The sequence below is a fragment of the Nerophis ophidion genome, linkage group LG21 (genome assembly GCF_033978795.1).
Source record: "Nerophis ophidion isolate RoL-2023_Sa linkage group LG21, RoL_Noph_v1.0, whole genome shotgun sequence".
NCBI lineage: Eukaryota > Metazoa > Chordata > Actinopteri > Syngnathiformes > Syngnathidae > Nerophis > Nerophis ophidion.
Window position 1 is genome coordinate 13,600,466 of NC_084631.1, and position 72,089 is coordinate 13,672,554.

Sequence of the window (72,089 nt, forward strand, 5' to 3'; positions counted from 1 at the left end):
TAGCGCAAAATACGACAGCGGAGACCCCGGACTGTTGAACGACTAAAGCTCTGCATAAAACAAGAATGGGAAATAATTCCACTTTCAAAGCTTCAACAATTAGTTTCCTCAGTTCCCAAATGTTTATTGAGTGTTGTTAAAAGAAAATGTGATTTAACACAGTAGTGAATATGTCCTTTCCCAACTACTTTGGCACGTGCTGCAGCCATGAAATTCTAAGTTAATTATTATTTGCAAAAAAAAATAAAGTTTATGAGTTTGAACATCAAATATCTTGTCTTTGTAGTGCATTCAACTGCATATGGGTTGAAATGGATTTGCAAATCATTGTATTCCGCTTATATTTACATCTAACACAATTTCCCAACTCATATGGAAACGGGGTTTGTAAAAGGCATCCTTTTACAGGAATGGGGTTGAAAACATCATGTAGACACATAATTGCCTTCATCCCAAAGCAAGTGATCCCAGTGGATTACAGGTAACACAAAAACAACACCACCATTTAAATGGGCCTCCCCCTTCCATCCTTCCTTTGGTAAATGGGTTATACTTGTATAGCGCTTTTCTACCTTCAAGGTACTCAAAGCACTTCGACAATATTTCCACATTCCCCCATTCACACACACTGATGGCGGGAGTGTCTTTCTCAAGGACACAATGGACGTGACGAGGTTGGTAGAAGGTGGGGATTGAACCAGGAACCCTCAGTTTGCTGGCACGGCCACTCTCCCAACCGCGCCACGCCGTCCTCTGTCTCCCGCTACCATGTCGCGGCGACCCTTTGAACCACGTTTGTTTCCCACCTACACTCATGGCCCGCTCTACAACACTCACTTAGCAGCACAATGCTGTGTTGTGTCTGTGTGTGTGTGTGTGTTGTGTCAGAGCTGGTCAACTGTTTGAGCTCAGGAAGGGACTCACGTAACACACACACAAACAGATACACACACGGGATGAGAACCTCTGGCATGGCCTTTCCCACCACTGGCCGCTCTGAATCAACACACTCGCACACAAACAAGCTCAATCGCGCCGCTGCACCATGAAACAAGCTTTTGTCTCCTCCAGACACCCACAAGCTCCCAAAAAAAAGGGCTGCATACCAGCCACAATATTAGATACACCTGTACGTTCCCACGCAACAGTCATGATAACGCATGATTTGCTGCTGTAGTAACAACAAACAAGATATGCGTCACACGCTACAAGCTAAATGGAGCTACAAAAAGAACAAACACAGAAGAAAAACAATAACATGCTTACCTTGCAGTGGTATGACGACGTAGGCCTGGGCGGATAGCACATTTTGCTCAACGATATTGTTATACCCATTTGATTGTAGACTCTCACTGACATCTTGTGGCGATATGAAAATACTACGCTTCATTTGTTCGGGCACTTCCGGGTTGACGATGTCAGTTCCGTTCATGGGACAATTGAGAAGTAGACAAGTTGTGTTAGCTTTACAGGCCTTGGAAAAGATAAGTCTGTAAATAAACTGTTTAAAGGCCTACTGAAATGAGATTTTCTTATTTAAACGGGGATAGCAGGTCCATTCTGTGTCATACTTGATCATTTCGTGATATTGCCATATTTTTGCTGAAAGGATTTAGTTGAGAACATCCACGATAAAGTTCGCAACTGGAGAAAAGCCCTGCCTCTACCGGAAGTCGCAGACGATGACGTCACATGTTGAGGGCTCCTCATATAGTCACATTGATTTTAATGGGAGCCTCCAACAAAAACAGCTATTCGGAGCAAAGAAAACAACAATTTCCCCATTAATTTGAGCAAGGATGAAGATTTGTGTTTGAGAATATTGATAGCGACGGACTAGAAAAAAAAAAAAGAGTTAAAAAAATAAACGTGATTGCATTGAGACGGATTCATATGTTTTTAGAGAGATCTACTAGGATTATTCTGGGAAATCCCTTATCTTTCTATTGTGTTGCTAGTGTTTTAGTGAGTTTAACAGTACCTGATAGTCGGGATTGTACGTCCACGGCCGGGTGTTGACGCACAGTGTCTCAGGGAAGTCGACGGCAGCTGTATGGGCGGCACAAGCTCAGTTGATATCCGGTAAGAAGCGACTTTTTAACCACAATTTTCTCACCGAAACCTGCTGGTTGATATTCGGTTGGGATCCATGTCCGCTCTGATCCATAGTAAAGTTTCACTTCCGTGAATTTTAAACAAGGAATCACCGTGTGTGTGTGTGGCTAAAGGCTAAAGCTTCCCAACTCCGTCTTTCTACTTTGACTTCTCCAATATTAATTGAACAAATTACAAAAGATTCAGCAACACAGATGTCCAAAATACTGTGTAATTATACCGTTAAAGCAGACGACTTTTAGCTGTGTGGGTGTGCAGCGCTCATATTCCTAACGGTCCGTGACGTCAAGCGTACACGTCATCATTACGCGACGTTTTCAAGAAAAAACTCCCGGGAAATTTAAAATTTAAATTTAGTAAACTAAAAAGGCCGTATTGGCATGTGTTGCAATGTTAATATTTCATCATTGATATCTAAACTATCGGACTGCGTGGTGGGTAGTAGTGGGTTTCAGTAGGCCTTTAACTTGTTTATATAACTCAATATTAAGGTGGAAAGTGCTTCAATTTGATAGTAAGATGTTTACTGAAAAACAATTTTTGTGCACTGTTTTAATGGATGTTTTTGTGAACTTTAAAATGGCGGCCAGTCGTATATTTCCACCATCGAATTGGTTTCAACACTCAGCAGTATTTGTTTGATGATAGTACTGTACAGTGTATTTGTGTAAAGCTAATATTTACATATAGTGTACTGCATTTCAGTATGTAATTTGAATGCCATAGCTTATACCTTTGTCATTGTGTGTATTTCAGTTTTACAAAAAATAAAACGTCAGTACAAGACAAAAGTAAAGATAGGAAAAGACAAAGCAAGGTAAACAACAATAAAGAGCCTACATGGTCTCATCTGCTTTGGAACTTTATTAGACGTATTGGATTGTTTCTTAGCTGTCTGCCTAGCTGTATAACCTCAACACATATAGTGAGGGCAGAACAGATATATTGACCAACGTTTATTGCCGATAAACGATATTATTGCCATTATTTTTCTTTTAGACCAAAATTAACGATTGATGTAATGACAATAAATACCGTATTTTCTGGACCATAAAGCACACTGCCAATGAGCAGGTCTAGTCAGGTTTATTTTTGTACAAAAGGCAGACTGGATTATAGGACGCATTAAAGGGGTTAAATTATTCTTATTTTTTGCTAAAGCTAAAGCACTTTTTTGTGGTCTACATAACATCTGGTCAAAATGTTGCATAGATTATGTTTTACAGGTCATCTTCAAGCCGCTGAGTGACTGTCGCTCCCGGAGCGCCGTTTCGTGGGTGGTGTTATTAACGTGGCTCGCATTCAGCCGCATTTTTTTGTTCGTCATCTTTGTTGTAGCGGTTTAGCGTGCAAGGATGGGAGTGGAAGAAGTGTCAAAAGATGGAGCTAACTGTTTTAAGCTCGGTTGGTAGAGTGGCCGTGCCAGCAACTTGAGGGTTGCAGGTTCGATTCCCGCTTGTGCCATCTTAGTTACTGCCGTTGTGTCCTTGGGCAATACACTTTACCCACCTGCTCCCAGTGCCACCCACACTGGTTTAAATGTAATTTAGATATTGGGTGTCACTATGTAAAGCGCTTTGAGTCACTTGAGAAAAGCGCTGTATAAATATAATTCACTTCACTTCACTTCACTATTGACATTCAGACAATACCTAAATCAATAACAGAGCAGAATCCCCTCATTTGTGGCTCACTAGTGTAACAACACTGGAAATGTGTCCGTGAAAAAACTTCCGACCTGAACTCTCTAATAACTAAAGTTCCTTGGGTGAATAATGTAAACTCACTACACCAGTATGTTTTGGCGCTTACAAGGCGATAGGGCTGCAACAACTAATCGATCAAATCGATTAAAATCAGAGGTGGGTAGTAACGCGCTACATTTACTCCATTACATTTACTTGAGTAACTTTTGGGATAAATTGTACTTCTACGAGTAATTTTTATGCAACATACTTTTACTTTTACTTGAGTATATTTATAGAGAAGAAACGCTACTTTTACTCCGCTCCATTTATCTACATTCGGCTGGCTACTCGCTACTTTTGTTTATCGATCTGTTAATGTTTGTTTTGGTTTATGACAGAGCTTCAACGTAGGATCTACGCATGCCTGCGTTTCACCAATCACATGCAGTCACTGGTGAGGTTGGACCAATCAAACAGAGCCAGGCGGTCACATGACCCGACTTAAACAAGTTGAAAATCTTATTGGGGTGTTACCATTTAGTGGTCAATTGTACGGAATATGTACTGTACTGTGCAATCTACTAATAAAAGTTTCAATCAATCAATCAAAAGTGTAAAGGAAAAAAGACACTTTATTTCAACCGTACTTCCCGTCAAAAGCCGAAAGACTGATCGCACAGTTCCTGTCTTCACAATAAAAGTGCCGCTCCATCGCGCCTGCGTTAACAAAATAAGAGTCTCTGAAAACCAGCGCAAACAAACTAGCAAGCTATGGAGTTTGCCGCCAATGTATTTATTGTAAAGTGTATAAAAACGAATATGGAAGCTGGACAAGTAAGATGCCAAAAACCAACGACTTTCATGTGGTATTAGACAGAAAGGAGGAACTTTTTTTCCCCTCCATTGGAAAAAGTGGACGTCTGATTCCAATCAATGCAAGCCATCAGAATCAGGTAATACACCAACTTATATTCTTGTCTTCATGAAAGATAGGAATCTATGTGTTAAACATGCATGTATATTCATTAAAACACCTTTAACATGTCAACAATAACGACAAAATAAATAAATATAAATTATATACTGTGTATATATATATATATATATATATATATATATATATATATATATATATATATATATATATATATATATATATATATATATATGATATGTGTGTGTATGTATATTTATGAGGTAGATGACCTCGACTTGGTCATTTATTAAGTAATTGATAAACGTTGAAAAACTTATTGGGGTGTTACCATTTAGTGGTCAATTGTACGGAATATGTACTGTACTGTGCAATCTACTAATACAAGTTTCAATCAATCAATCAATCAATCAATCAATCAATGCCTACTGAGCCTACGGTGCTGTTAAGTAATTGTGACTCAATGTGCCTTAATTTTTATTTTTTTTAATGTACCATTATTTAATATATATTATTGTTTTAGTTGCTTAAGAGATATTCCTGGCTCTGAATTTGCTCATTGATATTTTTAATGTGTTTGTGCATTATTTTTTGCCGTAATCAGATTACTCATCAGTGACTCAGTACTTGAGTAGTTTTTTCACAACATACTTTTTACTTTTACTCAAGTAAATATTTGAGTGACTACTCCTTACTTTTACTTGAGTAATAAATCTCTAAAGTAACAGTACTCTTACTTGAGTACAACTTCTGGCTACTCTACCCACCTCTGATTAAAATCGATTATAACAATAGTTGGCGATTAATTTAGTCATCGATTCGTTGGATGTATGCAATCCGCTGAGTTTTTTTATTTATGTATTTTTTTCCCTAAACCTTTATTTATAAACTGCAACATTTACAAACAGCTGAGAAACAATAATCAAAATAAGTACAAAAAGAGTACAAAACAGCGCCAGGGCGACGCCCAGGCTACGTCTCATGAGATGGCAGTAAGCCAGCCAATGATGTGTCATGTGCAGCTCACGTGACCACGCCGTACCCTTTGCCTGGAAACATTAGAAACATGGCGGAGGAAAACAGGAGCTATAGTTCAGCGGCGAAACATCTTGAGGTTGAATTGAATTGAAATATTTTATTTCAAACCTGCACAGTACAACTAAACACAGTTTTTGTTTTTTTACATGTTGGCAAAGATATTTATGAAAGGCTTGAAAAGGGGTTGGATGAAGCAGCCGCTTATAATAGCCCAACATTTAACATAAACAATATAATACAAGAACTATACTCTATAAACAAAACAATACCATGAGACAAGACAAGACGAGAAAAAACACACACACGCACACACACACACACACACGGGCCTAAACACTCACCGACCATACCCCTCTCTTCCATTGCTCTGTGCTGAGGGCATCACTCTCTTTCCTCCTCGTACTTCTTCAGTACTTCTTTTTTAAACAGTGTTTTGAATTGAATCATGCTAGAACACATTTTTAACTTGTCCCCTAAGTTGTTCCACAGACTGACTCCACGCACTGAAATGCACATTGATTTTAAAGTGGTTCTAAATTTAGGCAAATATAATTTGTTGTTTCCCCTTAAACTGTAATTATGGTGATCATCTCTGTCATGGAATAGGTTCTGTATATTGGATGGTAGAGAGTTTTGGGATGCCCTAAACATAATTTGAGCAGTTTTAAAAGTGATCACATGGTTCAGTTTAAGTTGCTTTAAGTTCATAAATAGTGGATTTGAATGATGTCTGTAGTGAACATTAGAAACAATCCTGAGGTTAATGCCTCAATGGAGAAAAGTGTACGACCTAAGTCGTCCAAAGTGTCGGAACACTTTACTTTAAAGACTTCAAAGAAGACATTTCCTGCAAAACGTGCAGCATGGGCATCGCGTGGCATGGAAGGACAACATTGCTTCGGGAGCACCTGAGGCGGAGCCATGGATTAAAGGCCTACTGAAACCCACTACTACCAACCACGCAGTCTGATAGTTTATATATCCATGATGAAATATTAACATTGCAACACATGCCAATACGGCCGGTTTAGTTTACTAAATTGCAATTTTAAATTTCCCGCGAAGTGTCCTGTTGAAAACGTCCCGGAATGATGACGCTTATGTTGACGCGTGCTTTTGACGTTATTAGTTGTAGCGGACATTTTATCCCAGCACCACTAACGGCTAAAAGTCGTCCGATTTAATCGCATAATTACACAGTATTCTGGACATCTGTGTTGCTGAATCTTTTGCAATTTGTTCAATTAATAATGGTGACTACAAAAAAGAATGCATTTGGTGGAAAGTAGTGTATTTCGGCCGGCTGTAGAAACACAAACACAGCCGGTGTTTCTTTGTTTGTTGTGAAGCTTTAATATGGAACCGAGCGATCAAGCGAACACTTTTCGCTACCACTTGTCAACCAGCAGGTTTCGGTGAGAAAATTGTGGTAATAAGTTGGCTCTTACCGTAAACATGAGCGGAACTTGTGTCATTCTTCCTACAGCAGCTGTCAAAGAGGAAGCTGCGACTTTCTTGGCTCCTCCATGGCTTCACTCAGAGACACTGGCGGTCACCACACCCCTCCGACTTTCAGGTATGACTTTATAATCACACTAAAACACTAGTAACACAATAATCGGATAAGGGACGTTCCAGAATTATCCTAGTAAATGTGTCTACTAACATCTGAATCGCTCCTGGCCTCGTCTTTTTTTTTTTTTTCCTTCTAGTCCTTCACTCTCACTTTCCTGATCCACAAATCTTTCATCCTCGCTCCAATTAATGGGGTAATTGTCGCTTTCTCGGTCAGAATCACTCGCGCTGCTGGTGTCTATGAGTGTAATCAATGTTCGGATGTGAGGAGCCCTCACACCGGTGACGTCACGTGCACATCGTCTGCTACTTCCGGTACAGGCAAGGCTTTTTTATTGGCGACAAAAAGTTGTGAGCTTTATCGTCGATGTTCTCTACTAAATTATTTCAGCAAAAATATGGCGATATCGCAAAATTATGAATTATGACACATAGAATGGACCTGCTATCCCCGTTTGAATAAGAACATCTCATTTCAGTATGCCTTTAAGTCCAGAGTCCGGATAAATTGATCCGTTGTGTACGAGATTTTTTTTTTAAGCCAGCGCTGCAGCAACTGTTGTGTATTAACTTTCAGTGTTAGGAACGTGTTGGAGAGTGGACGACTTCATTTTCTGTGTTGTTATGAGCGGCAACAGGCATGCATGAGTTAAGCACGGCAGCTTTTTTTTGTGAGTAACCTTAACGTGATCCCTTTTTTGCAACGTGGGGCTGATAACGTGTCTCTGGTACATTTGACTCCGTTTTGAGAGCGAAAACGCACGGGTAACAATTTGGAAATAAACATAACGGACAGAAATATCTCAGGTTTGTTTCATAATGGATCGATGTAGCCCACAACAGAAACATGTACAATATCTGATCCAGTTCTGATCTGATGAGTTACATTTCTGTGTTATTATTGGTGTATTCTGCAACTCCAAAGTCCATTTATTTAATTTAGCTGTTTTTTTTAATGTGGTGGCGTATTTGCCTTTTACGTCAGAAATGATTAATTAAATCAACTTGGTGTGTATTGAGTTACATGTAAATGTTGCTACTATGTACGTTCATAATATGGTTTCTCTCATTTCAGAAAGAAACAAGGCAGTACTAAAGACTTGGTACAAAGGAAAGTGTGCACACCACAGCAATGCCTTGACTTATGCTACATGAATATGATTCTAACTGACATGAGGCCACAATCAATGGTGGAGGATGAAGGTTTTAGACAAATGATTCACATCCTCAACCCTGGTTACACTCTTCCCTTGAGGAACCATTTTACCAAACTGATGGAGAGGAAGTACGAGCAGACATTCCTAGCAGTACAGACTGACATAAAAGCCACCCAGAGCAAATTTGCTCTCACTACTGAAATGTGGACAAGTGTAGCCACCTTGGCAATACATGCCATTACATTGGAGACAAATGGAACATGAAGTCAATCTGCCTTACGACCATGCCACTAAAGCAGGGGTAGGGAACCTATGGCTCTAGAGCAAGATGTGGCTCTTTTGATGACTGCACCTGGCTGTCAGATAAATCTTAGCTGACATTGCTTAACACGATAAGTAATGAATATTTCCGCTGGTAATCACAGTGTCAAAAATAACGTTCAAATTATAAAATATTCTCATGCATTTTCATCCATCTATCCGGTTTCTCCTGCACCTGTTCAAAAAGTTGCATTAATGGTAAGAAGTATTTTTTTTTTTTTTGGTTAGCCTCAGAATAACAATGTTATTAAAAAGAATAAGAGACTTATTATACTCTAAAAATGTTGGTGTTTCTTAAAAATGCACGCATATAGTTGTATTCAGTGTTATAAAAAAAAAAAATTATATCGCTCTCACGGAAATACTTTTAAAAATATTTGGCTTGTATGGCTCCCTCAGCCAAAAAGGTTCCTGACCCCTGCACTAGAGGAAAGACATTCAGCATCCAACATTGCAGAATGGTTGGAATAGATAATAGCCAGGTTTGAAATTCCCCTAAGCAAAATTACTGCTATTGTGCATGACAATGGAGCACTTTATATATATATATATATATATATATATATATATATATATATATATATATATATATATATAAAAACATTTTTGTAACACTTGCCTTGTTTTATTTGGCAAGTCGAAAGGACATGGTGCCAGAACAATTTCCCTTGTGGATCATTAAAGTTTGTCCAAGTCTAAGTATGCTGTTTTTTTAAAATAAAGTATTGCAAAGGATAGTTTGTCTCTTTTATCCGATTATTAATCGATTAATGGAAGTAATAATTGACAGATTAATCGATTATCAAATTAATTGTTAGTTGCGGCCCTACAGGGCGAGTTTAAGAATGTTACACTACTTTATATTACAAATGGCAACAGTGGAGGATGAATGTCCCATAACAAGAAGATAGTAAAAAATAAGTTTATCGACTACTACAAAGGCGGACGAGCGCAAATTTTCAGGACTTATGTAGATCCCATATACACATCAGCAGGTACTAAAATGTAAGAAAAGTTGTTTTTGCATAGTATTGCAAAACAAAACAGCGGATAATTTCTTACCTTTTACACCCACCATAATAATTCTCGCATGTTGAAGCACAGTACAATCCATCAAGAGGTGCGGCTTCATAGCTAACCAAAAACATACTAAAACATTTTGATAGATTTTTAAGAGCCGTGTGTAATGTTCTATATTTTCAATGGAACATATAACATTTTGGTGTTTACTTGAGTCATAGTGCAGTCTACATGTATCTCTTATGTGTTACTGCCATCTACTGGTCACACTTATCATTTCACCATGAACCAAATAAAATAGCTTTGAGGTCAAAAAGCACAACCAAAATTGTTTTGTACATTAGACGCACCGGGTTACAAGGCGCAATGTCGAGTTTTGAGTTAATGAAAGGATTTTAAGTGCGCCTTATAGTCCAAAAAATATGGTAATAATGCAATTAACTTGTTTATCGTATAGTTCAACATTGTAATTGAAATATACACTTTTAAATACCAATTTAAATAACAAATAATAAAATTAAAATATACACTGTCTGTAGACAAAAGGTTTGCACTTGAATAAAAATCCCAACCAAAAGCAATACAAAAAAATGTTTCGTCTTTGTTAGGCAAGGTGTGGAGGATCCTCAAATATACACAACCAAAACAATAAACAAAATGATCACAGTTATTATTATTGTGGTAATGTTTATTGTGCAAAAAAATGTCTACACACACTAAAGTATTTAAACCAAGTTGTATTTTGCTTAATAACTAAAACAAAGGGTGATCAGTTGTTTCACTTCCGGTTTGTGTGAAGTCACACAGGTTCACTTTCTGTCGATGGGATATTTGTCAATTTCACCTCGAAACTGTCAAGTTTATCAATCACTTTGTGCAAAAACAGCACGTCAGATGTTCAATGTGAATACGGTAGCTCAGTTGTTTTGATAGCAATGTGTTTCTACAAGTTTGGATTGGGGAAACAAGTTTTGTAATTGGAAAAGATGTTCATGTCTGTTGTTTGCATGTTAGCGTTTCAGCTAGCTAGCAAGCAAGTGCCAGTGTGTATTAACTGCAGCTATGAATGACAGTTTTTCGACTATTTTAATTTAATACGGTAGCCCGCTGCTCTCGAACCACATGCGGCTCTTTAGTGCCGCCCTAGTGGCTCCCCGGGGCATTTTTCAAAATAGGATTGAAAATGGAAAAAGATACGGGAAAAATAAAATGACACAAACCTTCTCAATTGTTAGAAAGTCAACTGTTTAATATGTTTGTGAGTTTGCTTCACTGGTGAGAGTATTTGGTGAACATCGTTTGTCCTCCTAATTTTGGCGGTTCTTGAACTCACCATGGTGTGGACTGTGATGCAACAGTTTGTTTACAAGTAAAATATTCCACTCTTTCTTGGTCTCATTTTGTCCACCAAAAGTTTTATGCTGTGCGTGAATGCACAAATGTGAGCTTAGTTGATGTTATTGACTCGGAGTGCTTATCAGGCATATTTGGTCAGTGCATGACTGCAAGCTAATCGATGCTAACATGCTATTTGGGCTAGCTGTATGTACATATTGGATCATTATGCCTCATTGGTAGGTATATTTGAGCTCATTTAATATCCTTTACTTGTCTCCTCTTTGTATATTAGGGACGGCGTGGCACAGTGGAAGACTGGCCGTGTGCAACCCGAGGGTCCTTGGTTCAATTCCCACCGAGCACTAACCTCGTCATGTCCGTTGTGTCCTGAGCAAGACACTTCACCCTTGCTCCTGATGGGTGCTGGTTAGCGCCTTGCATGGCAGCTCCCTCCACCAGTGTGTGAATGTGTGTGTGTGTGAATGGGTAAATATGGAAGTAGTGTCAAAGCGCTTTGAGTACCTTGAAGGTAGAAAAGCGCTTTACAAGTACAACCCATTTATTTATTTATTATTTATATAATTTAGTGTTGCATGTCTCATGACACATTATATGTATGTAATTTCGGCTGCATTTAGGATAGTTGTCTGTGTGCCATGTTGTTCCAGACCATAGCAAACATTACCTAGCTTGCCAAAGATTGTAATAAATCTATTAAAAGAAGACAGCCTGCCTTTTCCTTTAACTTGGACACACACACATCTATACCTTTGGCCATTAAAAGCTAGGTATTTTCAGGAGTTATCTCAAATTCTGAGTAGCCTCTGATTTACTAATAGTAAAAATATGGAGAATAAATATTACATTTCAACATTTCTGTCAACGAAGATTTGCTTCAGCCTGCAACACACAGTCATTTTGATAGTAGGCTAATATAGCTAATATAGACACTTACATCATGTGTTGTCTTCATTATAACACTTACAAACTCCGTTTCCATATGAGTTGGGAAATTTTGTTGCATGTACATATAAACGGAATTCATGGATTTGCAAATCATTTTCAACCCATATTCAGTTGAATATGCTACAAAGACAACATATTTGATGTTCAAACTGATAAAGATTGTTTTTTGCAAATAATCATTAACTTTAGAATTTGATGCAAGCAACACGTGACGAAGAAGTTGAGAAAGATGGCAATAAATACTGATAAAGTTGAGGAATGTTCATTAAACACTTATTTGGAACATCCCACAGGTGCAGGCTAATTGGGAACAGGTGGGTGCCATGATTGGGTATAAAATCAGCTTCCCAAAAAATGCTCGGTCTTTCACAAGAAAGGATGGGGCGAGGTACACCCCTTTGTCCAAGATGTTCCAAGATGGCGGCGCCCGGACGGGCTGCGTCCTCGCGGAGCTCCTGCTAAAGATGGAACATTTGGCAGAAATACCGGACAATTATACAAACTTTATGGCTGGCTCACATCGTGGTCACTCCGTGATCACGTACGACCGCCAGACACTTCTGGATGTGGACATATCGGGCCGTTTTGGACTGATAGACGCGTGCGTGCTAAACATGCTAACTAGCATGGGAATACGTCGGCGGCTACATCCAGCGGCCTGTGAAGCAGGGGAGTCTAGTAGCAGCGGGGGCCGTCTACGGAGCAGACGCCAGCGGTGTGATCGGAAACGCGGATGTCGAGCGGGGCTAAAAACAAAGCAGAAGGCTAATCCCCACAGAACACCACTTCCCTCCATCCTGAGGACGGATTTAAATGGAAAATGCGAGACTACTGGTCTGGGTAAGGAGTCAGTTAAATTAGAACACGTTTTTTCTGCTTTGAGTGTTTCAGAGTTGGACATGTGTTTTACCGAGGTGGCTAACTATGATGCGTGCAGTTTATCAAAGCAACAAACAAACAATCGGAAAATCCCCGTTACTGAGGTGGCTAACCATGATGCGTGCAGTTTATCAAAGCAACAAACAAACAATCGGAAAATCCCCGTTACTGAGGTGGCTAACCATGATGCGCGCAGTTTATCAAAGCAACAATCAAACAATCGGAAAATTCCTGTCGTATCAATTCCTAGATATGGTCGTAACTATACTAAATGCACTGGGCATAATAAACACAACATTATTAATATTGCTACTACGGATAATTTGATCAAAAACTCCCTAAAACAGCCCACTACCTATAATATAGGTTTTTTAAACATAAGATCATTGTCTCCCAAAACGTTATTAGTTAATGATATTATCAGAGACAACAATCTTAACGTCATCGGTCTCAGCGAAACCTGGCTTAAACCAAACGACTTTTTTGCGCTAAATCAGGCATGTCCTCCTAACTTTACACATGCGCATATTGCCCGTCCGCTTAAAAAGGGTGGGGGGGTCGCACTAATATACAACGAAAACTTTAACCTTAGTCCTAACATAAATAATAAATATAAATCGTTTGAGGTGCTTACTATGAAGTCTGTCACACCGCTGCCTCTGTACCTGGCTGTTATCTACCGCCCCCCAGGGCCCTATTCGGACTTTATCAATGAATTCTCAGAGTTCGTTGCTGATCTAGTGACACACGCCGATAATATAATCATAATGGGGGACTTTAATATCCATATGAATACCCCATCGGACCCACCGTGCGTAGCGCTCCAGACTGTAATTGACAGCTGTGGTCTCACACAAATAATAAATGAACCCACGCATCGAAACGGTAATACGATAGACCTAGTGCTTGTCAGGGGTATCACCGTCTCCAAAGTTACGATACTCCCGTATACTAAAGTATTGTCCGATCATTACCTTATAAAATTCGAGGTTCAGACGCATGTTCGTCAAACTAATAATAATAATAATAACTGCTATAGCAGCCGCAACATTAATACAGCCACAACGACAACTCTTGCTGACCTACTGCCCTCGGTAATGGCACCATTCCCAAAGTATGTGGGCTCTATTGATAACCTCACTAACAACTTTAACGACACCCTGCGCGAAACCATTGATAACATAGCACCGCTAAAGTTAAAAAAGGCTCCAAAAAAGCGCACCCCGTGGTTTACAGAAGAAACTAGAGCTCAGAAATGATTATGTAGAAAGCTGGAACAAAAATGGCGCACGACTAAACTTGAGGTGCGCCATCAAGCATGGAGTGATGGTTTAATAACTTATAAACGCATGCTTACCTTAGCTAAAGCTAAATATTACTCAAATCTCATCCACCGTAATAAAAACGATCCTAAATTTTTGTTTAGTACGGTAGCATCGCTAACCCAACAAGGGCCCCCCTCCAGTAGCTCAACCCACTCAGCTGATGACTTTATGCAATTCTTTAGTAAGAAAATTTAAGTCATTAGAAAGGAGATTAAAGACAATGCGTCCCAGCTACAACGGGGTTCTATTAACACTGACACGATGGTATATACGGCGGATACTGCCCTCCAAAATAGTTTCTCTCGTTTTGAGGAAATAACATTAGAGGAATTGTTACAACGTGTAAATGGAATAAAACAGACAACATGCTTACTTGACCCTCTTCCTGGGAAACTGATCAAGGAGCTCTTTGTATTATTAGGTCCATCAGTGCTAAATATTATAAACTTATCACTTTCCTCGGGCACTGTTCCCCTAGCATTCAAAAAAGCGGTTATTCATCCTCTTCTTAAAAGACCTAACCTCGATCCTGACGTCATGGTAAACTACCGACCGGTGTCTCACCTTCCCTTTATTTCAAAAATCCTTGAAAAAATTGTTGCGGAGCAGTTAAATGAACACTTAGCGTCTAACAATCTATGTGAAACCTTTCAATCCGGTTTCAGGGCAAATCACTCCACGGAGACAGCCCTCGCAAAAATGACTAATGATCTATTGCTAACGATGGATTCTGATGCGTCATCTATGTTGCTGCTCCTCGATCTTAGCGCTGCTTTCGATACCGTCGATCACAATATTTTATTAGAACGTATCAAAACACGAATTGGTATGTCAGACTTAGCCCTGTCTTGGTTTAACTCTTATCTTACTGATAGGATGCAGTGTGTCTCCCATAACAATGTGACCTCGGACTACGTTAAGGTAACTTGTGGAGTTCCCCAGGGTTCGGTCCTTGGCCCTGCACTCTTCAGCATCTACATGCTGCCGCTAGGTGACATCATACGCAAATACGGTGTTAGCTTTCACTGTTATGCTGATGACACCCAACTCTACATGCCCCTAAAGCTGACCAACACGCTGGATTGTAGTCAGCTGGAGGCGTGTCTTAATGAAATTAAACAATGGATGTCCGCTAACTTTTTGCAACTCAACGCCAAAAAAACGGAAATGCTGATTATCGGTCCTGCTAGACACCAAACTCTATTTAATAATACAACTCTAACAGTTGACAACCAAACAATTAAACAAGGCGACACGGTAAAGAATCTGGGTATTATCTTCGACCCAACTCTCTCCTTTGAGGCACACATTAAAAGCGTTACTAAAACGGCCTTCTTTCATCTCCGTAATATCGCTAAAATTCGCTCCATTCTGTCCACTAAAGACGCTGAGATCATTATCCATGCGTTTGTTACGTCTCGCCTCGACTACTGTAACGTATTATTTTCGGGTCTCCCCATGTCTAGCATTAAAAGATTACAGTTGGTACAAAATGCGGCTGCTAGACTTTTGACAAGAACAAGAAAGTTTGATCATATTACGCCTGTACTGGCTCACCTGCACTGGCTTCCTGTGCACTTAAGATGTGACTTTAAGGTTTTACTACTTACGTATAAAATACTACACGGTCTAGCTCCATCTTATCTTGCCGATTGTATTGTACCATATGTCCCGGCAAGAAATCTGCGTTCAAAGGACTCCGGCTTGTTAGTGATTCCCAAAGCCCATAAAAAGTCTGCGGGCTATAGAGCGTTTTTCGTTCGGGCTCCAGTGCTCTGGAATGCCCTCCCGGTAACAGTTCGAGATGCCACCTCAGTAGAAGCATTTAAGTCTCACCTTAAAACTCATTTGTATACTCTAGCCTTTAAATAGACTCCCTTTTTAGACCAGTTGATCTGCCGTTTCTTTTCTTTTTCTTCTATGTCCCACTCTCCCTTGTGGAGGGGGTCCGGTCCGATCCGGTGGCCATGTACTGCTTGCCTGTGTATCGGATGGGGACATCTCTGGGCTGCTGATCCGCCTCCGCTTGGGATGGTTTCCTGCTGGCTCCGCTGTGAACGGGACTCTCGCGACTGTGTTGGATCCATTGTGGATTGAACTTTCACAGTATCATGTTAGACCCGCTCGACATCCATTGCTTTCCTCCTCTCAAAGGTTCTCATAGTCATTATTGTCACCGATGTCCCACTGGGTGTGAGTTTTCCTTGCCCTTATGTGGGCCTACCAAGGATGTCGTGGTGGTTTGTGCAGCCCTTTGAGACACTAGTGATTTAGGGCTATATAAGTAAACATTGATTGATTGATTGATTTGTCCACAACTGCGTGAGCAAATAGTCAAACAGTTTAAGAACAACGTTTCTCAAAATGCAATTGCAAGAAATTTAGGAATTTCAACATCTCCGGTCCATTATATCATCAAAAGGTTCTGGAGAAATCACTCCACATAAGCGGCATGGCCAGAAACCAACATTGAATGACCGTGACCTTCGATCCCTCAGACGGCACTGCATCTAAAACCCACATCAATCTCTAAAGGATATCACCAAATGGGCTCAGGTACACTTCAGACAACCACTCTCACTAAATACAGTTTGTCGCTACATCTGTAAGTACAAGTTAAAGCTCTGCTATCCAAAGCAAAAGCCATTTATCAACAACATCCAGAAACGCCCCCAGCTTCTCTGGGCCCGAGATCATCTAAGATGGACTGATGCAAAGTGCAAAAGTGTTCTGTGGTCTGACGAGTCCACATTTTTAATTGTTTTTGGAAATATATGACATGGTGTAATTCGGACCAAAGGGGAAGCGAACCATCCAGACTGCTATCGACGCAAAGTTCAAAAGCCAGGATCTGTGATGGTATGGGGGTGCATTAGTGCGCAAGGCATGGGTAACTTACACATCTGTAAAAGCACAATTAATGCTGAAAGGTACATACAGGTTTTGGAACAACATATGCTGCCATCTACTTCAGTAAGACAATGCCAAGCCACATTCAGCTGTTGTTACAACAGCATGGCTTGGTAAAAAAAAGTGTGCGGGTACTTTCCTGGCCCGCCTGCAGTCCAGACCTGTCTCCCATCGAAAATGTGTGCCGCATTATGAAGCGTAAAATACGACAGCGGAGACCCTGGACTGTTGAACGACTGAAGCTCTACATAAAACAAGAATGGGAAAGAATTCCACTTTCAAAGCTTCAACAATTAGTTTCCTCAGTTCCCAAACATTTATTGAGTGTTGTTAAAAGAAAAGGTGATGTAACACAGTGGTGAACATGCCCTTTCCCAACTACTTTGGCACATGTTTCAGCCGTGAAATTCCAAGTTAATTATTATTTGCAAAAAAAAAAAGTTTATGATTTTGAACATCAAATATCTTGTCTTTGTAGTGCATTCAACTGCATATGGGTTGAAATGGATTTGCAAACCATTGTATTCCGTTTATATTTACATCTAACACAATTTCCCAACTCATATGGAAACAGGGTTTGTTTATAAGACTTTTATAATAATTTTGATAGTAGGCTATTATAGGTAATATAAACACTTACGTCATGTGTTGCCTTCATTATAAGACTTGTATATGGCTTTTAAGTTTTTGCGCCTCCAGACAGATTAGTTTTTTTTGTATTTTCAGTCCAATATGGCTCTTTCAACGTTTTGGGTTGCCGACCCCTGTACTAACCGTTGGGGAGTTTTACAGCGGTTACCATTACTACTGTTTGTAGTTCAAACGCCCACAGCCACAGAAACCGATGCAAAAGAGTGATCACTCTTGCAAACCGGCGAAAAAAGGTGACTGTTCTTGAAGTATGCACAAGGCGATTTTTAGACACTGTAAAACTTATCGACTTCATTTTCATTTAGCTTCAGTTAATTGACGTATCGGATATCGGGCCAGGTCTTAATGATGGTATAGTCACGAAAATGCATGATATGCAGCCTGGAGTTATACTGTACAATCAGGATAAAGTCTCGGGATCAGACAAGTAGAATCTGACTGAAGCTGGCGTCACATGCTCAAGTGAATGTGGTTAACAAAACTTTATACAATTGTTCTATACTTGCTAAAAGTCACGAAAGCGCATGATGAGCAATAATACAATCAGAGATACCGAGATTGGACAACCTGTAACACAATGCCCTTGCCTTGAAGATGCAGGCAGCTCCATAGATAACAAAAAATGACAAAAGTGTGTTTTTGATGAAATAGTACAGAAAATAATATGCTGCTTGAAATCAGGACAGTAATTTTGATTTACAACGCTGATTAATTTGTGGACAAAGCATAAGGACTATACTGGGGTAATATGTTCAGTGGAAAGCTCTACAGAACATAACAAAAATAAATTGAAAAAAATCAGAAAAGACCTGTATAGGTGAATGTTGTTAATACAACAGAATTGCAAGAAAATGTGTTTTTTACCTATAGTCTATTATATAATGCTTGAAATGATAACATAAAATACCCTTTGCACAACCACGTTAGGAGAGACTCATTCTTTTGTGCTGGTCAGGAACAGGCGACCTACAGCCTATCCCTGATGGTTTTATGTGAGAGGTGAAAGAGGGATTGGCGACACTGTAGTGGTTGCCAATCAATAATGCATGAGAGGCAGTTTATAAATTAATTGGGATTAATTTTGATCATGATTGGGCATTTTTGATCAGAAAAGAAACACATTCCCCTCAAAGCAAATGGTAGCTACAAAAAAAAGCAGAAGCAAAATTACGCAATAAGTCAAAATAGTATTCTGCTTTAGGAGAAGTAGTAACTTACCAAAACGGTCATCTATTGTGGTTGTGTTTTAGTTGCAGTGTCCAACTGTTGTACAATTTAGTTGTTAACAGTGATAGTTTGGGTGGATAAAAAAAAAGGCTTGTTTCTTTATCCTTTATTAACAAACCATAATTACATTCATTGGCAAAAATAGCATTTAGCTAATGTAAACAGTCTGCATAAGAAAACTGTAACAAGTATCAAAAATGATCCTTCACAAACATTGCTATAAATGCCACTGATGAGCATTGATAGTATAAAATTATTCTTCCCATAGAAAAGACAACAGGGAATATACACAAGTACAACAGATACCCGAATATTAAAAACAGCAGCCTCGGAAACCCTACGCAATCTTTGGAATGTGTACAATAATTTAGTCCAATTTAATGGATAAAATGCGATTGTAATTGTTGATTAGCCACAAAATGCCACTTTTAAAATGACAAGAGCAACCCAATAAAGGAACACTAGGGCCACAGTGGAAAAAAATAATACATAATAGGATGAGAATAAAGTATTATCTTGGCAGGAATAAAGTTCTCACAAATTTGACGTCGTAACATGAGAACTCATGTGAGAATGTAATTCCTTGCCATCATGATTGTGTAATTCAGTTGAGACGAGCACAGTAGAGGCGTTTGTCACGTTACACTTACACGATATTGATCAAAATCATAATTTCATTCACAATCCCTAAGTAAGACAAAAACACATATGTTTTTTTTTTAATGCATTCTAAGTCGCAAAATATGGCAAGTAAGAAGTGGCTAACAATGCAGCTAATGGGAGTACACCATTCCGCCCATAAAGCCCCCTAAATAAACACTTAAAAATTGCCAACAATACTACATTTACATGTCGTGATTTGAATATTTCAAAGTATTAGCAATATTATTATTATAAGCACTAACACTAAGGAACTATTTTTAGCTCGTCCATGATCACATATCCTACAAAGTCAGACCTACACTGTTTTAATGTCCATTTCTCAGATGATATATTTGTTGATGATTGAAGTGCTGATATCAATCAAACCTACCCCCCCCCCCCACATCCCACCCCCTGATTGTAAATAATGTAAATAATTCATTGTATATACTCTGATGATTAACTAGTGTGATGACTGTATTATGCTGATAGTATATATGTGTACCATAAATTGATTAAAGTGGACCCCCGACTTAAACAAGTTGAAAAACTTATTCGGGTGTTACAATTTATGGTCAATTGGACGGAATATGTACTGTACTGTGCAATCTACTAATAAAAGTCTCAATCAATCAATCACAGTGAGCTAACTAACTTATGCAGCTACAGTATTCAATTAAGTTGTGGCTGCTGCATCGCCTCTGAGTTGGTGAAAGTTAATTCTAGAAAAGGTTGTGGCCATTAACCGAGAAGTTGGTCAACTTTGACATTTAGCTTATACCCAGGTAATAGCAAGAAAGACACAAAAAGACACTCATTTGTGGCACTTTTTTTTTCTTTTTTACCTGCATGAGGGTTATGATGAATTCTTAATCTAAACGGGAAGATGTAAATATCCCATCAGTTGGCATACCGGTAAGAGAAGACATTGTTCAGTATGTGATCATTTTATTATGTCCATAGTTTTTATTTCTTGTTAAGCACTAAGCAATACTGCTACATGATGCTTAGTGTTTTACTAAAGCTGGATCTCTTATGCGCACACAGCTTCTAGAACCTGTAGGTCATCCTCCGCATACGCAGGTTCAAAAACATAAAATTCTCGGTCATAATTTTTACTAAAATAATTGTTATTGGCTCTCATGAAGTCTGCAATGATTAGTGTTGTTGAAAGAAAGCGAATGATTTGATACAAAATACGTCAATATTACATGTTATTATGAATGAGCAGGTTACTACATTACATATATACTTTTAGCATGTAAGTATATTTAGACTGCTTTGAAGGCAAAATTGAGCAACTCACTCTCGAAGGCTCCATTTTTAGCTGGCTTTGGCTAATGTTTATTTACGCGTTAGAATGCATAAACAAAGAAAATAAATGTTTTTCTTCATAAAGGTTGTAAAGCAGGGGCGCTCACACTTTTTCTTCAGGTGAGCTACTTTTCAAATGACCAAGTCGAGGAGATCTAGCTCATTCCTATTTGTAATTTATATTTATTTATCTATGAAAGAGACATTTTTGTTAACAAGTTAATGGTGTTTAATGATAATACAAACATGTTTAACACACATAGATTCCTTTCTTTCATGAAGACAAGAATATAAGTTGGTGTATTTAATTCTAAAGACTTGCATTGATTGGAATTAGACAGTGGTGCTGATAAAGTCCGCATTTTCAAATGGAGGAAAAAAAAAAAGTCCTCCTTTCTGTCCAATACCACATGAAAGTGGTTGGATTTGGCATCTCATTTGTCCAACTTGCATACTCGTTCTTAAACACTTTGTTATGAGAGTAGCATATGTGTGTGGCCCTTTAATGTCTGGCAGCAGGTGAGTGACGTCAGTGAGTGTGCGGGTGGGCAAGCAAGTGAGAAAGCGGTCGCTAAGGGCGGGGGAGAAATACATTGGCATCAAACTCCGTAGCTTGCTAGCTTGTGCACGCTAGCTTTCTGAGACTCTTATTTTGTTAGCACAGGCAGGATGAAACAGGTATTTTATGGTGAAGACAGGAACTGTGCAGTCGGTCTTTAGAGTTTTGACAGTAGGTATGGAGTCTCTAGAAATAAAATGTGTTTCTCTGCGTCCGACCTGTTAGTGATTTTTTTCTTAAATATGAGCTCGCAGCAGCCAGCGTCATCCCACAAGATCCTCGGGTGCCGAGAATGTCAAACAACTGACGAAAGTGAAGTCTTGGTACGATTGATGATTGCTCATTTTTATGTATATTTTTTAATGCCTGGCTTGACTGACACACCCTCCTAGATCGACCAGTCGATCGCGATCGACGTAATGCCCACCCTTGTTGTAAAGGATAGGGAACATTTTAAAAATGAGTTAAGTTCCCTTTTAGGTTTTTCTAACAAAACAAAAAAAACTTGTAAAACATTCACTTTTCACAACCATATGCTACTACTGTTTTATCGCAATTGATATGATTATGACTTTTTCAGGAAAAAAATTTACTTTGTCCTTATATAATCACCAAGTTGTACTGAAGAAAATACGTGTTCATTTTTATATCAGGACAACTTTGTTCGTGTAATTTCACAAAAACATGCATTTGTTCTTGTAATATTATGGTATTCTTGTGTAACACAACTTTATTCTACAATGATTATGACGTTTTTTTTCTATAGAAATCACAACTTTATTGTAATATTTTAGTTCTAATTTACTTAATGCCTCTTTATTTTTCAAATATTTGACTATTATTACGACTTTATTCAGATTCTAAAACTTTTACTTTAATTTTGTTCTAATTTGTTTTACCCAAGAAAATACACCTTTATTTGTGTAATAACTTTGTTCTTGTAATTTCACAAAAATATTACGGTATTTTCGTGTAACATAACTTTATTCTACTAAGAAAACAACTTTTTCTATAGAAATTACAACTTTAGTCTAATGATTTAGTTATAATTTACTGAGTGTATCTTATTTTTTTTCTAATTTTAGACTATTACAACTTTATTCAAATTCTAAAAACCTGCAAATAACATAGTTTTACTCAAGAAAATACGTCTTTATTTTCATAAAACAACTTTTTTCTTGTAATTTCACTGAAGCATGCATTCATTCTTGTAATATTACTGTATTCTTGTGTAACACAACTGTATTCTACTAAGATTATGTCTTTTTTCTATAGAAATTACAACTTTATTTGATCCAATTGAGTTATAATTTACTAAATGTATCTTTATTAGATTAAGAATACCACTTTATTAAAACTCTAAGTTTTTCACTGTGGCCTTAATACTCCCTTGTCCCCAACAGAAGGCACATTAGGTGAATAGGTTTCCCCACATCCCACAGGAACAACAAATCATTGAATATATTCCTGAATACATCCTGGTAAACTAAGTGCTTTTTCATGTAACATCATGGAACGAAGACACTATTGCCGCTTGTCACACAACGACAAGTAGTCTTTGTTTCGCTTCACTATGAGAACATCATCATATCTGCATGGACTTGTAGGAACTTGACTGATTTGCAAATTTCCAGAACAAATAAAACCTGATGGAGCTGGTGAGGATTCCCGGCAGGTTTGGCACCTGAAATGCACACACGCACATTATGATGATAATTTAATAAAAACGGTGCTTTCGGATATAAATACAGTGGAACCCATTCATGTTGATGCCAGTCAGCCAGTCCAAAGGGCGTTGACATAACCAAACTATAGCCATTGCTTGCATATTTGGCCAGAGACATGAATAAAATGATTGATAACAGAGGTGCAAAGATGCGTCGACAATACAATTTGTTGCATAAAAATTCATTTGCGGACAACACCTGTGTTTTTACAGACACAAGCGAGGGAGCATGGCCACTTGTAACAACATCGACGTAAGTAGGACAGACTTTAGCGGGTTCCACTGTGATACTGAGTTAAATGGTAAAAGTGGGTCATACCAAAATGTAGTAGTCATTCAGCTGTAGACCGTACAAGAACCAGGACGTGGAGGTAAAGAAGGTGGCCACTGTCAAAGAGAAAGACAGGCACTGGATGTTCCCACTACGGAGGATGGCCACCTGATCAGGACACAAACACAATTAATACGCACTTTAACGGCCTCAAACACAAACATGAATGTTTGCCAACACATCATTAAGTAGTAAGTAAATGCAGCAGTCTCCGAGGGGGTAGGACCCATACAGAGAGAGGGAATAACAGGAAGACACAGATGAGGAGAAGAATGGCAGGAAACCCACTGGCGTGTTCCTGAGCCATGAGATAGATTTAGTGAAAAAGACAAACAGGATCATAGACGAAGACAACAGGAAAGAAGATATGTCTTTAATGGGAGCCATGCTAACCTGACTGATCTCTGTTGAATATAAATACACACATTGGAGCACTTACTGTACTAACAATATTTTACAATTAGTACTTACTGTACTAACAATTATTACAGTGGAGTAGAATCACCTTGCATTAAGGCTGGGCGATATGGCTGAAAACTGTATCACAATAAAATGTCATGTATATCAGTCAATATCAGTTTTAATTATTGATATTTTTTATGACTTATCGAAAATAAGGAGCAGGAGAAAAATATATGAAATGGAAACATTTTTTTCCCCCAGATGTAACCTTCCTCTGAATATAATCTCCTCAGCAATCAAGGCAGAAAGGAAAGGAAATGTCAACCCAACAATGGAAAACACTCAATCAATAAATACAACAAATTATATTGAACACTTTACAATAACCTCTTAAAATGAAGGTGAAAAAATAAAGAATGCATGAGAAATACTTAATAAAGTAACAAAATGCAACTTCTCTCAAAATTTTGTGAGTTTGATTGAATTGTATCTGCATGATTGAACACAATCTGTATTAGTTAACAACTGCAGATCTGATTCTCTTAGGCTAACCTTCAGAGTCCCTCAGGGGTCAATATTAGGACCCGCTTTTATTTAGCCTCTATATTAATGATTTCTCCACTGTTTGTCCTGAAGCTGAATGCTTAATGTATGCAGATGACACAGTGTTCTTCCTTCATGGTCACACCAAAGACATTGTTGCTGCTAAACGCACTAAAACAGGGGTCTCAAACTCAATTTACCTGGGGGCCACTGGATGCATAAACTGGGTGAGGCTGGGCCGCAAGAAAAGATTTCTTAAAAAAATATAACATGCACTTTCTAATGAATTCACCTTCTATGAATGGCTTTCCCGCCCTAGCAACATACTTGCCAATCCTCACGATTTATCCGGGAGACTCCTGAATTTCAGTGCACCTCCCGACAAGCTACCGGTGCAACCATTCTTTCAAATGTTTCCCAATTTTCACCCATTATTAAGGGCTGCCGTGACTGCACTGCCTTTTTAACGTCCTCTACAACAGTGATTCTCAACTTTTTTTCAGTGATGTACCCCCTGTGAACATTTTTTCAATTCAAGTACCCCCTAATCAGAGCAAACCGTTTTGGTTGGAAAAAAAGAGATAAAGAAGTAAAATACAGCACTATGTCATCAGTTTCTGATTTATTAAATTGTATAACAGTGCAAAATATTGCTCATTTGTAGTGGTCTTTCTTGAACTATTTGGAAAAAAAAGATATACAAATAACTAAAAAATAAACAAGTTATTCAATTGTAAATAAAGATTTCTACACATAGAAGTAATCATCAACTTAAAGTGCCCTCTTTGGGGATTGTAATAGAGATCCATCTGGATTCATGAACTTAATTCTAAACATTTCTTCACAAAAAATAAATCTTTAACATCAATATTTACGGAACATGTCCACAAAAAGTCTGGCTGTCAACACTGAATGTTAAATCGTTGTATTATTTTTCCACAGTTTATGAACTTACATTCATACTTCATTGAAGTATTATTCAATAAACATATGTATAAAGGATTTATGAATTGCTGCTGTTTTTTTAATATGTTTTTAATCAATCTCACTTGTCCCTTGGCATACCTTCAAGTACCTCCAGGGGTCCGCGCACCCTCATAAGAAGACTACTGCTCCACTACATGTCATCGCGCACGCTTGTATATCACACAACCAATGTGCCGGCTCTGTAACGTGTTGTGTGAGACTTGTGCAGAACAACGTCAGTGGCTGCAAGACGTACTTCTTCAACAGCCATACACATCACACTAAGGGTGGCCGTAAAAAAACTTTTAACACTGTTACAAATATGAGCCACACTGTGAACCCACACCAAACAAGAATGACAAACCCTTTTTGGGAGAATTTCCGCACTCTAACACAACTTAAACATAAGAGAACAAATACCCAGAACACCTTGCAGGGCTACAATATACAACACCTCAACCGACGCAAGTAGAGAGGGTGGGGCTGTGGGGGGTCGGTGGTAGCAGGGGTGTGTATATTGTAGCCCGGAAGAGTTAGGTCTGCATGGGATTCTGGGTAATTGCTCTGGCGTGTTTATGTTGTGTTACGATGCGGATGTTCAACTAGGTTCAACTACTAGGTTCAAATCCCACCTAGTACCAACCTCGTCACGTCCGTTGTGTCCTGAGCAAGACACGTCACCCTTGCTCCTGATGGGTGCTGGTTGGCGCCTTGCATGGCAGCTCCCTCCATCAGTGTGTGAATGTGTGTGTGAATGGGTAAATGTGGAAGTAGTGTCAAAGCGCTTTGAGTACCTTGAAGGTAGAAAAGCGCTATACAAGTACAACCCATTTATCATTGATGTTCTCCTGAAATGTGTTTGTCATTCTTGTTTGGTGTGGGTTCACAGTCTGGCACATATTTGTAACACTGTTAAAAGTTTTACGCCCACCCTTAGTGTGACGTGTGTAGCTGTTGATCAAATACATCTTGCAAAAACACACGTGCATGATTGAATGTTGAATGTTGCATGGCCAGATGCAACATTCAACTGGGCTTGCACGCTGTCAATTCAGGATGTAGGGGGCGCTAAAGGCAGTGCTATCATGGCACTCCCTGATTATTGTTGATCTGGTAAAAATTGACAGGAGCTTCGAGAGAATTGGTGCCCTGAAATTCAGGGGTCTCCCGGGAAAATTGGGGACGTTGGCAAATATGACGCTGTCAAGCTCCGTTCATATTAAACTGGCGGGCCGCACCAACATTAAATTGTCATATCAAAGCGCGGGCCGCATAACAACGTCTCGCGGGCCGCAATTGGCCCGCGGGCCGCATGTTTGAGTTCCCTGTACTAAAACAATGTCCTTTGTTACAAATTGGTTGCAGGAGTGCTGTCTGTAGTTAAACCTTTCTAAAACTGAAGGCATGTATCTAAAACAAAAAAAAGTATAATCTGACCCCCACATACATAATAATGGAGAAAGAATACAAATTGTCAGCCAATATTAATATATTGGGTTAATAACAGATCCAGAGCATTCCTTTAAAGCCCGTATTGGCAAATTGTGTAAAATAATCAAGTTTAATCTCGCAAATATTCGTGCAATTCGAAATGAAATGTCAACTGAAGCTGCAAAATTGTATTTGCATTCGATTTTTTTCAGCCACTTCAACTATTGCCTTACCAGCAGGTCTCAGGCTGGTCAGACTTAAAAAAACAAAACATTGGACATCTTGTACAAACAAGCAATTCAAAACCTAGGCATTATCATCACTATGCCATTCTAAAAATATATTGTATTTCAACCTGGGACAGTCTTCACACATTTGCAGACTTAAAACTGACCTAGAACTGTAAGTATTTTAAACAAAATCAGTGCAGAGGAGGAACCAGGAGGCATGCATTGCCTTGCAGGACTGCTTTGAGACTACAGCCTGGGAAGTACTCGGTAAGCCCCACGGGACAGATATTGACAGCATCACAGACTGCATCACAGATTACATACATTTCTGTGAGGACTCCATCATCCGTACAAAAACTGTCCATTGTTACCCAAATAACAAGCCCTGGATCACCAGCCAGCTAAAGGTGCTGCTGAATAAAAAGAAGCTAGCCTTCAGATGCGGTGACCGGGACGAGTTGAGGAGGATACAGTGGCAGCTTAAAGTCCAGCTGCAAAAAGGGAAAGATGCCTACAGGAGGAATAAAGAGGCTAAACTCCAACAGAACAACACTCGTGATGTGTGGAAATGCATGAAAGCCTTCACAGGCTTCAACAACAAAGCCAAACTGCTGGATGGGGGTATAGACAGAGCCAACGAGCTGAATTTGTTCTTCAATAGACCCCGAAAGGGAATAAGCGGTAGAAAATGGATGGATGGATGGATAGATTTAGCAATGCACCCCTTACTGGCCCACCCCCCACTACTCCTGTACTCACACCTCCCATGAACATCTCTACACGAACTCCTTCTCTGATACTTTGCATCCTTTCCACTTTGTCCTGACTATGATTCATTTGAAAAAATCCTAAAAACTGCCAAACTGTCAAGGTGACTTTTCCTGTTTCATCTACAATTGCATCACTCTCTGCAGCACTCACTTTCACTTTCTCTTCTCACTCCATGCAAAGAATCAACTTCTAGACATGATGTTTTAACCAAACATGATAGTTGATACGGTTACCTGATTGGCTGTTAGCCAATGATCACTTCCTGTGTGGCTCAGTTACCAGAGAGTGAGTGCCTCTGTTAGTGCAAACCACGCAAAAAAAATGATTGAACGTTTTTTTCAAACTTATTTTTTATTGATATCAATTACATGTCTATCGCGATATTGATATTGTTTTGATATCCAGCTGTATAATCACTCCCTATACAGCAATATATAATATCCGTCTATTACCTGACTCCTTCTATGTCAGCTACTTCTCTTTGTTTTCAATGTCTATATGCTATCTTCTGCTGGATTTACTCTCAATTTTATGCTGGGGCTGCCACATATACTGAAATAGTGTACATGGTAATTGGTATATATTGTATATATGTTATAGACATAATATATCTGTCTATGTAATAAACTGTACACATATTAAGTATATATTGTATATATTCGCAGATATATTTTATATTGCTATATGTAGTCTATTTATACCTGCATTGTCCTTTCCATCCTTACAATCTCCATCATTGTAACTGAGCTACTGTGTTTAACAATTTCCATTGTGGATCATTAAAGTTTGTCTAAGTGTAAGTTTTATCAGCCCAGTCCTAATGTTGGCCAATTTATCAAATCCAAAATGCTGTAAGCTTAAAAAAAGGGAACCTATTCTCCTTATGTTAGTGGACAAAGTTACTAGTAAATGTGAAAGCATTGGCTAAAGTTAGGCCATCTTTACATTAAGTCGTTTAACCCTTTAAACCAGGGTTGCTCACACTTTTTCTGCAGGCGAGCTACTTTTCAATTGACCAAGTCAAGAAGATCTACCTCATTCATATTGATAATTCATATTTATTTATTTATGAAAGAGACATTTTTGTTAACAAGTTAATGGTGTTTAATGCTAATACAAGCATGTTTAACACATATGGATTCCTTTCTATCATGAAGACAATAATTTAACTTGGTGTATTACCTGATTCTGATGACTTGCATTGATTGGAATCAGACAGTGGTGCTGATAACATCCGCATTTTCAAATGGAGGAGAGAAAAAGTCCTCCTTTCTGTCCAATACCACATGAAAGTGGTATTGGAGAAATTGGCATTTGGCAATTTGGCATCTCATTTGTCCAACTTGCATACCGGTACTCGTTTTTAAACACTTTGTTATGAGAGTAGCATATGTGTGTGTGGCCCTTTAATGTGTAGCAGCAGGTGAGTGACGTCAGTGAGTGTGTGGGCAAGAGAGGCGAGGGAGCGGTCGCTGAGGGCGGGGGAGAAATACATTGGCATCAAACTCCGTAGTTTGCTAGCTTGTGCACGCTAGCTTTCTGAGACTCTTATTCGTTAGCACAGGCAGGATGAAGCAGGTCTTTTATGGTGAAGACAGGAACTGTGCAGTCGGTCTTCAGAGTTTTGACAGCAGGTACGGCCCAAGAGACTGTTGAAATAAAAAGTGTTGCTCTGTCCTGTCAGTGATTTTTTTCTTAGAGCTCGCAGCAGCCAGCGTCATCTCACAAGATCCTCGGGTGCCAAGAATATCAAACAACTGATAAAAGTGAAGTCTTGGTGAAGAATGATGATCGCTCATTTTTATGTCAATTTTTTTAATGCCTGGCTTGCGATCGAGTAACACACCCTCCGCGATCGACCGGTAGCTCGCAATCGACGTAATGCCCATCCCTGCCTTAAACGAATAATTATTTAGCCTAAGCCCCGTTTCAGCCACACAAAACCAGCGTTTTAGGTCCCCCTTCTCGGACAAATTTTTACATGGGTAAGTGAGCCGTGTAATTCTTAAATCTCCGGCTCTTAGCTTGGTATGGACTCATTGATCGTTTACAAAGAGAGGAAGTGACGCCAGAAAGACCAAGCCCACACAGGAAGTGACATCAGAAAAGAGCCAGCTTCATAATAAAACGGTTTCGTAACTCAGAGGTAACTACTGGAAACATGAAGGCGAGTCATCCAGACATGCCGTGTTTCTCCTTCCTCCACATGTACTGACGCTTGTAGAAATCACAAATGAATACCTTAATAGAAAGAGACTGCAGTTCTTTCGGATACAACACTTCTCAGACGGCAAGAGAACTTTCCATTGTACGACTTGGTCAGCTTTGTTTCTACTTTGCGATGTGATAAAAAAAGGTAACGTGTGCTTTGTATTACCTGGCCAACGAGGAAAACAGCGAATGCATTTGGACTGGCAAAGCAGACTATCAGTTATTTTCCGCCATTTATGTCGCAGACTCGACGTCTAGGTCCAGAGTATATAGTTATCAAAAACGAATGGGCAATGAAGGTGAAGGCTAAAGAGTAAAGAGTGTCCTAGTTTGATTGATTTGTTTACGTGTCTAATAAAGATTTGATTAATTTATGATGTCTTAGGTGTGATTCACTACAATAGGGCCCTTTAGCAAACTGGATTCCAGTGAATTGAAATACCACAACACTGGATATTGTTCAGATAAATTACATTTAAGAACTTGCACACAAAGCAACACTGGAGATGACAATGACGTGTGCATTTTCCGCGCATGCGTATTAGGTCGCATGGCGCCGGCGGACGGAGGGGGCAGGCGGTCTTAAACGGTGACATCGTTGATAAGGTTAGGTATGAATTACCCTGAAAAACATTATCCTGCTTAATGTAAACAAGGCCATAGTTTCAATTGTGTTGACAACCGCATATGGAAACACGAGTCAGCTAGTCCGAGAGCAGTCAGCATAAACGGGCTTCACAATATTTTGCATCTGTGGTGTTACTTTTACCAGGATATTCAAGGTGAGGCCTATTTTTTTTTGTGGGCATTTTGTGTTTTCTTTTTAACACAGACTCATTTATGAACACTTCCAACTTTGCCAGCCAAGCCACGCAACCTGGTTAATGTTGTCATGCCCACACACTTTCATCAAAGATGGTGGATGATCTGCAATCACACGCTCAAATCTCAGACAAAAGAAGCACTTCTTCCTTTCCCGATGCGTAAAATATTTTGCAACGATCCTAAGAGGGGTATAAACTACTTTACCCAAGGCTACATTCTTTAAAATTTGTGTTTCGGAAGGCATAAATTGTGATGTGCTTGTTGATGTAAGGTGCTAGCCGTCAATGCAGAAAAATCAGCCACCACTTAGAGAACACATTCAAATTGGGGCCTCGTTTATTAAGCCTGCGTATGCACAAAAACCTGGCGTACGCCCTTTTTCACGGCAAAGTTGGTAAGTATAGATCGATCGATAGATAGCGCTTTATTGTCATTGCACTTAAAAAGTACAACGAAGTTACAAACCCCATTTCCATATGAGTTGGGAAATTGTGTTAGATGTAAATATAAACGGAATATAATGATTTGCAATTCCTTTTCAACCCATATTTAATTGAATGCACTACAAAGACAAGATATTTGATGTTCAAACTCGTAAACTTTATTTTTTTTGCAAATAATAATTATCTTAGAATTTCATGGCTGCAACACGTGCCGAAGTAGTTGGGAAAGGGCATGTTCACCACTGTGTTACATCACCTTTTCTTTTAACAACACTCAAACGTTTGGGAACTGAGGAAACTAATTGCTGAAGCTTTGAAAGTGGAATTCTTTATCATCCTTGCTTGATGTACAGCTTAACTTTTTCAACAGTCCGGGGTCTTGTTGTCGTATTTTACGCTTCATAGTGCGCCACACATTTTCGATGGGAGAAATGTCTGGACTGCAGGCGGGCCAGGAAAGTACCCGTACTCTTTTACTACGAAGCCACGCTGTTGTAACACATTGCTTGGCATTGTTTTGCTGAAATAATCAGGGGCGTCCATGATAACGTTGTTTGGATGACAATATATGTTGCCCCAAAACCTGTATGGACCATTCAGCATTAATGGTGCCTTCACAGATGTGTAAGTTACCCATGCTTTGGGCACTAATACACCCCCATCCGATCACAGATGCTGGCTTTTGAACTAGCGCCTATAACAATCCGGATGGTTATTTTCCTCTTTGTTCCGGAGGTCACCACGTCCACAGTTTCCAAATATAATTTGAAATGTGGACTCGTCAGACCACAGAACACTTTTCCACTTTGCATCAGTCCATCTTAGATGAGCTCGGGCCCAGCGAAGCCAGCGGCGTTCCTTGTTGTTGTTGATAAATGGCTTTTGCTTTGCACTTACAGATGTAGCGACCAACTGTAGTTACTGACAGCGGTTTTATGAAGTGTTCCTGAGCCCATGTGGTGATATCCTTTACACACTGATGTTGGTTTTTGATGCAGTACCGCCTGAGGGATTAAAGGTCTGTAACATCATCGCTTACGTGCAGTGATTTCTCCAGATTCTCTGAACCTTTTCATGATTTTACGGACCGTAGATGGTAAAATCCCTAAATTCCCTGCAATAGCTTGTTGAGAAATGTTGTTTTAAAACTGTTCGATAATTTGCTTACAAATTGGTGATCCTCGCCCCATCCTTGTTTGTGAATTACTTAACATTTCATGGAAGCTGCTTTTATACCCAATCACGGCACCCACCTGTTCCCAATTAGCCTGGACACCTGTGGGATGTTCCAAATAAGTGTTTGATGAGCATTCCTCAACTTAATCAGTATTTATTGCCACCTTTCCCAACTTCTTTGTCACGTGTTGCTGGCATCAAATTCTAAAGTTAATGATTATTTGCAAAAAAAAAGTTAATCAGTTTTAACATCAAATATGTTGTCTTTGTAACATATTCAACTGAATATGGGTTGAAAATGATTTGCAAATCATTGTATTCCGTTTATATTTACATCTAACACAATTTCCCAACTCATATGGAAACGGGGTTTGTACATTATAAGCACATCCGGGGTCAAGAGCAGCAGACGTTGTACAGGAACATCATAAAAGGTGGGAAAAGGTGGACGAGGATCTGGGGGCCTCAGTTTGGGGCCACGAAAAGAAAACGCGATTGCCCCGATCAGCACATATACACGTTAAGACACAGAAACTACAAGACTTGCAATTGGAAAGGGTGGGGCGAGGGGGGGGGGGGGGGGGGGATTCAGTGTCAATGATGCTGCCCTTCTGGTGCTGCTCCAGCCAGCCGTCGCACCTCAAGAGGTTAAGAGATGGCAAAGGTGTGAGGTGGGGTCGGGGTATGTATGCATATCTGCGGGTGGCAGTTCATTGTCCATGCTGTGTTATGTCTAAAGGCATGGAGTCACTTTGAAGGTACGGCCAACACAGTTCAACTCCCCAGGTTTTGGAGAAGAAGAGGGGGGGATTCAGAGCAGCTATTCCAGTGCTTGTCTCTCTGGGATGTTTACGGCACGGCCTGGCCAAAGCCATTTGCAAGGGATTCGAATCGTAGATACGGATTGTTGTTTTCCAGGTGCACAGACACGTTCCAATGGTTTGTCTGATCTTAATCTTCTATTTTGGCTTTTATGTTAATCAATCTTTGCATTTCAGAAAGTCTTTCCATGACGTTATCTTATTTGCCATTTCAAGATCATCACAGTCTGTGTACCCACAGCTCTACGCATACTGTCCATTGCGACGGGCAGCCTTTGGGCTTCTGGAACAGCTGCCATCTTCCTTCGAATTTGTCAATACACCAAAGCAATGCTCAGTCTAATCAGTCGAAGCCCTGTGATCACGCTTCCAAATAGATACACATTTTCAATGTCCTCAACAGGAAGCACTGACAGGCACAGGACCCGCCATTTTTCCCACGAGTCCTTCATGTAGCCGGCAGCAAATGTTCTGTCAGGACAGGCAGGTTCCCCCAAACCTCTGCTGCACGTCGAGAAGATCTTTTTAAATAATTTCATAATCCAGTTTATCAATGCCATAATTAGATTTCGCAGATTTCGGTTTATCAACAGTGAACTGAACATGAAAATGTGCGGTGCTTCATGCTAAACTCATGGGTCATGTGCACACATTTCTACAGGCTGTGGGTACTTGGATAATTGAAATATGAGTTCCATATTTAAATAAGGGCGTGGTGAGGTGCTGTCAAATCAAAGACTATTGGGATGTAAAAAGAAATTACTTGGATTAATGTGTGCGCATGTTTAATACATATGAAACTGTTAGTGTGTACGACGTTTTCTGCATTTGAGTGTATACCATTTTTTCAACAGGAAATCCACACAACTCCTAATACATGAGGTCCCTGGCCTTTTCAACAAACGAACGCAGGTATAATCTTTAAGCGACATAATGCTGCAACTTTGGGAATTCCTGAACGTTAACTTATCTTTCAATTCTTGAACTAACCTTCAAACAAATACCCTCGTACTTGCTGGTGCTCTTTTTTTGTTTTGTTTTCGGCTTTAGAAATTGAGTAGACTCTTCTAATCTCTCCTGATATCGTATATCCACATTACACGGGCTCCATGCACACCTAAGATTTTTTTTTTTCCTGGAATAAAGAGCAATTCTAATTTTCACAATCTGTCTCAATGCTTATGCCTTAATGTTTGCGGAAAATCATGGTAGATTTGTTTTATTATGAGGGCACTGTGAATTTCCTGCAATCTGATTGGTCGAAATACGCAGAATGATAGACAGCCCAGAAGCATGTGTTGTCTCACCGGAGGAAATTAAAATCTTTTGACATCAATGAAGATACTGTACATTACTAGGTATGAAAAGGGTCTTTTCTCTATTCTCTTCAAGCTGCTTCGAGTAAATGTTCCTTACCAGGTCGGTGAGTGGTGACAGATACACGCTGATGGTGGCCACGCTGCAGATGAGGCCGAGCTGGTTGAGCTGCTTGTCGCCAGGTGGAAGAATCTTGGAGATGTACAACCAAGTGCTGGTAACCAACACTGCTCCTCCTACGATTCGGGACACCACCCGCCTCTAAGAAAACATGGAAGAGGAAACAGCCATGAGACACGAAAACGAACACATCAACTAAAGCATGATAACATCAGTACTGTTGACCTTTTGTTCCGTGTATGTCAAGTATGTCAAGATGTACAAAAGGTGCAGGAAAGCTCCAATCAGGTTGACCACAATAAGTGTACGGTCACTCTTCAGTGTTCCATAGTATAGCCAGCCCAGGTTGCTATGGAAACAAAAAGCAGACAAAATGATGACCAAACAAATACATCGGTTGATTAAAAGTGGATGGGTATGTAGACAAAGCGCTGTCACTTAACATGTCCTGTGTTTTTTGTCTTATGAGGACAACAATTTCAGAAAACTCTTATAACTCTAATATTTTGGCTTGAGATTTAAATGTTTGACCCTGCTTTGATTTTTATTTTATTTTCATGTCGTCGTCATATGGAAAAGTGGACAAAGTACTAAAAGAGTACATAGAAATCCCTCTTTAAGACAGGGGTCCCCAAACTTTTTGACAATTTGGACAGGGGCCGGGCTGTATGCATATATATGTATACAGCATTTCTAGCATGCATTAATTGACGCAATGACACGTTATTGATGGGAAAATGCATTTTCCCTCCAATGGGCTCACCACCCATAGCAGGGGCCATAGAGGTCGGGTGCAACGTGAGCTGGGCGGCAGCCGAAGGCAGGGCACTTTGCGGTCCGATCCTCGGCTACATAAGCTCGCTCTTCAGACGTGGAACGTCACCTCACTGGGGGGAAAGGAGCCTGAGTTAGTGCGCGAAGTAGAGAAATTCCGGCTGGATGTAGTCGGACTCACTTCGACGCACAGCAAGGGCTCTGGAACCACTTCTCTTGAAAAGGGCTAGACTCTCTTCCACTCTGGCGTTGCCGGCAGTGAGAGGCGACGGGCTGGGGTGGCAATTCTCGTTTCCCCCCGGCTCAAAGCCTGCACGTTGGAGTTCAACCCAGTGGACGAAAGGGTAGCCTCCCTCCACCTTCGGGTGGGGGGACGGGTCCTGACTGTTGTTTGCGCTTACGCACCAAACAACAGTTCAGAGTACCCACCCTTTTTGGGTACAATCGAGGGAGTACTGGAGAGTGCTCCCTCGGGTGATTCCCTTGTTCTGCTGGGGGACTTCAACGCTCATGTTGGTAACGACAGTGAAACCTGGAGAGGCGTGATTGGGAAGAATGGCCGCCCGGATCTGAACCCGAGTGGTGTTTTGTTATTGGACTTCTGTGCTCGTCACAGTTTGTCCATAACAAACACCATGTTCAAACATAAGGGTGTCCATATGTGCACTTGGCACCAGGACACCCTAGGTCGCAGTTCCATGATCGACTTTGTAGTTGTGTCATCAGATTTGCGGCGTCATGTTTTGGACACTCGGGTGAAGAGAGGGGCGGAGCTTTCTACCGATCACCACCTGGTGGTGAGTTGGCTGCGATGGTGGGGGAGGATGCCGGACAGACCTGGCAGGCCCAAACGCATTGTGAGGGTTTGCTGGGAACGTCTGGCAGAGAGTCTCCTGTCAGAGAAAGTTTCAATTCCCACCTCCGGAGGAACTTTGAACATGTCACGAGGGAGGTGCGGGACATTGAGTCCGAGTGGACCATGTTCCGCACCTCTATTGTCGAGGCGGCTGATCGGAGCTGTGGCCGCAAGGTAGTTGGTGCTTGTCGTGGCGGTAATCCTAGAACCCGGTGGTGGACACCAGCGGTCAGGGATGCCGTCAAGCTGAAGAAGGAGTCCTATCGGGTTCTTTTGGCTCATGGGACTCCAGAGGCAGTGGACAGGTACCGACAGGCCAAGCGGTGTGCAGCTTCAGCGGTCGCAGAGGCAAAAACTCGGACATGGGAAGAGTTTGGGGAAGTCATGGAAAATGACTTCCGGATGGCTTCGAAGCGATTCTGGACCACCATCCGCCGCCTCAGGAAGGGGAAGCAGTGCACTGTCAATACCGTGTATGGTGCGGATGGTGTTCTGCTGACCTCAACTGCGGATGTTGTGGATAGGTGGAGGGAATACTTCGAAGACCTCCTCAATCCCACCAACACGTCTTCCTATGAGGAAGCAGTGCCTGGGGAATCCGTGGTGGACTCTCCTATTTCTGGGGCTGAGGTTGCTGAGGTAGTTAAAAAGCTCCTCGGTGGCAAGGCCCCAGGGGTGGATGAGATCCGCTCGGAGTTCCTTAAGGCTCTGGATGCTGTGGGGCTGTCTTGGTTGACAAGACTCTGCAGCATCGCGTGGACATCGGGGGCGGTACCTCTGGATTGGCAGACCGGGATGGTAGTCCCTCTCTTTAAGAAGGGGGACCGGAGGGTGTGTTCCAACTATCGTGGGATCACACTCCTTAGCCTTCCCGGTAAGGTTTATTCAGGTGTACTGGAGAGGAGGCTACGCCGGATAGTCGAACCTCGGATTCAGGAGGAACAGTGTGGTTTTCGTCCTGGTCGTGGAACTGTGGACCAGCTCTATACTCTCGGCAGGGTTCTTGAGGGTGCATGGGAGTTTGCCCAACCAGTCTACATGTGCTTTGTGGACTTGGAGAAGGCATTCGACCGTGTCCCTCGGGAAGTCCTGTGGGGAGTGCTCAGAGAGTATGGGGTATCGGACTGTCTTATTGTGGCAGTCCGATCCCTGTACGATCAGTGTCAGAGCTTGGTCCGCATTGCTGGCAGTAAGTCGGACACGTTTCCAGTGAGGGTTGGACTCCGCCAAGGCTGCCCTTTGTCACCGATTTTGTTCATAACTTTTATGGACAGAATTTCTAGGCGCAGTCAAGGCATTGAGGGGTTCCGGTTTGGTGGCCGCGGGATTAGGTCTCTGCTTTTTGCAGACGATGTGGTCCTGTTGGCTTCATCTGGCCGGGATCTTCAGCTCTCACTGGATCGGTTCGCAGCAGAGTGTGAAGCGGCCGCAATGAGAATCAGCACCTCCAAATCCGAGTCCATGGTTCTCTCCCGGAAAAGGGTGGAGTGCCATCTCCGGGTTGGGGAGGAGACCCTGCCCCAAGTGGAGGGGTTCAAGTACCTAGGAGTCTTGTTCATGAGTGGGGGAAGCGTGGATCGTGAGATCGACAGGCGGATCGGTGCGGCGTCTTCAGTAATGCGGACGTTGTACCGATCCGTTGTGGTGAAGAAGGAGCTGAGCCGGAAGGCAAAGCTCTCAATTTACCGGTCGATCTACGTTCCCATCCTCACCTATGGTCATGAGTTTTGGGTCATGACCGAAAGGATAAGATCACGGGTACAAGCGGCCGAAATGAGTTTCCTCCGCCGTGTGGCGGGGCTCTCCCTTAGAGATAGGGTGAGAAGCTCTGCCATCCGGGAGGAACTCAAAGTAAAGCCGCTGCTCCTCCACATCGAGAGGAGCCAGATGAGGTGGTTCGGGCATCTGGTCAGGATGCCACCCGAACGCCTCCCGAGGGAGGTGTTTAGGGCACGTCCAACCGGTAGGAAGCCACGGGGAAGACTCAGGACACGTTGGGAAGACTATGTCTCCCGGCTGGCCTGGGAACGCCTCGGGATCCCCCGGGAAGAGCTAGACGAAGTGGCTGGGGAGAGGGAAGTCTGTGCTTCCCTGCTTAGGCTGCTGCCCCCGCGACCAGACCTCGGATAAGCGGAAGAAGATGGATGGATGGATGGATGGATGGACCTCCATGGTTCCCGTCTGTAAAAGGTAAAAGTGTGGAGTGCTAACTCCGGGTCGGGGAGGAGATCTCACCCCAAGTGGAGGAGTTCAAGTACCTCGGAGTCTTGTTCATGAGTGAGGGAAGAGTGGATCGTGAGATCGACAAGCGGATCGGTATGGCCTCTTCAATAATGCGGACACCGTATCGATCTGTTGTGGTGAAGAAGGAGCTGAGCCAGGAGGCAAAGCTCTCAATTTACCGGTCGATCTACGTTCCCATCCTCAGTTATGGTCATGAGCTTTGGGTTATGACGGAAAGGACAAGATCACGGGTACAAGCGGCCGAAATGAGTTTCCTCCGCCGGGTGGTGAGGCTCTCCCTTAGAGATAGGGTGAGAAGCTCTGTCATCCGGGGGGAGCTCAAAGTAAAGCCGCTGCTCCTCCACATCGAGAGGAGACAGATGAGGTGGTTTGGGGATCTGGTCAGGATGCCACCCGAACGCCTCTCTAGGGGGGTGTTTTGCGCACGTCTGACCCGTGGGAAGACCATGTCTCCCGGCTGGCCTGGGAACGCCTCGGGATCCCCCGGGAAGAGCTGAACGAAGTGGCCGGGAAGAGGGAAGTCTGGGCTTCCCTGCTTAGGCTCCTGCCCCCGTGACCTGACCTTGGATAAGCGGAGGAAGATGGATGGATGGATGGATGGATGGTGTCGATGCATGGAACGAGTTTGGAACACATACAATCACAGCTCTTTTAACAGTATGTGTGAGCAATAGTGATGAGCGGATCGATACTGGACAAACAATAACGACGATACCAGATCTTTATGCTCTAATATCGACTCTCAAATAAAATATTGCTCCCTTTGATACTTATTTCAGATTATGTATATCATTAACGAGAAAACGGTTTGAAGCAAGTCTATTCAACTGTCGCCCCGCAGGCCACATCAGGCCCACCAAAGCCTTTCATTTGGCCCTCTGAACATCACCCAAATAGGCTTGATGAAACCGTTCAAACTAAGTTTGCTCATGTATGCAGTACTCCCACCATCTCACAGGGGGTAACAGCAAGGAATATGTGTGACAATGAAGCAGCAGTTTGGTAAATAGACTGAAAGAAAAATCAAAAGAAATTGCAAAAATCTGACTTTTAAAGGTGACTAAACAACAAAGTATGAATGTTCTGCCCCGACAAGTGCTCGGGTCCTTGTTTCCTGTCAGACCTTTTGTAATATTTATTTTATATGTACATTTTTAGTCTGACAAACCTAAATGAAGGAAGAAGTATAAAGAACTCAAACTGAAGAAGGAAAACATTTCAAAATAAGGAACATCAATCCTCAACAAAACTTCTGGAGGTTCTATTTCTTCATGCTTTTAACGAGTTACACATGCTAAAAAAGAGTAGCGAGGGCAGAATAATGTATTTATTGACAGTGTGGTGTCAAAGCCGATATGTTTACTTTGCAATTAAGTAAATGCAGGCTCAAAGGAATATAACCTTCGGAGCGATGAAAAGAGACGACTTATAGCTGTGAAAGGTGCCAGAACAAAATGTCCTCTACAATGTGTGAAGTTACGCGCACGCGTCATCATACTGCGACGTTTTTGCATGATACTTCCGCCCGAAATGTATAATTGCAATTTAGTAAACTAAACCGGCCGTATTGGCATGTGTTGCAATGTTAAGATTTCATCATTGATATATAAACTATCAGACTGCGTGGTCGGTAGTAGCGGGTTTCAGTAGGCCTTTAATATCTGCTTACTTTCTCTTTTAACATGTTCTAACTACACTTTTGTTAAAATCTAATAACTACTTGGTCTTCTGTTGTTTGATACTTTACATTAGTTTTGGATGATACCACAAATTTGGGTATCAATCCAATACCAGGTAGTTACAGGATCATACATTGTTCATATTCAAAGTCCTAATGTGTCCAGGGACATATTTCCTGAGTTTATAAACATAATATACATTTTAAAAAAAAACAAGAAGATGTCAAAAAATGTTGATGTAATCACAGTAGTATCGACGCTCCTTTACTTAGTATCATTATGTTAGGTGTAGGGTTGGGCGATATACCAATATACTCGATATGTCACAGGTTTGTCTCTGTGCGATATAGAAAATGACTATATCGTGATATTCGAGTATACGTTCTCAAGCAGTTGCTTTTAGATGTTGGAATTACACTATAGGCTCTTCCCACTCTTTCTTGTGTCTCCTTCTCACAGACAGCAAGCACATCTTTTCACACACGTCACATACTGTCACGTCATACGTCACATACGTATATGCCCTCGCCCAGCAGAGAGGTAGCAGCATGGGTAATGTTAGCTGTGTTGCGAGTGGTAATATGAGAGAAAGAAGGTGCCAATCTGGTAACAAATGAAGGAAGAATTAATTCCCAAGAAAAACAACACGAGGTCCATAGTCTGGCGTTGGTTTGGCTTCATGTGGGAATATGTCGAACAGACAACCGTAATTTTTCAAGTGTGGGGCAAAAGTGTTGCTACAAAAAGTAGCATTACTGCTAATATGTAGCATTATCGACCCCAAAAGGGAATAAGCGGTAAAAAATGGATGGATGGATTTGAAAAGTCACCTGCCAGAGAATGAAGACTGCTTACTCCGCATGTCAACATCTCCATTCGGTGCCACACCAACAAAGTGCCGAGGCAACCATTTCCACATCAATACCGTCAACAACATCAAAAATAGTGAACAACATAAGGAGATAACGTCCGCAGTAACCCACCGCATACACTATTTGATTTCTTAGTATGCAGCTCATTTTTATTTAACAGTTATTGAAATATCTTGTGTGACATCATGCACAAAAGTGCACTTTATTTGTTTTAAAATATTGTAATGGCGTTCTGTACAAAAAGTACACTCTAATTTAGTGTTGTTTTGATATTTCATCTTAGTGACATCATGACCAAAAGTGCACTCATAGCTTGTTTTAAAATGTGTCTGACAATCTTGCACTTTCTGTTTTGAAATGACATGAATGTTTGTGCCACTGCTTAATAACTGTTTAATAAATACAGTTTTGGTCAATTGACTAATTTGTGATTTCCCTTTCTGCGTGAAAGTTTAAAATGAGCATATATTAATGCAGTATGAACAAAAAATTTTAACACATAGAATCATCATACTGTTGTGATTATATGCATCAAGTGTTCGTTCAAGGCTAAGGCAAAATATCGAGATAAATATATCGTGTCGTGATATGGCCTAAAAATATTGAGATATTAAAAAAGGCCATTTGGCCCAGCCCTAGTTAGGTGTACAACCACCAATGGCGTTTGTTTACATTTTAGTGGGGAACTTATACTTTTTAGAGGCGGTAAATTACTGACTATGATTCAGTAGTATCGCGGTACTATACTAATACTGGTATACCGCACAACCCTATAAAGGAGTATAAAGTATTCAGTCGAACTTTGAAGGGGCGAAGCGGGCTGCTAAGTAGGACTCCGACCTGATAGTCTGAAGAGCAATGTGACTGGCAGGACAAGTGGAACGAAGGTAGAGCACATCAAAAATGTACCATTTACTTTGCTACATTCTGTAAAAGTAGTCAGTGACACGCCATTTGTGAAGTAATTTGTCTCAACCCGAGTAAACTGAATGCTAAGCTAACACTAACTTTAATGCGTTTATGTTGACGCCGTGAGATAAACACTGACATTCATTATTTATATATTGTTATTTAAAGCTGAAATGCACCATAAGACAGACATGCCCGTGTTTCTCCTCTTAGTACATGTACAGGCGATTTTGGAAATCACACATGAATACCTTGAGAGAAGGAAACGGGCGATTGCAGCTATTTGGGATACAACACATCTGAGATGGCAACATAGCAATGTTGAGCGACGGTTTTGAATAAGCCCTGGAAAAACGGCCCCCTGGTGTGATATGTTTGTTACCGAGTGTCTTGGGCCAGAGGAACGGCAAGACAACTTTCGAATGTCCAGGTTAGTCCAGGGATTTTACTTAGTGAAAGACTTTGTCCATTTGTCGAAGGAGAGACGACAATGCGGGCTCCCGTGGACAAGGGAAGACTACGAAAAATAGCGAATGCATTTGGACAGGCAATGCAGACTGTCAAGTTATTGTCCGCGATGTATGACGAGCTCAACGTATATTTTTGTACTCCATAACTATTGTACAGCCATGAAGAGGTTGTGGCCGTCAAGTATAACCGCCAATTTCAGCCTACAAGCACAGTGTCCTGTCGTTGATCGTTGTTCAAAATGTTCTTTATCACATTGTTTACTTTCAAACGTCCAATATAGATATGATTCATGTATGATGGCTCAGGTGTGGTTCACTACAATAGTCTAAGAGTTGCTGATGGTGAGGCAAGCAAGGTTTACTGTTAAAGGCCTACTGAAATGAAATTTTCTTATTTAAACGGGGATAGCAAGTCCATTCTATGTGTCATACTTGATCATTTCGCGATATTGCCCTATTTTTGCTGAAAGGATTTAGTAGAGAACATCGACGATAAAGTTTGCAACTTTTGGTCGCTAAGATAAAAGCCCTGCCTTTACCGGAAGTCGCAGACGATGACGTCACCCGTTGAGGGCTCCTCACATCCTCACATTGTTTTTAATGGGACCCTCGAACAAAAAGAGCTATCGGACCGAGAAAACAACAATTTCCCTATTAATTTGAGCGAGGATGAAAGTTTTGTGTTTGAGGATATTGATAGCGACGGACTAGAAAAAAAAAAAAAGAAAAAAAATTAAGTTAAAAAAAACGCGATTGCACTGGGACGGCTTCAGATGTTTTTAGACACATTTACTAGGATATTTCTGGGATATCCCTTATCTTTATATTGTGTTGCTAGTGTTTTAGTGAGTTTAATAGTACCTGATAGTCGGGAGGGTGTGTCCACGGGTGTCTTCAGGCCAGTGTCTGATGGAAGTCGACGGCAGCTGTATGGACGGCACAAGCTCAGCTGATCCCCGGTATGTGGCGACTTTTTACCACAATTTTCTCACTGAAAACTTCTGGTTGACATTTGGTCGGGATCCATGTTTGCTTGACCGCTCTGTTCCATAGGAAAGCTTCACCTCCGGGAATTTTAAACAAGAAATCACCGTGTGTTTGTGTGGCTAAAGGCTAAAGCTTCCCGACTAATTCTTTCTACTTTGACTTTTCCATTATTATTGAACAAATTGCAAAAGATTCAGCAACACAGATGTCCAAAATACTGTGTAATTATGCGGTTAAAGTAGACAACCTTTTAGCTGTGTGTGTGCGCAGTACTAATATTTCCTAACAGTCCGCGACGTCACGTGTACACGTCATCATTCCGCGACGTTTTCAACAAGAAACTCCCGGTAAATTTAAAATTGCAATTTAGTAAACTAAAAAGGCAGTATTGGCATGTGTTGCAATGTTAATATTTCATCATTGATATTTAAACTATCAGACTGTGAGGTCGGTAGTAGTGGATTTCAGTAGGCCTTTAAAAGAAATGTGGTAATAGGCTACATTGAAACAAGGTAAAAATAAATTTCCAGGTAAGAGGTGACTATGACGCATATATTTTTTCACGCATGCGTACGAGGTCGCATCGCGCTGGCAGACGTAGGGGGTCTTAAACGGTGGCATTGTTGTGTGTGAACACGGATAAGGTTAGGTGGGATTTACACTGGATAACCTTATACGGCATAGTGTAGAAGGGGCCTAAGCATCATGTCGCAGTATTGTCCTTCTGGATATCAAAGTTGACCAATTTCTCGGTTTATTGCCACATTCTTCTACTATCCAGGTGAGAGGTATGATTTATGAACTAGAATTAACTTCTACCAACTCAGGGGTGATAAAGCGGTTTATAAGTCAATATAGCAGCATAAGATAGTTAGCTCTGTGAGCAATGCCTCGCTAAAACAGTTTGTCGGTGTTAGCGCTTATAATAACAATATCCCTAATACTTGGTTAGTATTCAGGTCACGAGATGTAAATGGAGTAATGTCGGCATCTTTTAGAGGGCTTTATTGGCGGAATAGTTTAGTCCCATTGGCTGGATTGTCTCTTGCTGTGTTTTACAAATTAAATGCATTAATAAAAACATGAGTTATTGTCGTACATGGTATTGTGAATTTTAAAAAATTCTGAAAAAATGTAGTTCCTCTTTAAAACTGTTGCAGATAAGCCAGCAAACTCACTTTACACACGTGATGAGATAAGGCAGGAACTGGACATGGTCAGTGCTCATGGAGTTTCGCATCACCTTTACATCGATCCTAGAAGATCAAATGAAACACACACGCACACGCAGACGCACACACACACACACACACGCACGCACACACACACACACACACACACACACACACACACACACACACACACACACACACACACACACACACACACACACACACACACACACACACACACACACACACACACACACACACACACACACACAGAATAAGACAAGGTCGGCACATATATAATAGTAAATAGGCCATTACTGTTAACACTGCAGCTGATAACTATTCAAACCAGACAGTCTAGCTGCTCGCTAGTGTTACCATATCTCAATCAATCAATCAATCAATGTTTATTTTTATAGCCCTAAATCACAAATGTCTCAAAGGACTGTACAAACTATTACGACTACGACATCCTCGGAAGAACCCACAAAAGGGCAAGGAAAACTCACACCCAGTGGGCAGGGAGAATTCACATCCACAATCTAAGTTATTGTGTAGTAATATGGGGAAATAACAAAAAATAGGCTTCATTCATTAAAGGTGTTACACAAAAGATCAGTTATAATATTACATCATTTTGGATATAGAGAACGGGCAACACGGTGGTAGAGGGATTAGTGCATCTGCCTCACAATACGAAGGTCCTGAGTAGTCCTGGGTTCAATCCCGGGCTTGGGATCTTTCTGTGTGGAGTTGACATGTTCTCCCCGTGACTGTGTGGGTTCCCACCTCCAAAGACATGCACCTGGGGATAGGTTGATTGGCAACACTAAATTGGCCCTAGTGTGTGAATGTGAGTGTGAATGTTGTCTGTCTATCTGTGTTGGCCCTGCGATGAGATGGCGACTTGTCCAGGGTGTACACCGCCTTCCGCCTGAATGCAGCTGAGATAGGCTTCAGTGACCCCCCGCGGTAGAAAATGGATGGATATAGAGAACATACAAACCCTTTATTCATTGAATCAAAAATACTGAAATTCCACAACACGGTGAATCTGCAAACAGCTAAAATTATACACAAAGCAAACTATAATCTGCTACCCAGTAATATAGAACAATTATTCTCAATAAAAGAGGAGGACTACAATCTTAGAAAAAAATGTAATTTAAAACATTTGTACGCACGTACAACACTTAAGACCTTCAGTATATCAGTACGCGGAATTAACCTATGGAATGGATTAAGCAAAAACTCTTCAAACTTAAAGTGTTTACAAAGTACAAAGAAGAAGAACCATGATAAACATTCTGAATTTATTTAATCCATTTTCAAAAGAATCTTACTCATCTCACCATATGAAATATAACTTACTTCACCCATTATTGTTTATGTATTTATTTATTTTTATTGTTATTACTTATGGAATACATACTGTGAATAAATTGAGAACAGGAAGTGAACAAAAGTTTCAGCAACTGCTATGTAAAAGAAAAGGGACAGGATTACATAAACTCTGCTTCTTACTACTCCTTTTCGAACATGTTGAATAGAGAAACTGGAAATTGTGATGTACCATGTGGTATGCTTGCTTGCAGGTTCCAAATAAACTCAAACTCAACTCAAGTTTACATGTTGATCCGTCAAATGATTGTAGAATCAATACATTGTCTAAAATGAAGACATATATATGTCACAACCTGTTTAACAATACATGTAACACTTACAGTCCAGTCGAGAACATTCCGACTGTAAACACGATGCAGGCCCATGATAGTATCTCCAGTAAATCCATAAACAGGATGAAAGAAAAAATAAATTGATAGTGTAGTGAACGTGTCAGTGTGTAATTATAAAGCCAGCCGAGAGACTCGGATTGCACTTGAATTTAAAATGTTGACGTAGGACTATGCCCGCGGCGGGCTTCTCCTGTCGCCCCACTTCCGTGTTTGTAGCCAGTCGTTGTGGGTCCTGAGTTCTGATTGGTGGCTTTATCAGATCACGTGGTGAGGATCAGGTCCAATGCAGTGCTCGAACGGATCTGTGTGACGTCACCGTGTTGACAAATCCGGGTCGGTCGGGCTTTGATTTAATGGAGAGAGGTTTTTTGGACATTAAAAATATTTTTTTGAGTTTGAATTTTGTGATGATTTTTTTTTTTACATCAATTTATGCTAAAAAATTGATTGAATAAAAATATGTGAGAAAAAAATGTGTGAGTTTAACATTCCTCTTGTGTTAGCTTTCTGTTACCATCTCTTATGTCAGGGGTAGGGAACCTATGGCTCTAGAGCCAGATGTGGCTCTTTTGATGACTGCATCTGGCTCTCGGATACATCTTAGCTGATGTTGCTCAACACAATAAGTAATGAATAGTTCCACTGGTAATCAGTGTTAAAAATAACGTTCAAAATGTAAAAAATTCTCATGCATTTTTATCCATCCATCCGTTTTATACCGCACCTGTTCAAGAAGTCAAGAATGGTAGGAAGTATTTTATTCATTATTAGTTAGTTTCAGGATACAAATGTTCTTAAAAAGAATAACAGACGTGTTATACCCTAATGTTGGTTTTACATAAAAATGCAGACATTTAGTTGTATTCAGTGTTAAAAAAATATTATATGGCTCTCACGAAAATACATTTTAAACTATTTGGCTTCCATGGCTCTCTCAGCCAAAAAGGTTCCCGACACCTGTCTTATGTTAACGGGTCGGTTTTGACCCATGTCTTAAATTAGCTGTAAAATACACTAAAAACAATTATCTTTCATCCAGTGTGTTTTTTATCTCTTGGTTACCTTGTTAGACTTCCTTATCCATGAAAATATTGGTTTTAATATTTTTGGTGTGGGCCATTGGGTAATTTTTTTTGTAAGTATACCCCTCGATTTCCATTTAAAAAAATGGTAAAATGAACCTCAAGAGAATTGCATAAATAAATAGAAAGGTTATTGTGTTACCTGACTATTACTGGGGTGTATTAGAACACATCTCTTGAATAAATGTGTTTTATTTAGTTTTTAATTTTAGTAATTTTAACTATAGTAACATCTATGGTGTTACAGGTAAATTTCGACCCTTATATATTTCTTTGAGAAAAAGGCTAGAAGTGTTTTTTTTTTCAGCAACAGAACATTAATACAAACACAAAATGAAAAGCCATAACACAAAATATAGATTTCCCAGGTCAAACAAACATTAACCAATCAAGCAAATCAAACCAATAGAAATAAATGACTAGTTCCAAAAACTAATAAAAAACATAATCAGAGTAAAAGTCTCCGTGTGCAAGAACTTGCATGTGTATGTGTGTGTGTTTAGATGCATGTGTGGCAAAAAGTGATACTTTTAGTGTGTTCTCTGCAGAGATATTTCTTGCAGTTGAAGCACAATATGTTTGTCTTTCTCTCCTTACTGCTTGGGCAGACCTGACACCTCTGTCTATTAGAACCAGATGTCCTGAGTGGGGTTGTGGCTGTGGCTGTTCTGGTTGGTGTTGAGGCAGAGCTGACTGAGGAGGATGCTGGCACGGATGCTCTTCGTGTTGCTGATAAGGTAGACGGAGTGCTAGGCGAGCTTTGCAGCTTCCTGACCAAGGCTGCAGCGTCTGGGTCTCGCTGGGTACCCTTTGCTCAAGGTGTGGCTTGACAAAGGAATTTCCCCTTCCTCAAGAAACATTCTCCCCTCGGTTTTTTAGGTTGACTTCCACGCTTGGTAGATGTGGGTCCAAAACACAAATGCATGACATGCAGACACATTGAGGATGTTGTAAAACACAACCATTGGCCATCCTCCAGGTCGTTCGCTGGCAAGTGTAAGTGGCAGTCAGCTTGTCCAGGTTGTCCACTCCTCCTGTGTTTTTGTTATTGTCGAGAATAATTATGGGCTTTTTGTCAGTTCCTGATGCATCTTTGTGAAGAGTAGACATAAGTATCACATTCCGTTTAGTTTTTTTTGGACAATATGAGACAACAGTGGTGGTGTCTCTAAAAGCAAACTTTGAGGAAAGCGGAGCCCTGTTTTTCACCTGCAAGATTTCAGCAGGCAGCTCAGGTTTATTTTTCTTTACTGTGCCCACCATGGTAAGTTTCCTCCTGAGAAGTTCTTGTCCAAGGTGATAGCTGGTAAAGAAATTGTCACAAGTGATATTGTGACCCTGCAGTCCAGTAGTCATATCAAGGACCAGACGTTTTCCTTGGTTTTTCTCAGGGATGCCACTCGCAGCTTTGCCTGTGTTTATCTGTATATTCCAGGCATAGCTGGTTTTTGCATCACAGGCTGCCCAGATTTTTATGCCATTCTTCCCTGGTTTACTGGGTATGTATTGTCGGAAGGGGCATTTTCCTCAGAAAGGGACAAGACGTTCATCCACTGTCACCTCTGGCCCTGGGTTGAACATTAGGGGAAGGAGCTGCACCCCTCTGTTCCAGACATCTCTGATGGGTGCTACAACAGATATTAGCATTTTTGGATTTGAATCTTTCAGCGGGATTAGCTTCACCATCAGACTCATCAGATGTGTCTGTGTCTTCTGGATGATACTCCACATTGTCTTCCTCCTCAGGAACCTTTCATCCGTATCACTATATGCTGCTCTGTGTCCTCTCACTCATTTTTACCAAAATAATTATCCAGAATTTCTCTTACTGTAATTTTTTTTTTTCATTTTTGCATGCTGCAAATTAGAGATGTGCACTCTGCAAGTCAACAACTCTATACTGAATTGACCTCAAATGTCTGGAAATGCTCATGATTTTGTACTGGATATCAAGGTAAAATGAGAATCCCCTAAAGCTCACATGATTGGGAAAGAAGCTGGCTGTCAGTGTGTTCAGTTTTGGCTGTAATTATTGCTTTCTAATCTTAATTTTAGAATTTGGTCAAAACCGATCCTAACAACACCAAGGTCATAATTTCAACCAAAGCATTTTATAATTTAGTGAAACAAAAAAAAAAAGAGATTTATTTTGTTGAAATAGAGGTTCCTGACGATGTCAAAAAGGCTTGATGCATAGAAATACATTTATGTGGTTCTTCTATGCATTTAAAAACTAAAACGGGTCGGTGCTAACACAAGACAAAAGTTAAAAAAAAAACACTTCATTGAAATACAGTGTTTGATAATTCAGTGTAGACGAATTTGGTAAAGAAAAAATCAGTGCAGAAATAGCTTCAAAACTAAAAATTTTTTACACTTAATTATATTTTTTACAATAAATTTTTACACACTACATTTTTTTACACAGAACACACAGCATTTTAAACACACAAATGTTCAATGGCATTGCCAACATAATTTGATACAAAAAAAAAATCAGTTACATTAATTCAGTGTGCCAAAAAAAACTTTTTGTAACAAACACACAAATTAACCTTCACAGAGAAGCCACAGGAAGCAAAAAATAACTGAATAAGAACTGTAATGAAAGGTATAATTAAAAGCAATATTCAAATAGTTAATTAACATTGTTTAAAAAAAAAAAATGTTGAATACCTTAAAGGCCTACTGAAACCCACTACTACCGACCACGCATTCTGATAGTTTTTATATCAATGATGAAATCTTAACATTGCAACACATGCCAATACGGCCGATTTAGCTTACTAAATTGCAATTTTAAATTCCCGCGAAATATCCTGTTGAAAACGTCGCGGAATGATGACGCGTATGATGACGCGTCCGCGTGATGTCACCGGTTGTAGCGGACATGTTCTTCCAGTACCGCTCATGGCTAAAAGTCGTCTGCTTTGATCGCATAATTACACAGTATTCTGGACATCTGTGTTGCTGAATCTTGTGCAATTTGTTCAATTAATAATGGAGACTACAAAGAAGAAGCGAACACGGTTGGATTGGACCACACACACAAAGTACAGTGTATTATGGTAGAGGCTTCCATAGCTTTATCATACAGGTAAGAATTAGGCTGATCGCCTGTCGGTGGCGTCGGTGGTTACCACCTGCCACTAGGACTTTGGGGGCCAGGGAACAAAATACTAGAGCAGCACTTCTCAACCTTTTTTCAGTGATGTACCCCCTGTGAACATTTTTTTAATTCAAGTACCCCCTAATCAGAGCAAAGCATTTTTGGTTGAAAAAAAGACATAAAGAAGTAAAATACAGCACTATGTCATCAGTTTCTGATTCATTAAATTGTATAACAGTGCAAAATATTGCTCATTTGTAGTGGTCTTTCTTGAACTATTTGGAAAAATAGATATAAAAATAACCAGTGATTTAATTCTAAATAAAGATTTCTACACATAGAAGTAATCATCAACTTAATATGCCCTCTCTGGGGATTGTGAGAAAGATCCATCTGGAGTCATGAACTTAATTCTAAACATTTCTTCACAAAAAAATAAATCTTTAACATCTCTTTTTATGGGAGATGTCCACAAAAAATCTAGCAGTCAACACTGAACCTTGCATTTTTGCATTTCTTTTCACAGTTTATGAACGTACATTCATATTTTGTTGAAGTATTATTCAATAAGTATATTTATAAAGGATTTTTGTATTGTTGCTACAAAACAGCTTCATTATTGCAGGAGATCAATCTTTAATAGATGACTATAAACAGTTTAATACACAAACATTTGTATTCAAATTTACAAACAATTTATAAATTTACACACACATTGTATGGACGCATGACTGAATAAAGTGTATTTCATCTTATACAGTTCGCACCAAAAATGCTGTGCAGGTATGTTTCCACACTAATCTAAGTGTCACCAGTGCGTGCCATACTTTAGTACTTTTGCATATAAAAGATTGATTGGCAACACTAAATTGGCCCTAGTGTGTGAATGTGAGTGTGAATATTGTCTGTCTATCCGTGTTGGCCCTGCGATGAGGTGGCGACTTGTCCAGGGTGTACGCCGCCTTCCGCCCGATTGTAGCTGAGATAGGCACCAGCGCCCCCCGCCACCCCAAAGGGAATAAGTGGTAGGAAATGGATGGATGGATGTATATATGACATTATTAAACACACACGTTCAAATGTATCTGTTCTCCCTGCTGAGTAAAGTACACAATGTCTAATTATTACATTATTCGGTTACCACACCTAGGAACCTGTTTGTTAAAATTAAAGTGTTAAAGTGCCAATGATTGTCACACACACACGAGGTGTGGCGAAAATATTCTCTGCATTTGACCCATCACCCTTGATCACCCCCTGGTAGGTGAGGGGAGCAGTGGGCAGCAGCGGTGGCCGCGCCCGGGAATCATTTTGGTGATTTAACCCCCAATTCCAACCCTTGATGCTGAGTGCCAAGCAGTCTTTGGTATGACTCAGCCAGGGTTTGAACTCACAACCTACCGTTCTCAGGGCGGACACTCTAACCACTAGGCCACTGAGTAGGTAGGTTTGCTAGGCTGCACTGGAATGAAAACTCGAGCCGCCCACACAAGCGGGTGCTGAGCGCTATGCAGTACGCTACCCGAAGTATAAAGCAGGGGGCCATGTGGTCAAAAAAAACGCGACAGAGCCAACGTACCGTAAGTGTAGAGGACACAAAACATGTAAACACTCGACACTTTGTATCATGATAATAATACTGTCAGGTTTCACTCTCCATGAGTTTATCAGGGAGGTTGTTGATGGCTGCAGACCCCTGACGAGAGAACACCAGTCAGCGTCACCGTGGATGTGCCTCCCTTCCTCTGCGATGAACTGGAGAAGCCAGACAAGGAGGAAGCCATTGCCAAGCACAGGAGTTGCTTTGCTAAGCGTTAACTACAGTGGCCATGTGGATTCTGTTGCAGTCACTGCACGTCTTGGAACCCCGTGTAGTCCATCGATGGAAATGCTGTTCTGATCTTATGTACTACACAAGCTGGTAGTGCCACCCTTATCTCCTTTCCCAGATATCCCCAGCAGAAGCGGAGAAACTGTCGATATGCTGTGTATCGTCTCCACCTGGAAGTACAAAATAGTTGATAGCAAATTACGGCACCTGTTATCATCCAGACATGGATACACAGTGACTCACTGTTCTCTGAGATGCAAAAGACATTGTCATGCATTCTATTCATTTGTCATTTACTGTTGCAGTAAATTGTAAATATTGTTGACATCTACAGTCCATGTATGTAATACTTCTATGATATATAATGTCATGTACATTGTAGCACAGCACATTTTACGGAATAACAATAAGATAAGAAAGTGTTCATTCTAACTTATCTTCCAAAGGTTGATAGAATAAAGAATTATTCAAACTTATTAGTGCCTCACACATTTTGCTGTTGCTTCAGCATGCCATATTGCTGTTTGTAGGCGTAATACGCTGTCTGCAGAACCCATTCATCCAGATACACAGATTGAAAGCCAGGGTGGTCTATGATGCACGTCTCCACCCCTTTCTGCTCCATTGTTGTGGCCACTGCCTGTATCCCATGACAGCTGGCACACTCAGCCACTGTCTCCATGTTCACACAGCTGCGACATGTACACCTGGAAATAGAAATAATATTTGTAAATCAATTCATATTATTGACACCTGCAATCTGCAAATATGTGCAATAATTAATATTATCATTGTCTTTTTGTGGCTCTTATTAATATACCTGTATACGCATATATATATATATATATATATATATGTATTTTTTTTTTACATGCATATTTTTAGTATTGCCAGTATATGGAGCTGTGGCCCATAGGAATAAGGTCTCCCGGCTGGCCTGGGAAAGCCTCAGGATCCCCCGGGAAGAGCTATACGAAGTGGCTGGGAGAGGGAAGTCTGGGGTTCCCTGCTTAGGCTGCTACCCCCGCGACCCGACCTCTGATAAGCGGAAGAAGATGGATGGATGGATGGATAATTAAGTTTGACATTGTGTCAATGATAGATACTTAGTCTATAGATAGGCCTGTGCCTGGGGTGTAAGTTGTAACACTAACAGTAACAGTGCAAGACTAGGCCACAAGCTAAAACTAGTCTAAAAATAAATAACATTTTCCCATTCTGTATTCCGAAGGCGTTCTATATCATGTGCTACTCAAACATCAATAACATCAACGTCCTACAGCATTGGGTTCAAAGCGGTATGGTTCTATCCCTTGTTGGGGTGGCCGAGTAGTCCTGCCACCCACGGCTGCTACGGCGCCTCTCACTGCATCTTCCCTATGTGAATCGCTCCCACTGGCCTCTAGTCCTTCACTGTCACTTTCCTCATCCACAAATCTTTCATCCTCGCTCCAATTATTGGGGAAATCGTCGCTTTCTCGGTCCGAATCGCTCTCGCTGCTGGTGTCCATGATTGTAAACAATGTGCGGATGTGAGGAGCTCTACAACCCGTGAAGTCACGCGCACATCGTCAGCTACTTCCGGTATAGGCAAGGCTTTTTTATTAGCAACCAAAAGTTGCGAACTTCATCGTGGATGTTCTCTACTATATCCTTTCAGCAAAAATATGGCAATATCGCGAAATGATCAAGTATGACACATAGAATGGACATGCTATCCCTGTTTAAATAAGAAAATCTCATTTCAGTAGGCCTTTAAATCAGTGACCTGCAGTTGAGTTGACAGCTGGAGAGAAGGTATTGAAATGTTTTTAAAATTCCATCCATCCGTCCATTTTCTACTGTTTGTCCCTTTTCTGGTCGCTATTGAGGTCTAATGTACGTTAATACAGGTAGCTGCCAATTAATAGGACAAAAAAATATATATATTTTAGGAAAAAATTCAAACCCATTTAAAACTGAATACTGTTTGTAGTCTTGCTTTCATTTGTACAAGCAAAAACTAATATTGGCAGATATTTTCAGGGACGTGCCAAATGATCGTCTCTCTAGCTGATACTTTATTTATTTTTGGTTCCCTGGCTGACAAAGGTTAATAATCCTCCATTGCCGGAAAGTAAACAGCATTTCTTACTCAATTGGCTCTAGTGTGTGAATGTCATCCAGGGGCGGTTCTAGGCATGCTTTTATGAGGGGGCAGTCAGAAATGTGAAGGGGGCATCATGTGTACACATCAAGCCCCAGCACTTTTTTTCCTGTGCTTATAGTAACGATGCTTTCTTCATTGAAATGGATCTTTAGCTATGTGTCCAACCCCAACCTGGAGTAGTGGATTGCACTTTGTCAGGCCTCTACCTTCAGACCTGTCCAACTTGGGTGTGCCACCTGAAAACTAAGCTCCTACTGGTATAGCTCTTACGGTCACTGAGGACCGCAAACCCCCTGACCACAATAAGGTGGCAATCCCTCAGGGGGGGAAACTGAAAAATGAAAATAAAAATAAATGAATAAAATAAAATAAAACATCCTTCATCCAGATTTTATCAACCAACAACATAACATTTATCCTAACTGGATGGCCTAACTCTCAAATCAATTTTGACCCAAAGTAGGACTTCACACACTACAGTCAATATTTACAAAACTGAAAGGTAGTCTGATGAATAATGATAAAAAAAAAATCTCAAACTAATTTATAAAACAGAACATGGGCACTCATCTGGGCACAAAATTCATTCACTCCAATGTATGTGTGTTGCCCACTTGCTTGTAAATTGATGAAAACGGCAGTGTTTTTGTTTTTAGGTGTCTTGGTCATATCAAATGAAACGTATAATTTGTTTATTGCAAAATGTAGATTGAAACATTAAAGGTTGACTATGTAGAATTACAAGAAAAATAACAGAAAAAGAATTCCAGCAGTCGATTGCCAGACCGTTGCTAAGTAAAACGGGCCGTTGCTAGGGACTCCGCTCTGAACAGAGGACAGCAGAGGAGGACTGCTAAGCAGGATATATACCTTATGTTTCATTTTTACCGTTATTAACAGCATCATGAATGAGTTGTAGCTTGTTACAGGGACAGTGGAGGCTCTCTGCCTTCCAAACCACTGCTGCTGAGAGGCTCCGCTGTCACTGCTCTCGTCAAGTTGTAAAAAAAAAGAAAAAAAAAAAAAAGGAACTCCGTAGCACCGAAAGTCTGCGACGATAAACGTGTTTATGACAGATAAGACTACACAAATACACCCATCCTAACAAGTATATGATAAATGTAGACAACTTTTCCTTTTCTTTTACTTTCATACTGCAACAGTGATTGGATGTTTACTGAGGGCTGAGGGATGTGTGCGGGTGTGTGTCTGCTGCGCAGCCTGTGGAATGTGGAATACACGCACAGCGGAGGGAGGGATGAGAGGGAAGCCGACACTACTATATCGTGTGTGTCACTTTTTCGGCGGATTTTCCCGCTGGTGCAGATAATTTTGTCAACTTTTAATGTAGTAATTTTGTGAGTTTATTAAAATTTGCTTTCTCAAATTTTGATTTGAGGGGGCAAGACATTTATTTAAGGGGGCTCTGCCCCATCTTGCCCCTGCGTAGAGCCGGCCATGATGTCATCTGTCTATCTGTGTTGGCCCTGTGACGAGGTGGCGACTTGTCCGGGGTGTGTAACGACTGGGTCGCATGGTGAGGTGGAGTCGTTCTCTCAAGAATGCAGTCGGGCTTCGGACACAGCGTGAAGGTAAGAACAAATGATTTATTAAAATTAAATCAGACCCTAACAAAGAAAAACTTGCTCAAGGCACAAAAGGTAAAACAAAAGAAATATCATGGGAGGTAGAAGATACAAAAGGCCTTAGCATGGAAGCTAGCAAGTACGGAACTGGGGAACAAAAGTCGTTACTTGTATTGAGAACACAAACTAGGAAGCAAGGCTGAATGAACGGAGAAGGCAGGCTTAAATAAAGACAGCAATCAGTTACACAGGTGCGCGTCAGGAGCAAGCGGCAGGTGAAAATAACAATCAACCATGGAAACAAAATGAGAAGTGCACAAAAAAACTCAAAAATCTAAACATAATATGATCCGGGCAGCGGATCATGACAGGACCCCCCCTCCCTTAAGGGGACAGATTCCAGATGTCCCCAGAAAAAAAAAACTTAAAACCCCCCCAACTATAACACAATTCAATAGTCAGGGGAGGGAGGTCACGTGTCCATACACTGACCTCTGAGAAGGCCGCCTGCAGCTCCCTGATTGCTGCTTGCGCAGCAGACCAGCTGGAGATCGTTGAGACGTCGTCGTGGAAACAGGAGGCGGCGTCATCGTCGCCGTGGAAGCAGGAGGCGGCGTAATCGTCGCCGTGGAAGCAGGTTTAAATAAGGCAGGTTTAAATAAAGACAGCAATCAGAAAACACAGGTGCGCGTCAGGATCAAGCAGCAGGTAAAATCAATAAGCAACTATGGAAACAAACTGAGAAGTGCACATACAAACTCAAAAATGTAAACATAATATGATCCCGGCAGCGGATCATGACATGGTGTACGCCGCCTTCCGCCCGAATGTAGCTGAGATAGGCTCCAGCACCCCCCCCCCCCCCTCGACCCCAAAAGGGACAGACTGTACAAAACGGATGGATTCTTACAAGTACTTCATGTCTGGATGATAACAGGTGCCGTAATTTCACTAGCTAATCTAAGCTATCCACTAAACTAGCTTTAAACAAAACCAGAAATAAGTGCTTAGTAAACATTAGGAAGTGTAGATGAAACCAGGTTAAAGAAAGTGACTAGGTATTAACAGGAAGTAGATCAATAATAGTCTGAAAAAGACGAAAATATCATCTTTAACTGAACACCAGTGCACTGCTGGTGTGTAGCTATTTATCGATATAGTGTCAATACCAAAGGCAATATCAGTGCACAATCGATACTCGAATGATTAGATTGATATCTTTATTTTCCCAAATTAATTTTTGTTGTCGTTTTTGTTATAACAAACTCCCTGGACTCAGGAGTCATAGACGAGGAATGCAGAATATTTTTGCTTTTGTTTATAGTTATTGTGTACTATACCCTGTTTGGACACATTTCAATGGACAGACATGTATATATTTTATGCTATCTATATTAAGTTCCATATTTAATGAACTCAGCAGCTGAGGGTGTTAATAATGATAATAATAATAATTAAAATAATACAAACCCCGTTTCCATATGAGTTGGGAAATTGTGTTAAATGTAAATATAAACGGAATACAATGATTTGCAAATCATTGTCAACCTATATACAGTTGAATATGCTACAAAGACAACATATTTAAAGTTCAAAATAATATATATATATTTTTTGCAAATAATCATTAACTTTAGAATTTTATGCCAGCAACACGTGACAAAGAAGTTGGGAAATGTGGCATTAAACACTGATAACGTTGAGGAATGCTCATCAAACAGTTATTTGGAACATACCACAGGTGTGCAGGTTAATTGGGAACAGGTGGGTGCCATGATTGGGTATAAAATCAGCTTCCCAAAAAATGCTCAGTCTTTCACAAGAAAGGATGGGGCGAGGTACACCCCTTTGTCCACAACTGCGTGAGCAAATAGTCAAACAGTTTAAGAACAACGTTTCTCAAAGTGCAATTGCAAGAAATTTAGGGATTTCAACATATACGATCCATAATATCATCGAAAGGTTCAGAGAATCTGGAGAAATCACTCCACGTAAGCGGCATGGCTGGAAACCAACATTGAATGAAAGGGACCGTGGATACCTCAGACGGCACTGTATCAAAAACCCACATCAATCTTTAAAGGATATCACCACATGGGCTCAGGAACATTTCAGAATACCACTGTCACTAAATACAGTTTGTCGCTACATCTGTAAGTGCAAGTTAAAGCTCTACTATGCTAAGCGAAAGCCATTTATCAACAACATCCAGAAACGCCCCCGGCTTCTCCGGGCCCGAGATTATCTAAGATGGACTGATGCAAAGTGGAAAAATATTCTGTGATCTGACGAGTCCACATTTCAAATTGTTTCTGAAAATATTCGACATTGTGTCATTCGGACCAAAGGGGACGCAAACCATCCAGACTGTTATCGACGCCAAGTTCAAAAGGCAGCATCTGTGATGGTATGGGGGTGCATTAGTGCCCAAGGCATGGGTAACTTACACATCTGTGAAGGCACCATTAATGCTGAAAGGTACATACAGGTTTTGGAACAACATATGCTGCCATCTAAGCGCCGTCTTTTTCATGGATGCCCCTGCTTATTTCAGCAAACAATGCCAAGCCACATTCAGCACGTGTTACAACAGCATGGCTTCGTAAAAAAAGATGCGGGTACTTTCCTGGCCCCCCTGCAGTCCAGACCTGTCTCCCATGGAAAATGTGTGGCGCATTATGAAGCCTAAAACACGACAGCGGAGACCCAGGACTGTTGAACAACTGAAACTCTACATAAAACAAGAATGCGAAAGAATTCCACATTCAAAGCTTCAACAATTAGTTTCCTCAGTTCCCAAACGTTTATTGAGTGTTCTTAAAAGAAAAGGTGATGTAACAGTGGTGAACATGCCCTTTCCCAACTACTTTGGCACGTGTTGCAGCCATGAAATTCTAAGTTAATTATTATTTGCAAAAAAAAAAGAAATCAAGTTTATGAGTTTGAACATTAAATATCTTGTCTTTGTAGTGCATTCAATTGAATATGGGTTGAAAAGGATTTGCAAATCATTATATTCTGTTTATTTTTATATCTTACACAATTTCCCAACTCATATGGAAACAGGGTTTGTAGATTTTATCTGGTATAGTGCGTTTCTGAGTACTGAAAGATACTTTACAGGATAAAAAATTAAAACATGAAACAGTTCAAAGTATAATATAAAATACAGGAAATATAAATGCAGTACATTGTAAAATTCATAATGCAGGAGCTTGGTTCTGAGTGGTGGGGAGAGTAGGTTGGCATCAGAGGCTGCGTGAAGGGGTATGGCGGTAAAGCAAGTTGGTGAGGTAGCAGGGAGGTTGTGGAGGGCTTTGTGGGTGAGGAGGAGGATTTTAAAGTGGATCCGGTGAGGAACGTGGAGCCAGTGGAGTTCCTGAAGGACTGTGTTGATAGTGCTCACAGGAGCGGGTGTGGGTGAGCAGGTGGGCGGCAGAGTTTTGAATGTATTGGAGTTTATTGAGAATTTTGCAAGATGAACCATAGGATATGCTGTTGCGGTAATCAAATCTGAATGAAGGCCCGGATCACGGTTTCGGATGGACGGAGACGGGCAATATTTTTAAGGTGAAAGAAAGCAGTTCTTGTGATCTGGTTGACGTGGTGTTGAAAAGATAGGTTATTGTCCAGAATGACTCAGATGTTGCGGATGTGAGTGGATGGGGACAGAGTGGAATTGTCGACAGAGAGGTGGAAGTTGTGAGCAGTTTAGGTGAGGAATTTGATCCCGATGATGAGCATGTCAGGTGTGTCACAGTTGAGTTTGAGGAAGTTGGAGTGCAGCCATGATTTGATTTCAGTGAGGCAGTCGGTCAGGGTGGAGAGAGTTATGGAGGAGATATATTTTGCGGAGATGTATAGCTGGACATAATCTGCGTAGTAGTGTAATGGGAGGTGATGGCAGCGGATGATATTACTGCGGGGGAGCATGTACAGGATGAAGAGAAGTGGACCAAGCACAGAACCCTGGGGGAATCTTGTGACGGAGGGGGGTTACGTTCAGACCAGGGGCAGTTGTTTATACTGATGTATTGTTGTCTGTTAGTGAGATATGACCGTAACCAAGAGAGGTCGGAACCCGTGATGTTGGGGGATGATTCCAGGCAGGAAAGGAGGATGGTTTGGCTGATGGTGTCAAAAGCTGCTTTGAGGTCAATGAGGAGGAGAATGCTGAGGTGGGCGGAGTCTGAGGAGAGTAGGAGGTCATTGGTGACTTTGAGAAGGGCTGTTTCAGTGCTGTGACGTGCGCGGAAGCCGGATTGAAATAGTTCAAACAGATCATTGGAAATGAGGTGAGTTTTGAGTTGAGTGGCGACGGTACGTTCCAGTATTTTGGACAGGAAGGGAAAGTTGGGGATGAACCGGAAGTTGCTCATGGTGTCAGGGTTGAGTGCATGTTTTTTAACGATGGGGGTGACAGCATCCAGTTTCAGGGTGTTGGGCACTAAGGCAGAGCTGAAGGAGGAGTTGAGGATGTTGATTATGAGTGGGGAATGGGTGGGAGACATTTTCTAACCAGAGTGGATGGGATTGGGTCCAGAGCACAGGTAGAGCTTTTCATGATCCACCTGCTCCATGTTCCTCATCTACTTCCCCTTACCGATATCTCTCCACTTGGCCTATTCATTAGGTACACCCATCAACTGAGATCCAATGAAAGAACCATATCATACACTCCAAGATGGCGGCGCCCGGACGGGCTGCGTCCTCGAGGGGCTCTTGCTAAAGATGGAACATTTGGCTGAAATACCGGACAATTCCACAAACTTTATGGCTGGCTCACATCGTGGTCACTCCGTGATCACGTACGGCCGCCAGACACTTCTGGATGTGGACATATCGGGCCGTTTTGGACTGATAGACGCGTGCGTGCTAAACGTGCTAACTAGCATGGGAATACGTCGGCGGCTACATCCAGCGGCCTGTGAAGCAGGGGAGTATAGTAGCAGCGGTGGCCGTCTACGGAGCAGACGCCAGCGGTGTGATCGGAAACGCGGATGTCGAGCGGGGCTAAAAACAAAGCAGAAGGCTAATCCCCACAGAACACCACTTCCCTCCATCCTGAAGACGGATTTAAATGGAAAATGCGAGACTACTGGTCTGGGTAAGGAGTCAGTTAAATTAGAACAAGTTTTTTCTGCTTTGAGTGTTTCAGAGTTGGACATGTGTTTTACCGAGGTGGCTAACTATGATGCGTGCAGTTTATCAAATCAACAAACAAACAATCGGAAAATTCCCGTTACTGAGGTGGCTAACCATGATGCGTGCAGTTTATCAAAGCAACAAACAAACAATCGGAAAATTCCCGTTACTGAGGTGGCTAACCATGATGCGTGCAGTTTATCAAAGCAACAATCAAACAATCGGAAAATTCCTGTCGTATCAATTCCTAGATATGGTCGTAACTATACTAAATGCACTGGGCATAATAAACACAACATTATTAATATTGCTACTACGGATAATTTGCTCAAAAACTCCCTAAAACAGCCCACTACCTATAATATAGTTTTTTTAAACATAAGATCATTGTCTCCCAAAACGTTATTAGTTAATGATATTATCAGAGACAACAATCTTAACGTCATCGGTCTCAGCAAAACCTGGCTTAAACCAAACGACTTTTTTGCGCTAAATGAGGCATGTCCTCCTAACTTTACACATGCGCATATTGCCCGTCCGCTTAAAAGGGGTGGGGGGGTTGCACTAATATACAACGAAAACTTTAACCTTAGTCCTAACATAAATAATAAATATAAATCGTTTGAGGTGCTTACTATGAGGTCCGTCACACCTCTGCCTCTACACCTGGCTGTTATCTACCGCCCCCCAGGGCCCTATTCGGACTTTATCAATGAATTCTCAGAGTTCGTTGCTGATCTAGTGACACACGCCGATAATATAATCATAATGGGGGACTTTAATATCCATATGAATACCCCATCGGACCCACCGTGCGTAGCGCTCCAGACTGTAATTCATAGCTGTGGTCTCACACAAATAATAAATGAACCCACGCATCGCAACGGTAATACAATAGACCTAGTGCTTGTCAGGGGTATCACCGTTTCCAAAGTTACGATACTCCCGTATACTAAAGTATTGTCCGATCATTACTTTATAAAATTCGAGGTTCAGACGCATGTTCGTCAAACTAATAATAATAATAACTGCTATAGCAGCCGCAACATTAATACAGCCACAACGACAAATCTTGCTGACCTACTGCCCTCGGTAATGGCACCATTCCCAAAGTATGTGGGCTCTATTGATAACCTCACTAACAACTTTAACAACGCCCTGCGCGAAACCATTGATAACATAGCACCGCTAAAGTTAAAAAAGGCTCCAAAAAAGCGCACCCCGTGGTTTACAGAAGAAACTAGAGCTCAGAAATTATTATGTAGAAAGCTGGAACGCAAATGGCGCACGACTAAACTTGAGGTGCACCATCAAGCATGGAGTGATGGTTTAATAACCTATAAACGCATGCTTACCTTAGCTAAAGCTAAGTATTACTCAAATCTCATCCACCGTAATAAAAACTATCCTAAATTTTTGTTTAGTACGGTAGCATCGCTAACCCAACAAGGGACCCCTTCCAGTAGCTCAACCCACTCAGCTGATGACTTTATGCAATTCTTTAGTAAGAAAATTGAAGTCATTAGAAAGGAGATTAAAGACAATGCGTCCCAGCTACAACGGGGTTCTATTAACACTGACACGATTGTATATACGGCGGATACTGCCCTCCAAAATAGTTTCTCTCCTTTTGAGGAAATAACATTAGAGGAATTGTTACAACGTGTAAATGGAATAAAACAGACAACATGTTTACTTGACCCTCTTCCTGGGAAACTGATCAAGGAGCTCTTTGTATTATTAGGTCCATCAGTGCTAAATATTATAAACTTATCACTCTCCTCGGGCACTGTTCCCCTAGCATTCAAAAAAGCGGTTATTCATCCTCTTCTTAAAAGACCTAACCTCGATCCTGACCTCATGGTAAACTACCGACCGGTGTCTCACCTTCCCTTTATTTCAAAAATCCTTGAAAAAATTGTTGCGGAGCAGTTAAATGAACACTTAGCGTCTAACAATCTATGTGAAACCTTTCAATCCGGTTTCAGGGCAAATCACTCCACGGAGACATCCCTCTCAAAAATGACTAATGATCTATTGCTAACGATGGATTCTGATGCGTCATCTATGTTGCTGCTCCTCGATCTTAGCGCTGCTTTCGATACCGTCGATCATAATATTTTATTAGAACGTATAAAAACACGAATTGGTATGTCAGACTTAGCCCTGTCTTGGTTTAACTCTTATCTTACTGATAGGATGCAGTGTGTCTCCCATAACAATGTGACCTCGGACTACGTTAAGGTAACGTGTGGAGTTCCCCAGGGTTCGGTCCTTGGCCCTGCACTCTTCAGCATCTACATGCTGCCGCTAGGTGACATCATACCCAAATACGGTATTAGCTTTCACTGTTATGCTGATGACACCCAACTCTACATGCCCCTAAAGCTGACCAACACGCCGGATTGTAGTCAGCTGGAGGCGTGTCTTAATGAAATTAATCAATGGATGTCCGCTAACTTTTTGCAACTCAACGCCAAAAAAACGGAAATGCTGATTATCGGTCCTGCTAGACACCAAACTCTATTTAATAATACAACTCTAACATTTGACAACCAAACAATTAAACAAGGCGACACGGTAAAGAATCTGGGTGTTATCTTCGACCCAACTCTCTCCTTTGAGGCACACATTAAAAGCGTTACTAAAACGGCCTTCTTTCATCTCCGTAACATCGCTAAAATTCGCTCCATTCTGTCCACTAAAGACGCTGAGATCATTATCCATGCGTTTGTTACGTCTCGCCTCGACTACTGTAACGTATTATTTTCGGGTCTCCCCATGTCTAGCATTAAAAGATTACAGTTGGTACAAAATGCGGCTGCTAGACTTTTGACAAGAACAAGAAAGTTTGATCACATTACGCCTGTACTGGCTCACCTGCACTGGCTTCCTGTGCACTTAAGATGTGACTTTAAGGTTTTACTACTTACGTATAAAATACTACACGGTCTAGCTCCATCCTATCTTGCCGATTGTATTTTACCATATGTCCCGGCAAGAAATCTGCGTTCAAAGGACTCCGGCTTATTAGTGATTCCCAAAGCCCAAAAAAAGTCTGTGGGCTATAGAGCGTTTTCCGTTCGGGCTCCAGTACTCTGGAATACCCTCCCGGTAACAGTTCGCGATGCCACCTCAGTAGAAGCATTTAAGTCTCACCTTAAAACTCATTTGTATACTCTAGCCTTTAAATAGACTCCCTTTTTAGACCAGTTGATCCGCCGTTTCTTTTCTTTTTCTTCTATGTCCCACTCTCCCTTGTGGAGGGGGTCCAGTCCGATCCGGTGGCCATGTACTGCTCGCCTGTGTATCGGCTGGGGACATCTCTGCGCTGCTGATCCGCCTCCACTTGGGATGGTTTCCTGCTGGCTCCGCTGTGAACGGGACTCTCGCTGCTGTGTTGGATCCGCTTTGGACTGGACTCTCGCGACTGTGTTGGATCCATTGTGGATTGAACTTTCACAGTATCATGTTAGACCCGCTCGACATCCATTGCTTTCCCCCTCTCTAAGGTTCTCATAGTCATCATTGTCACCGACGTCCCACTGGGTCATTATTGTCACCGATGTCCCACTGGGTGTGAGTTTTCCTTGCCCTTATGTGGGCCTACCGAGGATGTCGTGGTGGTCTGTGCAGCCCTTTGAGACACTAGTGATTTAGGGCTATATAAGTAAACATTGATTGATTTATTGATTGATCCATCCATCCAATTTCTACCGCGTGTCCCATTTGGGGTCATTGGGGGTGCTGGAGTCCATCTCAGCTGCATTCGGGCGGAAGGCGGCGTACAACCTGGACAAGTCGCCAGCTTATCACAGGCCCAACACAGATAGACAGACAACATGTTAGGAACTGATTGGGTGGAACAAAAGGATGCAGAAAAGTTTTGGTAGTAGAGAAATGATCATCCTTTATTTTGGCGGAAGGTGGAAATAGCCAAAACAGAAAGCGATGGTGGAAGCACAAAAACACACCATGAAAAAACTACTGTGATAAATTACCAAAACTAAACCAAAAGCACTAGACAAGGCTAGGAATAATACTGACTGAGAAAACGTAAAACAGAGGAGCAAAGTACAAAAGGAAAAAATACTTGATGAAAGAAGTGAAACAGATAAACAGAATGTAAAGTAAAAGCGCTAGACAAAGCTAGGAATACAGGCAAACCTGTGAGATGCACGAGCCAAACTGGAGAGTTTGCAAGTGGGACGAGAATAGGATGCATGCCATTAGCAACAGCAGTGACCACAAAGTTCCGGCGCTAACAGGCCGTCAGCACCCAGGTTATATAGGGCACCCTAATCAACTTCAGGTGTGTGCTCCTGGCCTGCGCCAGCTGCACTCCATACTGTGGACAAGAGGGAGAGTAAATATGGTGTGCTAATAAAAACAGAAACGATCAAGAAAAATTCAGATTACCACAGTACCCCACCCCCCAACCTTCAACGGACGCCTCCTGGCGGCCTACTTGGCTTGACTTGGAATCGAATATAAAAATCCTTAATCAAGTCTTTATCGATTATGAGCGATCTAGAAACCCATGACCGTTCCTCTGGGCCGTACCCCTCCCTGTCTACCAGGTATTGGAAACCTCTACCCCTTCTTCTCACATCCAAGATGGTGTTAACTGTGAATTCTGGGTGACCATCAATCAGCCTGGGTGGAGAAGGCGGTACCTCAGGAGGACTGAGCGGGCTGGATGAGACAGGCTTGATGCGGGAAATGTGAAACACTGGATGGCACTTGAGAGACTTTGGGAGGCGGAGCTTGACTGCAACACAGTTGATGATCTTGACAATAGGATATGGTCCAAGAAACCTGGAAGCCAGTTTCCTTGAGTCGGTGGCAAGTGGTAGGTCGATAACCAAATCTCCTGTCCCAACTGGTAGTGTGGGGCTGGTGTGCGATGGCGGTTGGCTAAAAGTTGGTTCCTGGCTGATGTTTTCTTTATCGCCGCCAAGGTGTTGCGCCAAGTCTAGTGAGCTCGACGCAGGTGTGCCGTTATGGATGGTATGTGGTTGGAAACTGTAGGTGACGTGAAATGGAGACAAGCCTGTGGCGGAACTAATGAGGGAATTGTGAGCGTATTCGATCCATGGAAGATTCTCAGACCAAGTTGAGGGTTGCTGATGACAAGTGCACCGGATGGCCGCCTCCAGGTCTTGGTTGGTCCGTTCAGTCTGTCCATTGCTCTGTGGGTGGTAGCCGGAGGATAGGCTAGGAGAGGCTCCCAGCGACTTGCAGAATGCCTTCCAGACGGCCGAGGAAAACTGTGGCCCTCTGTCAGATACCACATCAGCGGGGATGCTGTGCAGCCGGAAAGCGTGGCGTACCAATAGTTGGGCTGTTTTGAGAGCTGAAGGCAGCTTGGGGAGGGCCACTAAGTGGGCCATCTTCGAGAACCGGTCCACAATGGCCAAGATGTTGTCGTTTCCTTCAGAGGGAGGCAGTCCTGTAACAAAGTCCACAGCAATGTGTGACCACGGATGGGAGGGAATTGGTAATGGGTGTAACAGTCCAGCTGGGGCCTGTTTGGATGCCTTGTTCCGGGCGCAGATCCGACATGCTGCCACAAAAGCCTTTGTGTCCGCCATAATGGATGGCTACCAAAAATGCAGGGAGAGGACGAAACTGGTGCAACGAATACCTGGGTGGAAAGCGATCTTAGACCCATGTGCCCAATCCAGAACGCTGGAGCGGAGCCGGGGAACCACAAACAGCCGACCTGGTGGGCAGCCCCGAGGAGATGTGTCCGACTTCAGGACCTCCAGGACTTGCTGCTCGATGTCCCACTGAAGTCCCCCAAAGATGTGTTTACGTGGAACGATAGGTTCAGATGAGGAATTCTCAAATGACGATGAGTAGAGATGGGACAGGGCATCAGGATTCCCATTCTGAGAACCAGGTCAGAAAGTGATGACAAAGTTAAAGCGGTTCAGAAATAGGGACCACCTGGCCTGGCGTGGGTTCAATCTCTGTGCTGTCCTTAAGTAGGACAAGTTCTTGTGGTCCGTGTAGATGATGAATGGAAGCTCCGCCCCCTACAGCCAGTGTCTCTACTCCTGAAGAGCCAGGACGACCGCCAGAAGATCCCTGTTGCCAATGTCATAGTTTCTCTCAGCAGGGGATAGGCGACCAGAGAATAAAGCACAGGGATGCAACTTCTGGTCGATGACAGATTGCTGGGAGAGAACGGCCCTGAATCAGAAGCGTCCACCTCAACAAAAAACTGGAGGGTAACAAAGAACAGAAGCCGAAGTAAACAATCTTTTTAACGTCAAGAACACGGAATTGGCTTCGGGTGTACATTCAAACGGGACCTTAGTAGACGTTAGCCTCGTAAGTGGCTCAGCGACGCGACTAAAATTTCGAATAAATCGCCGATAATAATTAGAAAAGCCTAAAAATCTATGAAGTTGCTTTTTGGAAACCGGAGTGTGCCAGTCTAGCACTGCTTTTACCTTAGCGGGATCCGATACTTTGACGAACCGTTTATTCTCGGGCAATCGTTGAAGAACCAACCGCACCTGCTGCACATGTTCGTCAAATGTAGATGAATAAATTAATATATCGTCCAGGTAAACGAAAAGAAACTGACCTGTCATTTCCCGAAAAATGTCATTAATAAGGCCCTGAAAAACGCCAGGTGCATTAGTGAGTCCAAAAGGCATGACTAAATACTCAAAATGTCCGAGAGGAGTGTTGAACGCGGTCTTCCATTAATCCCCCTCTCGGATGCGAACAAGATGGTAAGTGTAACGTAGACTGACGTTAGTAAAACATTTTGCTGACTTCAAGGGAGGAAAAGCATAATTAAGGAGGGAAAGAGGGTACTTATTATTGATAGTAATTCGATTAAGAGTGCGGTAGTCTATACAAGGCCGTAGGAACTTGTCCTTTTCGACAAAAAAAAAAATCCAGCGGCAACAGGTGAGGTCGAAGGGCGAATGAGACCCGCAGCAATTGATGTGTTGATGTACTCCTCTAATGCTTTAAGTTCGGTGTTAAATACCTGGTACAAGCGGGTAGATCAGGGGTCTCAAACTCAATCTACCTGGGGGCCACTAGATGCAGAAAATGGGTGAGGCTGGGCCACAAGAAAAGAGTTCTTAAAAAATCTAACATGTACTTTCTAATGAATTCACCTTCTATGAATGTCTTTCCCGCCCTAGCAACATACTTGCCAATCCTCACAATTTTTCCGGGAGACTCCTGAATTTCAGTGCACCTCCCGACAATCTACCGGTGCAACCATTCTCCCGAATTTTTCCCAATTTTCACCCGGCCGATATTATTAAGGGCTGCCGTGACTGCACTGCCTTTAACGTCCTCTACAACAGTGGTTCTCAACCTTTTTTCAGTGATGTACCCCCTGTGAACATTTTTTCAATTCAAGTACCCCCTACTCAGAGCAAATCATTTTGGTTGGAAAAAAAGAGATAAAGATGTAAAATACAGCACTATGTCATCAGTTTCGGATTTATTAAATTGTATAACAGTGCAAAATATTGCTCATTTGTAGTGGTCTTTCTTGAACTATTTGGAAAGAAAGATAAAAAAATAACTAAAAAACTTGTTGAAAAATAAACAAGTCATTCAATCATAAATAAAGGTTTCTACACATAGAAGTAATCATCAACTTAAAGTGCCCTCTTTGGGGATTGTAATAGAGATCCCTTTGGATTAATGAACTCAATTCTAAACATATCTTCCCAAAAAAAAGAAATCTTTAACATCAATATTTATGGAACATGTCCACAAAAAGTCCAGCTGTCATCTCTGAATATTAGATTGTTGTGTTATTTTTCCATCCATCCATCCATTTTCTACCGTTTATTCCCTTCCACAGTTTATGAACTTACATTCATACTTCATTGAAGTATTATTCAATAAACATATGTATAAAGGATTTATGAATACTGCTGTTTTTTTAGAATGTTTTTAATCAATCTCACTTGTTCCTTGGCATAACTTCAAGTACCTCCAGGGGCCCGCGCACCCCCATAAGAAGACTACTTCTCCACTACATGTCATCGCGCATGTTTGTATATCACACAACCAATGTTGCCACTTGTGCAGAATAACATCAGTGGCTGCAAGACGTACTTCTTCAACAGCCATTCACGTCACACTAAGGGTGGCCGTAAAAAAAACTTTTAACACTCTTACAAATATGCGCCACAGTGTGAACCCACACCAAACAAGAATGACAAACCATTTTTGGGAGAATTTCCGCACCCTAAAACAACTTAAACACAAGAGAACAAATACCCAGAACACCTTGCGGGGCTACAATATACAACACCTCAACCGACGCAAGTAGGGAGGGTGGGGGTGTGGGGGGTTGGTGGTAGCAGGGGTGTGCATATTGTAGCCCGGAAGAGTTAGGTCTGCATGGGATTCTGGGTAATTCTTCTGGTGTGTTTATGTTGTGTTACGATGCGGATGTTCTCCCGAAATGTGTTTGTCATTCTTGTTTGGTGTGGGTTCACAGTCTGGCACATATTTGTAAGTGTTAAAAGTTTTTTTTTATGGCCACCCTTAGTGTGACGTGTGTAGCTGTTGATCAAATACATCTTGCAAAAACACTCGTGCGTCTCACATGGCCAGATGCAACATACAGCTGGGCTTGCACGCTGTCAATTCAGGATGTAGGGGGCGCTAAAGGCAGTGCCATTATGGTACTCCGTGATTATTGTTGAACTGGTAAAAAAATTTACAGGGGCTTCGAGAGAATTGGTGCCCTGAAATTCAGGGGTCTCCCGGGAAAATTGGGGACGTTGGCGGGTATGACGCTGTCAAGCGCCATTCATATTAAACTTGCGGGCCGCACCAACTTTAAATTGTCATATCAAAGCGCGGGCCGCATAATAACGTCTCGCGGGCCGCATGTTTGAGACCCCTGGGGTAGATGGTAAAGCCGCTCCGGCTAGCAAATCGATGCCACAATTGTAAAGTCGGTGGGGGGGGTGGGGGGGGAGTGAAAGTGCTCTATCCTTGCTAAACACCGCTCTTAAATCATGGTAGTTTTTGGGCACGTTTGTCAGGTCTATGTTCTCAATGACTGCGGAACGGAGGCAATGTGTGTGGCAAGTCACACTCCAATTAATAATAGCTGAACAAGGCCAGTCTATGTGCGGATTATGTTTCTGTAACCAGGTTATTCCCAGAATGACGGGCGCGGACCGTGATGGCACAATATAAAAAAATATTTTTTCACTATGATTACTAGACAAGCGCAGGTTGAGTGGGTGGGTCTGGTGGGTAATACTGGTTAATAGGCGCCCGAGAGAAAACACTCTTTTGGGAACATGCAGTCTTACAACAGGAATAATATGGCGTCTCATAAATTCAAAGTCCCAAAAATTATCATCTGCCCCGGAGTCAATAAGAGCGCAAATGTCTATTTGTTGGTTAGGCCAAGAAAGAGTACCTTTTAGCTGCATTCTGCCTGCGGCCAGCGAAGGAGAACGGCAACCTCTGGGTAATGCTGCAAGAGGGTGACGACTGCAGGAGAAGCATCCGAACATAAAGACTGCTGAAAAGCATTAAAAAAAAAAAAACAAAGACAGCTGGAAAAAATAAATAAAACCTATCTACCTAAAGCCAAACTACCACCGTGGTTATGAGAGTGTCGTGTGGTCCGGGAGAACCCAGACGGGAAAGACTTCACACCAATCAATATCAAATATGTCTATTTAACAAATAACATAATACAATGCACATTTTAAGGCTGCATTTTGGTTTGATATTGTCCATCCATCCATCCATCCATCCATCCATCCATCCATCCATCCATTTTCCTACCGCTTGTCCATCAAAAAATAGTTTTTAGATAATCCTATTTAGAAAAGTCCTAATACTACAATGATAAAAATCAAAAATCTTGATTCCAGTGTGCTCCAGCTGTCAGGATGGAGAGTTAAAGACTTTTTCAGCACAACTCTCAAAGCTGACCTTTAGCTGCAGTTTTTCCACACATGATTTCCTGTCTTGATGGTCTTAGATGTGTTTTGGATATTTTATTTGACATTTTGCTTTTTTCTCTCTCCTCGGTTTCTTAGTTTTATCTTCATATTGTGCTTTTTTTTCCTTTTCTTTTTACCATGTAAAGAGTTCAGAATTTTGTTTGCATTTTCCTTTAACTAGGCTTCACGATGGCAGAGAGGTTAGTGCGTCTGCCTCACAATACGAAGGTCCTGAGTAGTCAGGGTTCAATCCCGGGCTCGGGATCTTTCTGTGTGGACTTTGCATGTTCTCCCCGTGAATGCGTGGGTTCCTTCCGGATACTCCGGCTTCCTTCCACTTCCAAAAGCATTTACCTGGGGATAGGTTGATTGGCAACACTAAATGGTCCCTAGAGTGTGAATGTGAGTGTGAATGCCGTCTGTCTATCTGTGTTGGCCCTGCGATGAGGTGGCGACTTGTCCAGGGTGTACACCGCCTTTCGCCCGATTGAAGCTGAGATAGGCACCAGCGCCCCCCGAGACCCCAAAAGGGAATAAGCGGTAGAGAA

General features: G+C 41.4%; 1 protein-coding gene across 2 annotated transcripts; it reads right to left on the minus strand.

Moving 5' to 3' along the window:
• Nucleotides 1-19,235: 19,235 nt before the first annotated feature.
• slc50a1 (solute carrier family 50 member 1) lies at nt 19,236-46,895 on the minus strand. Of its 2 annotated transcripts, XM_061881974.1 has the most exons (6): nt 46,660-46,895; nt 44,942-45,019; nt 35,198-35,321; nt 34,952-35,113; nt 23,705-23,824; nt 19,236-23,343 (listed from the first exon to the last, which is right to left on the minus strand). In XM_061881974.1, the coding sequence occupies exons 1-6, from the start codon at nt 46,725-46,727 to the stop codon at nt 23,245-23,247; spliced, it is 651 nt and encodes a 216-aa protein (XP_061737958.1). In that variant the 5' UTR covers nt 46,728-46,895; the 3' UTR covers nt 19,236-23,244. The 2 variants fall into 2 exon arrangements, with proteins under 2 accessions (XP_061737958.1, XP_061737959.1); XM_061881975.1 differs by lacking the exon at nt 44,942-45,019.
• Between the last annotated feature and the right edge of the window lie 25,194 nt (nt 46,896-72,089).

Bases quoted from the DNA above. Each gene is read 5' to 3' on its own strand.
- slc50a1 (XM_061881974.1), bottom strand. From the start codon at position 46,727: ATGGATTTACTGGAGATACTATCATGGGCCTGCATCGTGTTTACAGTC. The intron at 45,020-46,659 runs GTAAGTGTTACA...TTGATCTTCTAG, and splicing joins GGAATGTTCTCGACTGGACT to GATCGATGTAAAGGTGATGC. The intron at 23,344-23,704 runs GTATGACCCACT...TGTGCATTTCAG, and splicing joins TGAATGACTACTACATTTTG to GTGCCAAACCTGCCGGGAAT.